The 72089-nt window shown below is 39.3% G+C and overlaps 1 long non-coding RNA gene and 2 other non-coding genes across 3 annotated transcripts; 2 read left to right on the top strand and 1 right to left on the bottom strand.

The window, feature by feature from the left end:
- Positions 1-3948: 3948 nt before the first annotated feature.
- On the top strand, positions 3949-4059 carry LOC145590310 (small nucleolar RNA R71). Its single transcript, XR_014101941.1, has one exon. It is a non-coding gene; the product is annotated as a small nucleolar RNA R71 (small nucleolar RNA).
- Positions 4060-17160: 13101 nt separating this feature from the next.
- On the top strand, positions 17161-20131 carry LOC145587668 (uncharacterized). Its single transcript, XR_014101346.1, has 2 exons — positions 17161-17560; positions 19568-20131. It is a non-coding gene; the product is annotated as an uncharacterized LOC145587668 (long non-coding RNA).
- Positions 20132-27926: 7795 nt separating this feature from the next.
- On the bottom strand, positions 27927-28032 carry LOC145590393 (small nucleolar RNA R71). Its single transcript, XR_014101999.1, has one exon. It is a non-coding gene; the product is annotated as a small nucleolar RNA R71 (small nucleolar RNA).
- Positions 28033-72089: the final 44057 nt, after the last annotated feature.

Here is a 72089-nt window from a genome sequence, read left to right as displayed (position 1 = left end):
TAAAAATTATTTTCTTGAATAGCTTATAGACCACCTTGGCATCATTAGTAGGTGAGGCAATGGCTTCAACCCACTTGGACACATAATTAATGGCGACAAGGATATAGCGATTACCTCTTGAAGAAGGAAAATGTCCTATGTAATCAACACCCCAAACATAAAAAATTTCAACTTCCAAAATACCAGTTTGAGGCATCTCATGCCGCCGCGAGAAGTTGCCAGTCCTCTGGCAAGAGTCACAAGCTTGAACTAAAGAGTGAGCGTCCTTGAACATGGTAGGCCAATAGAAACCCGACTCATTGATCTTTGCAACCGCTTTGGTGGGACCATGATGTCCTCCATAAGGTGAGTTGTGGAATCTAGTGAGAACACTGTGAACTTCCCATTCGGGTACACACCTATGAAATAATCCATCTGCACACTCACGAAACAAAAAAGGATCATCCCAAAAAAAAATGTTTAACATCATAAAGGAACTTCTTTTTCTGTTTGTAGGACACATCGGGAGGTAGAGTACCGCCCACCACATAATTAGCATAGTCGGCATACCATGAGTGTTACTCTAGAACTGCATACAAGTGGTCAGCAACAACGTTCTCTGCACCTTTTTTGTCTTTAATTTCCATATCAAATCTTGGAGCAAGAGAAACCAACGGAGGAGCCTAGGCTTTGATTCCGCTTTGGCTATTAAATATTTTAAAGATGCATGGTCAGTAAAAACAATAACTTTAGAACCAACTAGATATGATCTTAATTTTTCTATACCATAAATCATAGCAAGAAACTCCTTCTCCGTGGTGGCATAATTGACTTGGGCTTAATCCAAAGTTTTACTTGCATAATAAATAGCATGCAAAACTTTGTTCTTTCTCTGTCCTAGCACGACTCCTAATGCAAAATCACTAGCATCATACATGATCTCGAAAGGAAGATTCCAATCGGTAGCACATATGATAGGTGCCGATATCAAAGCCTGCTTAATCCTGTTAAAAGCCTTAAAAAAACTCGTTAGTAAAATCAAATGGGGCATCCATGAGTAAAAGCTGAGTTAGTGGTTTAGCAATTTTAGAAAAATCTTTGATTAAGCGACAATAAAACCCCGCATGACCTAACTGGTGGAGGTAATTGCTCAATCACAGAAACTTTAGCTTTATCTACTTGTATACCCTTATCAAATATAATATGACCAAGAATTACTCCTTCTGTCACCATAAAGTGACACTTTTTCCAATTTAAAACCAAATTGCATTCTTCACATGTTTTTAAAATATAGCTAGATTACCGAGGCATGAATCAAATGAAGACCCGTAAACACTAAAATCATCCATAAAGACTTCCATGATAGACTCTATGAAATCAGAAAAGATACTCATCATGAAACGTTGAAAGGTAGCAGAGGCATTACAAAAACCAAAGGGAATTCTACGATATGCAAAAGTACCATAAGGGCATGTAAATGTAGTATTTTCCTGATCTTCAGGGTGAATTGGAATTTAGAAAAATCCCGAATACCCATAATAACAAAAGAACTTATGCTTAGCTAAACTTTCAAGAATTTGATCAATAAAAGGGAGAGGGAAGAGATCTTTTTTAGTGGCGATATTTAATCTATGATAGTCAGTGCACATATGCCACCCGGTAACAGTTCTAGTGGGAATTAATTCATTCTTATTATTTTTTACTATAATCATCCCACCCTTTTTAGGAACCACCTGTACAGGACTTACCCACTTCGAGTCAGAAATAGGATAGATAATACCTGCATCAAGTAACTTCATAACCTCTTTCTTGACTACCTCTTGCATGTTATGATTCAACCTCCTCTAGGGTTGAATACACGGCCTGTAATTGTCCTCTAAGTATCATATGCATACAAAAATCAGGGCTAATACCTTTGAGATCATCAATACTGTACCCTATTGCCCTTTTGTGGGTTCGAATAACCAATAGAAGTTGGGAAGCTTGTGGGTCATCAAGTGCAGTACTAATGATCATAGGGTGTAATTCCTGATCATCAAGAAAAACATATTTTAAATGAGAAGGGAGAGGTTTTAGTTCAAGTTTTGATTCCTTAACTAATTTTACTACCTTCTTGCTCTCCTTAGGATCTAGTTCATCTATAGCAAGAGCTTTTTCTATGGCATCCACCTCTCTGCTCCAAATGCCTACATCACCTGTAGTAAATTCACCACAAAGGACTTCGTCCAAGGGATCCCTTGCAAGAACCTGTCGTAAGCTATCTTCACAAACAACATCCATGACATCAATAACATCAATTAAACAATAATTTTCCTCTAACATAGGACCTTTCAAAACCTTCCCTAAATTAAAAGTGATATTATCATCTCCAACAAAAAGGGTTAGTTTTCCATTTTTAACATCAATAATGGCTCCTGCAGTATGGAGGAAAGGCCTACCTAAAATTATGGGAATTTGAGTATCCTCTGCCATGTCTAAAACAATAAAATCAACAGGGATAAAAAATTTACCTACCCTAATAGGAACATCTTCTAAAATACCTAAGGGGTATTTAACAGAACGGTCTGCCATTTGCAAGGTAATATTAGTAACTTTTAAATCACCCATATTAAGATTTGAGCACACAGACGATGGCATAACACTAACACTAGCACCCAAATCACACAATGCTTTATCAATGAAGAAATTACCAATATGACAAGGGATAGAAAAACTACTAGGATCCTTTAATTTAGGAGGGGATTTATTTTGCAATACGACACTACATTCCTCTGTAAAAGCTACAGTTTCTACCTCATTAAAGGCCCTTTTCCTAGTCAAGATATGTTTTATAAATTTAGCATATGCAGGAACCTGAGTGATTAAATCAGTGAAAGGAACTGATACCTGCAGATTTTTCACAACCTCTAAAAACTTACAAAATTGCTTATTAAACTTATTCCTCAAAGGTCTATTAGGGAATGGAAGTTTGATAACTAGACCCTGCACATCTCCAACCTTGTCTTGAGGCTCACCTTGCAAAGAAACAATAGAATAGTTAATTTTGTCCAGGGGCCCTGCAGGGTTAGTAACATTAGCACTTGGTACAAGGGAATTAGGATTAGCAATTGTTCTTGTAACAGGTTCATCATCTTTGGACATAAAAGGCCCATCATAGTGTGAACCACTCCTCAGAGTAATTGCATTAGCATGATCTGTGGGGTGTACTGGCTGTGATGGTATAGCTCCCTGCTGGCAAGTTTGTAGAGTAGAGCAATCTAATTATCAATGATTTTATTATGTGCTAAGATTGAATCAATTTGTGCGTCCCTACTCTGCATGTGCTTTTGCATATTAGCTAGCATCGCTCTAATTTCTGACGAGGCAGGGTCAGTGCGTGGAGGTGGAGTTGGTTATTGGGTCCTTTGGTGAGGGGTTTAGTTGCATTTTTGATGTGGTTGTGATGGTGCTTGTGGTTGTGATGGTTGTGGAGTTGTTGGGTTTTGTATATTGGTGCTCCGGTAAGATAGGTAGGGATGATTCCGGAGGCCAGGATTATAGGTGTTGGAGTATGGGTTAATTTGTTAATAGGCTTGGAATGCATTAACTTGCTCCACAAAACTCCTACAATCTTGTCCCCAGTGACCTATAATTCCACAATTTTCACAAAAAGCTTCACTAGTGTTATTATTAACAACATAAACATTAGCTAAAGTAGTAGGATAAACAATACTAAGATTATCTAATTTTTGACAAATAGAAGTTAATTGAGCTTACACAAAATATACGGAATCGACACTGTGTTTCCCTTTGTTTGCAAAGCCTCTAGGATTCCCGTATTGGGAATTGTGAATTGCCATCTCTTCGATAATTGTTCCTGCTACATCTACTTGAAGATTCTTAAATCTTCCATTAGCTGATGAGTCAAGAATTGATGTAGATGAATTTCCAAGCCCATTGTAGAAGGCTTGGATTATCAGCGACTACGCTAATCCATGATGGGGACATTCTATTTCTAAAACCTTAAATCTTTCCCAAGCATCATATAAACTTTCATCGGCTTCTTTGGTAAAATTTTAGATTGAACTCCTTAATAAAGTTGTCCTCTCTGTAAGGTAATATTTATTATAGAAATTCAATGTAAGAGTATCCAAGTCAGCAATACCAAGTACATTTCTATTTCAATCCATTATACCATAATTTAGCTTTACTACACAAAGAAAAGGGAAAAAGAATCTCCCTGATTTGGTCGTGAGTGATCCGAGTTTGCCTAATAGTATTGCAATATTGAAAGAAATCTAAAATATGAAGATTTGGATCTTCACCCTTAGCTCCGCCGAATTACTTCCTTTCAGTCATAGTAATAAACTGCGTTTAATCTTAAATTCCACTCCCTCAAGATTAGGTGTAGGAGCAAGATGAGGAAAATCTTGCAGGGACGGATGCAAATAATCGCTAACCTTGCAAGGTAGAGGAGGTGGTGGATTTTCCATCTGTAATTCAGGTTCTAAAGAAACTTGTGAATCACTAGAATCGGATGGGGGTTCCAAAGGTGTATTACCCTCGGAAGTAGCTCGTATCTGTCTAGAAAAATTCTTCTGTCTATGAAAAGATCGTTTGATTTCAGGATCGAATGGAATGTAACCTGATCTAGAAACCCTGGGCATAAACACAAAACTTAACAAACAAATATGAAAAATTTGTCCCAAAGAATTTGCGTTCTCTTAGACGGGAGAAAATAATTTAGACTACAAAAACAATTAGAAATAAAAATAAAACCATCTCCCCGGCAACGACACCAAAATTTGACAAGTTAAAGTCGTATCATCTAATAAAAAATAATTCCTAAATCCTCTAGCTAAAGCAGATAGGGAAGTAGGGTCGAATCCACATGGAAACAAGTCTTTCTATTCCTAATTAATTAAAATAATCTAAATTATTATGTAACTAAATTATAGATATGATGAATTAAACTAAGGAGAATAAAATTAGGAAGAAATCAATAAATTAAAGCCTAGGGTATAGGTTCACCAATAAACAATATTGTAGGGTAAAACATAACAATTAACACCAATGCAATAATTAATTAGATTATAAACGGCTTTTGCTATGTATTACAATAACAGGATTAATCTACCGGTATTAAATCGCATCTCTCGAATCTTGACTTAACCATTTATAAATTAATCTGCCAAAATATCAATTCTCATCTCTTGATTCTCGAATTAATATTGCACAACTCATACAATTAAATCAGGCCTAATCTAATTGCATAGCATTAAATCAATCAATAGGAAATTAATCAAGCATTGATAATCAACAATAATAAATTACCCTTTCATATTATTTATGGATCCCCACAACCATGGAAAATAATCTACTCAGACATATTTAAATCTAAACTAAATAAAGCAATTAAACAAGACATGATAAATCAAAGCAAATAAATTACCGGAAATAAAAAGTGAAGAAATTGTTACCAAAATTAACAGAAATAATGAGTTGCATAAACCAAGAGTTGTAGAGAGAGAAACAAGAGAGATATCTAAGCTTAAAACTAAGTATGAGAATTTTAGCTAATGGAAGAGATAATTGTATAGAGCTAAGAAAAACTTATTTATACAAAAGCTTAAAAAAATCCTAATTAAAATCTAAGAAAAAATCGCCGAAAACGCTCTTAGAAACACACGCCCGGTCAGGGGAACCTTCCCTCGTGCCTGGTCGGCCGAGCCTTCGGGCGAGCTATCACCTGGTCAGGCGAAGCCTTTTGGACAAGGGTGGACTTTCAACTTGGACTATTTCTTGGCCCAAGTCCATATTTCCTCTTCGGGGCTTGATCACTCGGTCCATTGCCTCGGTTTCTTCTATGCCGAGCCCTTAGTCACCGGCTTGAGGATTCTAACCGGCCTTGAGCTACGAAAGATGGTCTTGTTTTTCCAATGCTTGTAGCAGCTCCAAATAATTCCGAGAAAATGTCCAAAATCCGCAATTTCCTATAAAACAACATTAAAACTACGAAAACACTAGAAAACACATATTAGTAATAAAAATTGCTCTAAAGAGCCAAAAATACTCCTAATTATGACCAAGGGACGGGGTAAATCACTATATAAAATAGACATATCAAGTACTGTAAATTATTTTTTGTTTAAGGGCTGCTCGCACTACCGATATACTAAAGGATTTCGAGGCTTACACCTCTTACAAGACCTAAAAAAAGCTTTCAATATGACCTTTACTCTATCAAGTAAGAAAATAGGAATTACCTTAAAATCTAAGCCTTTTAAAGTGCCAGTAGTTGTAGTTGTGGGTAGGGATCTCGTTCTTATCGCTCCGAGTTGTGATCTATATGACCTCCGGACGGTACAAAGTAAACTTATTCCGAAGAGGCAGGTAATAACCTTACTTTGTTCAACGGGGGCCCTACGTACTTGTCTAGCCCAGGACAACTGAGATCTTCCGTTCTATGTGTGTGGGAACAACACAAACAAAGAAAAGTCTAGTTTAAATTCAGGCACGGCCCGCTTGTCTGCTACTAGGTCGGGGAATGCGCAAGTCGAGGGCGCCGCTATGCCCCTTAATCATATCGAATGGTCCTTCGACCTTCGTTTGATTTTTGCGGCCGGCATAGATCTCATGAGACCCGCCCACTATTACTACGAAAAAAGAGCCTTGCCCTTTTCCTTCGCTATTAGGAGAGTAAGCTACTTCTATTAGTGAAGGACCTTGATTCGAATTTATCGTGTCATGTGCAACGTCCATCAATAATGGTTCATTAATGTCCATTGATTTAGACTCCTTCCCTCTTCCCAACAACGAAAAAGAGCGAGAGGCGAAGAGAAAACTTAGAACGGAAACGGAAGTCTTTTTACTCCCCAGTCTCTCTTGAATAAAGCTCGCCAAGGCGATCTGGGCAGGTGGACCGGGTCTTTCCCTGTTGTTTTGTTTCTGACACGAAAAAGATGCACAAAAGAAGTATGCCCAGCGCGTAGAAGATCCATTGATAGTTTTTGTTATCTCGGTAGGGAACTTTACGATCTTTTCCCCTCTTGTATTGAATCAATAAAAAAGTAGGTCAGTTACTACGACCTCTTATTGTTTGATCCAATATTGACCAAGGACGAGCCCCGACTTCCATAAGTCCTTGGTTTGACCTCCTTGACAAGGGTCACCTTGCTTTAAGAAAGCGGAGCAGGGCCAATTTATCATACTTGCTTAGTGTGTCCTCCTTTCATCGAGTGCTCTTCCCGGTTCACCGGGCTGTTAGCCTACCAAGAACAAAGAGAGGAAGCGTAGCAAAGTAAAACTAAAGCTAAAATTATGAATTACCAACTAAAAATATGAAAAACTCGTAAAAACCAATCGAGAACTAAAGTGAATTATAAAAATGGAAAATCAAATAAAACTAAAAGAATTATATGAAAATGATGAAAAAAAATAAAGAAAATGAACCTAAATCTCATTCTTTTGAGCGCCATAAACGACGCTCTTCAAATTCCCCCAAGCTAAACTTTTGCTCGTCCTCGAGCAAAACAAAATCAAACCCAAGGGAAAATGATGACACTACTTAAGCAAAGAAAGAAACAAGAAAATTAGAGAAGATGAGAGTATACACTAACTCACTTTCGTAGGAATCACGGTCAATTTTAGCAACTAAAGACAAGCCATTTAAACCCCTAGATCGCTCTAGAGGGCAAGTGATGCTCTCGTAAAGGTTTCCAAAGAGGTTAACCTATAACTCTTTTTATTAAAAAGGAGGCAAAGTAAAAAGAAAAGAAAAGAAAAAGTTTAAAACCTTGAAAAGAAATGCTTATACAAAGGCCTTTTGCACATGATCAAGGCACAAAGGATATCAAGCTTTCTAAAACAACAATGGTAAGCATGTTCTAAGATATTGAGGGTTGATTGAAACATAAGGGTATGCTAAGCGTAGAGAACTAATGAGGTGCATTCCACTTTCATCCCAACCAATCTAACCGCGTTCTCCCTAATGGCTTCGAATCTTCCCTTAGTAAGCGTCTCTATGGTTCCACGACGGAACCGGAAAAGAATATAATTTGAGGGTTCTCGACATCTCGACCTTGCATCCTTTTTCTTTAGGCTTTAACTCATAATTCCCTCCCTCGGTGTATGACTCAAACACTAGGTCGAAAGGACTTTCCCAAAGGTTGTAACGTAAGGGCAAAAGGTTAGGGGTAGGCTTAAAATATAGAATTTGGTGGTACACCTAGATTATGAAGCAAAGGTTGGCCAAACCTCAACACCAAAACCAAGAAGGTACCAAAAAAAACAAACTAATACCCCCAAGATTATTCAAAGCTATATCCACAAGCATATATACAAAAAGCGTAAACGCTTCTCCCCCAAGCTAAAAGGAAGCATTGTCCTCAATGCGAGAAAAGGGAAAAGAATCACATCAAACTATGTTTTGAATTTTTCATTTTCTCTCTTTTTTTTATGTAATTTTCATTATATCAAAGCAATTGTCCTCGCCTCTTTTAACTATGGACGGCTTTTTCGATATATTGCATTTATTATGTCCTTGCCTTTTTTTAACTTTGGAAGGCTTTTTCGATTATATTCATTTGCCATTATTCACAATATATACAAAAGACGAGTTCGCATACAAATAAAACCAATTTCCAACTTTATAGACCACAAACTCCAAAAGCATGACCATTTGCTTCACAAAAACCAATAATGGAATGAAAAGAAACAAAAGGTTCAAAGTTCTAAAGATGTGGCTTGAAAAGAAGGGGAATGGCTCAAATGGTTAGCAAGATGGCAAATGTAAACCCAATGAACTAAAAAGAAAGAATAAAATCCTAGAAATGAAAAATTACCACCCCGAAAAATGGCCTTTGTCCTTCCTTGTTGGTTCGTTCTCGTGTTTGAGAATTATGAGTCAAGATTCAAGATTAGGGATGCAAAGGTGGAGGATCCACGCCGCACAATCAAGAGTGATGAAAGCTTGAAAAAGAGAAACCTCACACGGTTGTAGCAAAAACTTACTAAAGGTGTCAAATCCACCAAAGGAAGCAACTCCGTCTTACCACAAACCAAAAGAATCCGGCTTCAAGGCCCCAAAAGGTCTAAACTGCTACCTTAGCATACCCTATCCTAGAATCAACCAAAGATACTCTCAAATCATGCAAACCATTGTATTTAGGAAGAAAAATAGCCAATGTGCAAGTTCAAGTGGTATTAAATCCAAAGTAAAAGCAAAAACATTTTATTCATATTCAAAAAAACAAGGTTTTTTTTTTCTTATTATATATATTTTTTTTATTTTTTTTAATTTTTTTTTTAAGAGAAAAGAGATAAAAAGAAAAGAAAAGAATAAGAAAAAGAGAAAAAGGAAAAGATGAAGGAAGAAGAAAACAAAAGAAAAAGAAAAAGAAAAAGAAGAAAAGGAAAATGAAATGAAATGAAAAATAGAAAAGTATAGGAGAAGTAGAAAGCAAAAAGGAAGTAATGCTAACACACATAAATCCTAATCAACAAACAAGTGAACATTCGGCCACAACGCCAATGTTCCCAAACACACTAGGGTGTTAAAAAGCAAACAACCTCGAACCATTCAACTTCACCTAGAACTAATCCTAGACAAAGCAAACAAGAAAAGGAAAAGAAAAGAAGTAGAAAGATTTCACCGGGCGCCAAAGCTATTGCACATTAAACAAGGTGAAAGAGCACCTTTATGAATTGTCGAAATCCAAAGCATAAGCAATAGAGCAAGGTGAGAAATAACAAAAAAAACTATACACAAAGAAAATTGTTAGAAACTTCAATACAAAAGAAAAGAAGAAAATAGAAAATAAAATGTAGGAAAATAAAGAAAAAGCAAGTAATAGCAGCAGCAAGGGTTAGAATAATCAGACTAAAATAGTATCAGGAGATAAGAAGTCAGACAGTCATCATCAGGAATCATCATAATAAAGACACATAGAAACTCAACGGACAACAATTAGCAAAACAAACAACAAACCAATAACCGGGCAAAGAAATCAGTAGAAATACAGCAGCATCATCATAAAACCGAACAACAGAAAGATTAATACCAAAAACATAGGAGACCAGGAATGAACTACAAAAGCAGGGGGGAAATATGGTAAAGCATAGAAACAAATGCAGAAAGCACCCCCAAGCTTAGACTGGACCACCCCCCTAACTCTAAACCTAAAGACATATAGGCAAACGAGAAACATCATATAAAGCACATAAGAAGGGGGGGCCATGGTAGTATCACTCCGCACTATGGTAAGGGGTAGAATGAGAACTCCCCTCACCGGTCTCCATCACATGACTAGAGCTAGCCATCTCACTCACGTCCATGGGAGCCTTACCCCTTAACCTACCATTCCTCCTAGCTTTATCATCCTCAAAATAATGAGACCAATCATCTAAGACCGGGTCACCCGACCTACCCCACCGCCCAAAAGTCTCAGGGTCCGGAAAAGGCGAAGGATTAGCCGGATCATATGTATAATCACAACCACCAGGCCGCCGATAGTCGTAAGTGGCCGGGGTGGTGCCTATGATAGAACTAGGGAGGAAAATGAGGGCCCTCCCAATAAGGGTAGCAAGGCCGAGGACCAATGGTAGGATCAAAAGGTTCCCACTGAGGAATAGGTCCTTGTTAGACCGGGAGATAAGGGTAGTTCACATAGGGCTCGATTTCCCCCCCTCCGAACATGCAAATCGTACAATTGATTTGTATGATAGTCATAACCAAGATTAGAGGGTTGCATAGAAGGCATAGAATATAACACATTAGCAATAGAATCAAGCTTAGCATGAATGGTTGACAAATCAAAAGTAGAAGGAGTAGAAGAGGGGGAAGGAATAGGTGTACCTTTCGGTTCAACTGTGGGAATAGTTTGAACATTCAATGAGAGAGCATTGGTCGAGCGGCCCCTTGTATGATTTGTCCTACGTCGAATAGAAGGGTAAATATCTCGCATTGGAGGCCTCCAAGATAAGGAGTCTTTCTCTCTTGGTCGGGTGGTTGCCTCTTTGCATGGGATTAAGAACCATTCTTTAACCCGAGAAACTTTCCAAATGAAGACATCATCCTTCTTCATACGATCGAGGAACTTTTGGTTCACAAGGGCGGAGATGTTGAGGAAATGAGAAGAGATTTTTCTTGAGGATCAATAATTGGGGGAAGCTCATTTAACAAAGTCTTATAGTCGTCATTGATGCAAAGAGCTAAGATAGAAATCATCCCTCCCAATTGGATGCTCCCCGATAGGCTAACTCCATCACGAATATCCAAGAGTCGATTGATGAAGTGCTCTGTAATATCCATCAACTCAATCTCAAAGTCATTTTGGTCGGCTATCCACAACCAACAAAGCTCCTCTCGAGAGATAGCTCCCAAAGAGTCTTTGGAGCAGAGAGCGTAAGTGAGGAGACTGTTGAAATATCGCATAGCCGGATGAATCATGGAGGCGGTCTTGGAATTTTGAGGCTCATACTTCCCTTCCTCCGAGATACTTCTCCACCAACGTTGCTCATTATATCCATGATCCTTTGCCATTCTACCATGTGCCGGGTAGATACATTGTTCCGCATCCACGGCCCAAGGAAACTTGAAGTAAGAACATAGCTGAGAATCCGTCAATGAGTGATCATGATTGAAAAGTTGGAAAGTCAAAATCCTTGAGGAACCGTCAATCGATTCTCGGACTACTTCAAGAGAAGAAAGAAATTCATAGGTCACCCTAGCATAAGTAGGGGCGCTCAAATCCAAGAACTATAAAAGATGAAGGCCCTTTGCAAGAAGCCGAACGTTCTCATCTATGCCGAGAAATTTGGTTGTTGCTTGATCGTAAAATCTTGTTGGTCTAAGCTTTCTCTTGGATAGACGCTTGAAACGATCCCAATGTGATTCTTTAGAGAACTCAATGTCGTATGTCTCTTCTACCTCGGGTGGAGGTGGAACAACATGCCTTGGTTTGCTAGAACTTGATCTTGCCCGCTTCTTGTGACGGATAGGAGCCATCTACAAGAAGTAGAACAACTCATGTGAAAATCTTACATTTGTCATATTTCAATAATAAACATAAGAAATTGCTCAAGAATCAAGCACAAAAGCAATTATCTCAAAATAGAAACAAGTAAGAGACCAAATCATGAGATGGCTACATATGAACAAAATGCCATTATTATATAATCATAAATTTAAAACAAGTAAGCATGGATTAAAGGCAAAAATGAACATAAGAGACCAAATCATGAGTCAAATTGAGCAAAATAATCTCAAGCATTGAATTATCAAAGCAATAAAACCATTATAAAGAATACCCATGAGAGAGAAAATGACCAACAATGGTGAATCAAGGAATCAAGCAAATTATACAAGTTCATCATGAAAAAGCTTCAATTTAACACTCAATGATATCATTCAACACAAATTACAAGTTAAAAGAACCAACAATGGAGTTCTACCATGAAAGCAAAAACAAGGTTTCAAGCTTGAACAATGAGGAAGAAGATGACTAGAAAATAAGAAATTATACCTCAATGTAGCCTTGAATTACTTGCAAATTGCCCAAAATGAAGATTTAAGAACAAATAGAACACCCAAAGATAAGTTCCAAACCTCAATACAAATCTTCAAATTTTCGAAAATAAACCCAAAATTTTCGAATTTTTGGTTCGAAAATCTGGAATTTTTCTTGTAAAATTCGAAAATGAGATGAGTTAAATGTAATTTGATGTTAGAATGAGGATAAAAGAGGTGAAATCGATATGATTTTGCAAGAAAAATAATAGGGTTTGATGAGAGAATAGAGTTGGGAAAGTTTGGGAAAAAAATCGGGGAGAGAGAAAGGGGAAATAAGGTGATGCGCTTGGGGTTATAAGGGGGCTGGCGCGCCAGGCTATTGCGGCTGGTGCGTGCGCGCAGGAGCCTGGTGCGTGCGCTCCAGCGCAGGGCTATCCTTGCGTTGGCCGGCGACAAATGGTGAAAACCCCTGCCTACCTGGTGCGTGCGCGCAGACAGAGGGTGCATACGCACAAGGTAGGGCTAGTTTTGTTCAAAAATTCAGGCCAAACTCTGACCCCTATGGTGCACGCGCGTAGGGATGGGGTGCGTGCGCACCAAGGGGGTACGGGGATGGTTCAAAAACCGTCAATTTTTGCCAAAGTAAGTGAAAAATTTATGACCCCATTGGTGCGCGCGCACAGCCTTTGGTGCGCGCGCACAGCCTTTGGTGCGCGTGCACCAAGCAAGAATATTTCAGCCATGAATATACTCTCGTGTTTGCATAAGGAGATATTTGAAAGCGCATTCGAAAAAGAGAAGAATATCAATAAAAATGCAAACATGAGAGCATAAAACCCCAACAATATTCCACCTAAACTTAACCAAACCTCGAGAAAGCTTGAATTAACACCAAAATTGTTGGAAATTTTCTCCAAACCAATCTCATGGTACCTAAAATCAAGAAAACAAATAAAAAGAAAGAGAAATAAGAAAAATCTCAAGAATAAAAGAAATATAGAAAAATGTAAAATCAAAAGAAAAAGGTTAGAAAACTGGGTTGCCTCCCGGGTAGCGCTTGTTTAACGTCATAGCTCGACGTCCTCCACCAATTAAGGTGGTTGTCGGAAAAGCAATGAGTGAACAAGGCCAACAAAAGCACCGTCGAAATACTTCTTTAGACGATGGCCATTGACCTTAAATGGAGAAGAAGAATCCATCATTGAGACCTCTACAACACCACTTGGAAAAATATTCTTGACCAAATAGCGACCGCTCCATCTTGACATGAGCTTTTCGGGAAACAACTTCATTTTTGAATTGTAGAGAAGAACCTTATCGCCAACACAAAAATATTTCTTCTCAATAAGCTTGTCATGTGTTTCCTTGGAACGAGCTTTATACACACTAGCACAATCATAAGCATCAAACCGAAGCTCCTCTAACTCATGAAGATCTAACCACCTTTTCTCCCCCGCACTTGCCAAGTCAAAGTTTATCTTCTTGATTGCCCACAAAGCACGGTGTTCAATTTCAACTGGGAGATGGCATGACTTGCCGTAGACTAGGCGGTATGGAGTGGTACCTATGGAGGTCTTAAAAGTCGTTCGATAGGCCCAAAGAGCATCATCCAACTTATCCGACCAATCCTTTAGATTTCTCACAACCATCTTTTTAAGAATAAGTTTGATTTGACGATTAGAGACTTCCACTTGACCGCTCGATTGAGGATGATATGGGAGGCCGGATATTTGATGGACCCCATGCTTTCTCAACATCTTTTGAAAGGCATGGTGAATAAAATGAGAACCGTTATCTCTTATCACCGCCTTGGGAACCCCAAATATTGGGAAGATTATCTTCTTAAACAACTTCATAACCACCTTGTGGTCATTAGTTGGGGAGGCAATGGCCTCAACCCACTTAGACACGTAATAGACCGCCACAAGAATGTATTGATTTCCGAAAGATGAGGGGAATGGTCCCATAAAATTAATACCCCACACATCAAACACTTCCAACTCAAGTATAGATTGTTGAGGCATTTTATTTCTCTTGGAGATGTTCCCAACTCTTTGACATCGGTCACATGTCTTGACAAAGCCCCATGAATCCTTAAAGAGATGTGGCCACCATAATCCGCATTGAAGGACCTTAGTGGCGGTCTTAGAGACACCCATATGGCCCCCGCTTGGATCTGAATGGCACATTTTCAAGATACTAGGCACTTCTTCGTTTGGCACACAACGTATAAGTAAACCATCGAGCCCACGCTTGTATAAGATGGGATCATCCCACACATAATGCCTTGCCTCTCTCTTGAGCTTCTTTCTTTGATTCTTAGAAAAGGAAGGAGAAAACTCCCCACATGCGAGAAAGTTCACTAAATCGGCAAACCATGGGAGTTCCCTTGCTTCAATAGCATACAAGAAATCATCAAGCATTCTATCCTCAATTGGAGAACCATCATCTTGAATTTGAAAATCTTCCAAACGAGAAAGATGATCCGCCACAACATTTTCCGCTCCTCTTTTATCCCTAATCTCAATGTCAAAGGTTTGGAGCTCAAGAACCCACCGAATCAACCGTGTGGTCAGCATCCGGTAGCAACAACAACAACAATATTTATACAACTTATTGTTTTAATTTTGATGATATTGGTGTTTAGAAGAAACAAGGGATGGTGAGAAATATCGATGGAAAAAATCTAGTTGAACAGTGGAAATGCATTACCATGACAACATATGGGATATTCTATTCAGATAGATACCCACATAATTCATTTCTATTTCTCACTAATCTAGCTTTGTCATAAAATCATTATTATACAAAAAGCAACTTCAAAATATAAAATACAAGGGAAAAAAAACAACTAGAGAGACAAAATGCATAATATTAATAATTACAGCACAATATTACTACAAAGTATACGCAAAATATCTCAGTTCAAGTAAACTCAAATGAATAACATCAAGGCTAAGGCCAAAACTTAAAAATGGTTTGATGAATTCACTATTATAATGCCTGTAAAGAGGAAGCCTCCATCAATTCACTAGTTGCACGTTAATAAAAAAAAATTAAAAACTAAAGGTCTAACCAGCAGATTACAAGTTACCTTATCAGGAAGGACAGAAGGATTCACCTTTTGAATCATTAGGCAAATAGCTATGCTATGTTAGAAATCCACCTTGAACTGAAGAAGCATCAAAAAGTGATGATGTTAGGAACATCACGTCAGTTTTGAGTCATTTTGGAACACTCGGGTACTAAAAAGAAAAAGAACATTTTAACAAATTATATCATCATCCAAGACAATTAAAGTGACATAGTATTCATTAAAATAACTCAAAACTAAACTAGAGTAAGCTAAAGGTAGAAAATTTTAGCACCATAATGAAATGCTAAAACAGGACTAAGACACTTATGCTTCAAAATCAAAACGTTAGCTACCAAAGAACTTAAATATCTCTAGATGTGACGACTGTAGTGTGGCTCTAGTGTTCATCTGGTTCACAATCTGCAAGAAACTCATCAAGTCAGCGTCATTGATAGTAGATTATGTAGAAGCATATAAAGCAGTTTGGAGAAATCAAACTCACAATGCATGAAAACTGCAATGAATTGAACAAGTGCAAAGAATACATTTCTTTTTAATGGAGAGAGGGAAGCTAGGGGGATAAGTGATGGAAGTTTGCAGCTTTACACCTGAAACTTCAGTAAGGCTAGACACTCATATCCAAGTCTGCAACATAAGTATAATGCTTATTTTAGAAAATGATAAAAATAACCCCCATTTTACACCAAAGACGCATTATATAAATTGCAGTCACCTCTCATAACATTCTACATATAATATAACATGGATTTGCTACATTGAAACATTAACTATCTAAAATTAAAGTTCAATGAACAAAATCCTCATCTCTCATGAATGAATAATTAAAATTCTATATTACTAATTACCTGATTTCGAATCATCCTTCTTGTGAAAAAATAAGCAAATTTATTATAAGAAGTAAAATTCCAGAATTTAGAGAAGATAAAAGGCATAAAAAATACAAGTTTTTATCTAAGCAAAAGCAAAACACAACCCAAAACGTAGGGAGCAGAAACAATTGGGACAAGCAAGCACTCCAAACAAGTAACATAGTTATAACAAAAGCAATCTTTGAAAATTTTTTATGCAAATCAATATAACCATAATTATGAAGCTGACCATCTTAGAATCTAACACTAATAAATCTAATGTAATTCTGCAATCAAGAAAAATTTTAAAAAATAAAGGTGATTTAACAAACAATAACAGTCTAATAGATGTTTTTACAGCTAAAGAATGTTTAACTTATTTTACACCAATTACAAAAGGTCCCATGTTCATGCATACAATACTACCTGTTTATAACATATTCTCAATAGTGGAAAAATTGTCATTTGTAACACCCTATTTGTAACAGGCATGATAAAATCCGTCACAAAAAGAGTAATTATAACGGGCAAAATATATGATCGTTACGGAAAAAACTTATTTGTAACGGGCAAACAAATGTCCGTTACGAACAATTAATAATTGTAACCGGCAAATAAATTCCCATTACGAACAGTTGATATTTGTATCGGACAAATTTGTATCGGACAAATATAAAGCCCGTTACAACTTAAATAAGGCTCTAGGGTTTAAAACCTTATTTTGTTCCCACTTCCCCCAGCCGCATTTCTTCCTCACACCTCTTCTTCCTTCACTCCTCCTCTCTTTCTCTCTCCTCAAATCACCAGGCACCGGCTCACCGCATTCCATAGCGTCTCATGCCCACCAATCCACCACCTCGCAAGCTTTTTACGCCCACCGTTAAGCCAGTATCAGTCCGAAGCATCAGTTCGTTGCTCGATCAGTTCAACACTTCTCTTCTCTTTCTCTCTCTTCTTTGTTGAATGATTTCTGAAATGGTGGATGTTTGCAGAAACGAACTAGGGCTTGGAAATTGAATCGAGAACCTGTTGTTGAGCAAAGTCCGACTTATCTTGATGTTGATGATTCTTTCGACGATTTTAAGGAGGTTCGCCCTAAAGCTAAGCGGAATCGCGCTGTTGAGGCTTCTGCTTGTGCTTATTTAGGTTAAAATATAATACTTTTTCTTTTTTTTTTTTTTTTAATTCAAATTTTTGATTATAATTAATTTGTTTTTTTTTTCTTGTTATTACTTAGATCTGATTTACTTTTTGTTTATTTTAAGATAATTGTTTGTGTTAATTTTTATTTAATTTTGTTAATTTTTGGGAGTTGTAGCGGATTCTGTGTGTAGTGGGTGCTGAAGGTGGTGGTGTGGATTGTGGGGGTGTGTCGCAGTTGGGGCCTGGTGAGTGGGGGTGGGCGCGTCGGTGGTGTGGGTCGTGGGGGTGGGCGCATTGGTGGTGTGGATTTGTATATTTTTTTTTATATTGAAGCTGTTGTTGATTTAAATAATTTCAATTATCTTCGTTTAGATTTTTTTAATTATTAGGATAACTTGAATTTGAGTGGAAATTGAACTAAATTGGCCAATGGTAGTTTTTAAGCTACTTGGTTTGAATGCAGTTGAACAAGTTATTAGATTTTGTATTTTATGTGTGATCTATTTTCAGGATTGCTTTTTTTATGCAATTGAAGTGAAATTGGAATGTGTTTTAGTAAGGAATTTCTTTAATTAGTAAGCTTTGGTCACTTAATTGTTAGTAAAATTGATATATAATGAAATTCGAACTGATGTGTGCTTAGATTACTGTTTGATGGTAATGTAATAGTATGAGTTCATTTATTGTTAGAGATCTGAATTCAGATTTTCAATCTTTGTCGCAAAGTTTATAATTTATTTGGTGATTTTCGTTTTCGTTTTTCATGTTTTTCCTTTACATCATGTTTAAACGATTTTTCATGCGAAATTATGTTACATACATACATTTGGCTCCTTATCACCATACATACATTCATCATTTTTTTTTTTTTTATTTCTAAGCTACCTAATTAATTACACTCACATGCATATGTTAATGTGTTTCGGTGTTTTGTGTTGTCTTATGGCACGCTCTTTTTTGAATCTGATATCATGGTTTGAATCTCCTACTAGATATTTCCTTTAAGGGATGGTGTGAGGGTGGGAACTTTAATAATTTTTAGTATATTATTTTTATTTTAATCATGAGGTTATTGTAAGTGTGAAATGTTAGTTGATTGTGTTCCTATTTGATCCCGGGTATATAGTTATGGTAAAAGTTTTTAAGTATCCTTTAGGCATATTATAATTAATTGATGCGTGGGTTAAATGTTTTGCTTTTGGAACAACATCATAGTCTCTTGTAACTCTTCCATGTCACTTGACTTTCATCATAAGCTATAGAGGCGAAGATTTGAAATTAGCTCTTTGGTTTCCATTGATAGTATCATATATATTTTGTCACAATAGGTGGTTCAATTGTAATGAAAGCTTGATGCATAAAAAATAAGTATGTGTAGGATCTTTAAATGATTGGTAAAAGAAGGGTTGAGTATTCCTCTTGGGGTGGTGGAGAAGATTACCATGCCTTACATATATTTGACAGAATTACAACACTAGAATTGGCTATTGTACTTGTATTGTGCTACTCATTATTATATATTTGTTTATTAATAATTAAAAAGCCTTAGTGATTTATGGCTTACTTGTATTGCTGCCCCTCACAATATTTTTTTTAATGATTGCGATGCTGCTGTATTCTTGTTTGTAATATTATGATTGATGATTGATAAAGTTGAATGGTGTGGATTCAGAATGATATAATTTGATTTATGGCTTTCGTAGATTACCTGAGATATTAAATCTGTGCACATTTCCTGAACATTGTATGAGAATTCCTTTGCTGATTTTGTGTTTGTTTTGGAATGTTATTGGATCGTTTCTTGTAATCACAATATATGAGATATTGCTAATCAGTTATTGACTTAGCACACAATATATTCTAAAGCTATCTAAATGGCCAAATATGCTTAATAGAAGTTCATTTTTATGTATCTAGTTTTATTTTTATGTATTTACTTAAATCACAATATAATCATTGACTTAGCTCACAATTTGGTATAGATCAGCTCACAATTCATTTTTGTTCTAGGTTTCTTGTAACTAAGGGGTGCATAGAGCCATTATGTGATCTGCTTGTGTGCCCCTGATTCAAGGATCATTACTGTTTAGCTGGAAGGGTTGGAGAACATTCTGAAGGTAGGTGAAGCAGAGAAGAATTCGGGCACCACCGGAGATGTTAATTTTTATGCGCAAATGATAGATGAAGCTGAGGGATTGGAAAACATTGGAAATCTTCAAAGTCATGATAACAATGAGATTTATGAGTGAAAATTCTCCATTGGAGGAAGAGGATGAGCGAGGCTGCTGTTGGACCATCTGGTGATAATACCCAAGCTAGGTTCTAGATGTGGAGCAATGAAGGCCCCTCTGGTGGATTTAAGTTTGGCTGAAAGTAGTGTAACAGTACAAAGACAAACAAGTCAAACATAATGCCTTTAGAGGAAAACAAGTGTACTTGTGATTTGGTTTAGCTGTTCTCTTAAGTTTTAGTTATTAGTTTATTGTATATTAATTTGTATAAAATATAAACATCTCTCATTAAATTATAAAATGGTGTGCAAGCAATCCAGCATTTGCTGGATTTTTTTTAAAATTGGATTACACATTATTTGTAACGGGCAGATTTTAGGCCTGTTACAAATAAGTAGGTATTCAACGGGCAAAACATGTCCTGTTACGAATAACGGGGTTATTTGTTACGGATATTTGGGTGCTGGTTACAAATAACCCCATTATTTGTAACGGGCATTTCAAATGTCCGTTACAAAATAACCCCATTATTCGTAACGGGCACTTGTTTTGCCCGTTACGAATAACTACTTATTTGTAACGGGCAAGTGCCCGTTACAAATAACATTTGCTATCCGTAACGGTCACGTGTGTAACGGCCATTGCCCGTTAAGGATGGGTTGTTTTTGCCCGTTACTGATAGGCTTTTTTTCACTAGTGTCTATCTTAAAGTAAAGCTAAAAGTTGAGGGGTAGAATAAGTCTATGTGTGTTGCCATGTAAAGAAGCAACTAGGTCATATATATAATAGCTATTATGAGTCCACATGTCTATCAATCTCATGGTAAAGCATATAAAATAGAGAAAAATATATCAAGCAAATTAGGACATAGATATGATGATCTGATGGAGTCAAGCACACAACTGCTCTTTTCATCAGGCTGGCCATAGAACAAAGGTACCTCACTTTTAGACCATATCATATAAGCATTCTCTATATGACAAGATACTAATAAAATTAAGGATGAATTACGTTTGTATTCTCTCTATGACAAGACACTAATTCAATATATACTAAGCACAATGCTAATAATGAAGGGAGATAAATTGCATAATAATTTGTTTAGAAAGAGTAGCTTATTAGTGTGATCTTGAATGGCTAAGCTTAAGTATACTATAGTTACTAGCCAAGCCATTAATTCTATCTATTAGTATATATTTATCATACCATCAAAACCAAGATAAATAAATTAAATGTCACAAAGTGCCTCTTTGCTAACTATACTAGAAAGATTGCATTGTATGAACACAGGCCCAAATTTTTATCACATGCACTAAATAACCTAGAATTAAGAACATTCGAACTTGTTAATGACACGATATTAGCAATATTCTCTAGAAGCTAATTTTCATCTTCAAGCTGCATCAAACTAACCTACACCCCAATCGATCTAGGTCTACAAAGATTCAATTAATAACAAAATTCCGAAATTACCAAAACAATCTTACTTAAACCAAAATTACATACTCAAATATTTGCATAAAAATACATACAAGAAGTAATTTAGATGCGAGAAATTACCTGAAAGTAAAGGGGCGGATAAGCTTAGCGACATCTGGGTTTGGGTATAGAAATTCGATTGCAATTTTTTTTTTTTTTTTTTTTTTTTTTTTTTTAACATCTGATATTGAAACGACTTCAAAATCATTCTTCTTCCTCAATGATAAATTAAATAAAATAAATCAGGAAAAAAATGAAGAACCATAAAAATCAAAATTCTAAAAATCAAAATGTAAAGAGAAATGAGAGAATACCTAAAAAAAATTAGAATACTAGATTTGATGAATTCGAAGAGCATCTTTTAAGTTTAACTTGTTGCTAGGATTGTGATTTTTGAGAGGGATGAATTTCTGAAAGAGAATTTTAGTGATAGGCCAAGGTTTATTTATAGGAGACTGGAGGGTAAAGGAGGAGCGGTTTTTATGATTTCCCCTAATTTGTTTAAGTTTGCAGGCTAGAACACATGTGCTTATCACGTGGTTAGTATTCTAGACACTTTTCAAAGTTAATAATAAGTGAGGACGCTGAAAAGCGTCGCAAAAACACGGGAATCCAAATTTCCACTGATGCCCAGTTCACAGCGTTGAAGGCAATGTGTCGAGAATTAGTGCATTTTGTAGTAGTGTCTGGGAAGTTATGGAAAAACGAAGTAATACATAAGAAGAGCCCATTGGAGTATTTGACCGAAGCTCTACTTGGATGGATGGCATCCGGACATACCTACAAGACGGCACGCTGCCTGACTCATCAAGGGAAGCGACTATCATGAAAAAGCGAGCTGCAAACTTTGAGATAAGAAATGGAGAACTCTTCAAAGCAGGTTTTTTAAAACTCTGTTGAAGTGTGTTACCCCAGAAAAGGGGCAGGAAGCTCTCGAAGAATTGCATGCCGGATACTACGCCTGGCACATAGGCGGCAGATCTTTGGCTGTCAAGGCCAAGCGACAGGGTTATTTCTGGCTCATTCTTGAGTCAGACGCCATGAAAATGGTCAAAAAATGTGACAAGTGTTAAAGGTTTGGCAAACTCATCCATCAACCGGCCACTAACTTGACAGCAATCCATAGGCCAGTCCCGTTAGCAAAATGGGGCATGGACATCTTAGGTCCGTATACACCTGCACCAGGCGGGAAACGGTACATTCTGGTGGCTGTGGATTACTTCACCAAATGGGTTGAGGCAGAGGCGGTAAAAAATATCAAGACTAAGGATGTCATCTCTTTCATTTGGAAGAACATCATCACCCGATTTGAGGTACCTATGTCTATGGTTTTTGACAATGGCCTTCAATTTGAGACGCCTTAGCTCAAAACTTGGTTAAGAGATCCAGGGATCTCACATTTCTTTGCATCAGTCGGCCGACCCCAAGAAAACGGCCAAGTTGAAGCCTTCAACAAACTCATCTCATACGACATTAAAAAGAAAATTGAAAGAGCCGGTGGCTTATGGGCAGAAGAATTAATTCACGTCCTATGGGACATCCGGACAACTAAAAAAGGGGAAACAGGTGAAACCTCATTTCTCATGGTTTACGGTGCTGATGTCGTCTTGCCCATTGAGCATTATGAGCCGACTCTACGAGTCATGCTATATGATGAAGAGGCAAACTGGGAGACCATGCGGCTAGCATTGGACTCATTCCCGGAGCGCAGGGGCAATGCCGCCTTGCGTCATGAGATTTACCGTCAGAGAATGACCCGTGCCTACAACAAAAGATTACACAAACAGCCCCTAAAAGAGGGTAACTTTGTGTTATGGAAAATGGAGGCAACAGGTAGGGCCAATGAGCAGGGAAAGTTAACTCCTAATTGGGAGGGTCCCAACCGGATTTATGAGGAAGTAAGGAACGACACTTACCGCCTGGAGACCCTAGACGGTAGGCGGCTTCCCAGAACTTGGAATGTAGACAACTTAAAAAAGTTCTACTTCTAAGAATTGTAAATTTTTGTAAATGAAAAGCCTATCAATGAAAAAGTTGCTTCTTGTTTTCAATTCTATTATTTATTTATATTACATGCGCAATGTTTCAAACACCGCCTGAACGATGTATAAACAATTAAGTTTCACGAAATAGATTTAAAACTAAGTTAAAAATTTATTAGCTAATGTCCAAAAGACATGAGGCCAATGACCAGATGATAAACTAAGTTAAAAACTTAGTAGATAAATAAATGTCTAAGGGACGTGAGGCTAATGGCCGGATGATAATTTATTTTATAAATTCGTTTACTCCAACATGAGGGCATCATCAGGGTGAATTTTCGCAGAGGGCATCTCCCATTTTGGTGGCACATTGCTATATAAACCCATGCAGATGGTAAAGATTGAACGACCTAATTAGGTAACACATAGCCGTTTGCCCAGGATAATCTAAAGAATGACTAAGTTTACGAAAATCGGATGTCCAAGGGCATCAGCCGGTTGCCGACCGAAGTTCTAATTTAGATTATTTTTCGAAATTATGCAAGTCCTCCCAATGGGGAAAAAGGACGCCGAGCGTAATTGGATTGCAAATACCCCAGGCGGAGAAGAGGAAGTTCATTATAACTATTTCACAACCTGGGCTAACGGCTACTTTCTTGTATGATTGGACGGTTGTGTACTTGGTTTGGGGTAATCACTACTGTGATTGATTGACTTAGCAACATCTCATACTCCTTAAAGTATCAAAAGTTCCCAAGCCAATCAATCAGAAAAGTATTGAAACCAACCACACAGCCGCCCAGGGGCAAGCACAGCCGAATTGTCATTTACTGCATGCCATTACTAAGTTAGGCAAAAATTCAAGTATATAGGTATGCATAATTTAAATGCAAAAATTGAAACAAAACTTAGAGTAATTGAACAAAACCGACTCAGTCTGCATACTTCATAAATTTAAAACCGACCAAATGGCCGGGTGATAATCTTAATCGGATATGCATTCGGGCCAAAATATATATATATATATATATTGTTTATTTACCCAACTCATCAATCGGTAAAGATACACAGTTGCACGGCATACAGGCCGTAGAACAACGAATGACATACTGCCGCTGAAAAAACCAAGGCTGCTGAGTCTGCTCCGTCTGGGTTTGGCCTGTTGGGAGGTTTGCTTCAGTCTGCTCGGGTTGGACCAAGTTAGGGTCAACCGAGGCTTGATCAGTTTGATCCCCCACCTTCTCTTCTTCCTCGTCAGAGGCAACCTCAATGCCTTGTTCTAAGGCCCATTCCTTGAACGGTGGCGGTGCCTGATCCTGCAAGACCTCAGCATCATACACCGCTGTGGCGTACTCATACCTCAAGCGGAGATACTCAAAGTCAGAGCCTGGGTGAACAAGATCCAAAGCAAGCTTCAAGCGGGCCTCGGTATCTTTCTCGTTCTTAGCAACCAGCCATTGGAAAGCTCCTCTTGGTGATTGTTCTTCATTTGAATCATCTCAATATTGAGCCGACTGTTCTCTTCCTTCAACTGGAGGTTCTCCTTGTCCGCCGCCTCTAAAGCCTTCAGTTCAGACTTAGCGTTTTTTAATTCTAACTCTAAGATGGAGGCTTTGGCATTGGCCTCATCTACTGCAGACATCAGGTTCTTGATCAGCTCCTCCCATTTCAACTCTTGATCTTTAATTTCAATTTCACTCATGGTATTATGATATTGAGCATAGTTGAGAGCTTCCCATGCCTTTGTTTAGCATCATTTAATTCTTCTTGCTTCCGCCTGAACGGGACCTTGAGCCCGTCAACCCTCAGCATCGTCTGTAGAGTACAGACGGTAAGTTAGAATTCGGACAAGAAGAAAAAAGTACTTAAAAAAAATTCTAAGTTACCTCAGCCAGTTGGGCAAGGATCTGTTCAAAGTTGACCACCTGCAGCCCAGGCACTTTGTCCTTCTCTGACCTAGTGAAGGTCCTAAGCATCCGCTTAGCAAACTATTGGACATCAGGTCGGCTGTTGGAGGCATCTGCACCACAAGAAGTACTTGGTGATAGGGCAGCATAGACGCCACCTAGGTTGTGCCGGCTACTAATTGAATCTCTAGACGGGCTTGCTCGAGTCTTGACTCGCATAAAGTCAAGCGGCCAAGGGGGTTCAAAGCAGTTATTCTTAGCTTGGTCCCTAGGTTGGGAAGTTCCTCCTTCCCCAACCGTTGCATTACCGGTTGCAGCATCGAGTGGCACGCCACTCTTCGACGCCGTAGAGGCGTCCGACAATTTTGCAGTCGGACCTGAGCTTTCGCTCAAGGCCTTCAATACAGCCGGGCCTTTGCCATAGGTTGTTGGGTGTGTAGGATTCGGCTGCACAGAAGAAGTTGGTCGGGGGGCGGGGTTTTGTTTCCCCACCTTAGCCGGGGTCTTCTTTAACTCGTTTGGCTTGTAGGATTCGCTTGAACATCTTGCTGATAGAGCGGGGGATAGGCTTATTGCCACTTGATGAGTGGCATTTATGCAACGATTAAGGTTCATTTTGATGGTCATTTTCCCACATTTGCGTCTTGTTTGCATCCTTTTCTTTGCACTTAGTTCCCTTTCCCTTTATGCATCTTCTTTCCTAAATTTTGCCCTTTTTCCTACTCTTTACTTTGATTTCCATGATTATTCTTTGTAGGAACCGGGGTCTTTAAGAGGAGGAAACCAAAAGTTCAAGGAAAGCTGAAGATAAGCAAGGTTAAGGAGAGGTTCGGCCGAACCCCCTGAAGGTGCCGTCGAACCAGGGTGTGGCCGAACCTGCTCCACTGTCTGATCGAACGCAGAGGCAGAGTCAGGTTGCATTTTGGCGATTTTACAGGAGTAGTCGAACCTCAGAAGTTCGACCAGACCAAGATCAAGGGAGTTCGACCGAACCTACCCATGGTTCAGCCGAACCTACCCTATAGTCCGACCGAACCTTCCCAGTGTTCGGTCGGACCACTCCCTTACTTCAGCTAGCTGTGTACGGACTATATAAGTCCCATTTTTGAGAACGTTTTGAAAAAATTAGATTAACTTAGTTTTAAATTTTCTGCATTTTTTTAGCTTAATCTAGAGAGAGAAACACTATTAGTCTTCATTTGGTAGAGAGAAAAAGTATAGATTTCTTCGTTGATGAACTTTGATTTTGAAGAAGAAGCTTGTTTAATCCTTTGCATTTAATTTTGTTTGTTTACTTTGATTTTCCTTCTTTGCTTATTGATCATGTTGATGCTTATTGATTTGGTGATTGATATTGTTTTCAACATGATTTTGAGTATTCACTTAGCCAAGGGTTTGGGGATGGCGTAGTTGCTAATTGTTCATGCTTATAATATTGGGATTAAGTTAATTGTGATTAAAATCTTTGCATGCTTGATATTCTTTGATCTTCTTGCAAGTGCACATTGTTGATTGATTAAAGGTGAATCTTTGCTAACAAGGAACGGAAGTTGACTTAGTTAAGGTTCATTACTATCGATTGTTTTTTGATTGGACCTCCCAATATATGGATCTAGTGTGGAAACATAGAGGCTATGTTAGGAGAAACCGATTAACCCCGAAAGGCGGTTAGATTGGACCTTATTTCGATATTCACGCATGTTTAGTTCACTATTGATTTGCTTTTATGTTATTGCATGATCAAGCGGCATCTACATCTACCCATTTCCCTTGGTGTTAGTTATATTGATTTTAACTCGTTTTACCTTTAGTTTAATCTCTTAGTCATTCCTGTCCTTTGTCCCGAGATAGCTTAAAGTCTAGTGATGAATGCGGTGTTTATGTGCTTCTCCCTGTGGTTCGACCCCTATTCTTGCCATATACTTGTATTAGGATAAGTCGAGTGTTATAAATTGTATTTGATTTAGGTGTAGTTGTCTAACGACGCGATTATTCCTTTATCAAATTGGCGCCGTTGCTGGGGAGACGGCTTCCATTGCTATTTCATTGCTTGTTTGAGACTATCACACCTTTTATTTGTTAGTGTTTGCTACTTTTGTTACTTGTCAGTGCTTACGTTCTTCTTAGCTTTGTTGTATGAAAAGAGGACGAACCCGCTCAAGGTCTTTGATTCCCATCGATCCAGAGCTAGAGAGGTCTTTGTCCCTGCTTCGAAGAGAAGCGAGAGCAATGAGTAGAAATTCTCACACCCCGACGAGATGAGTAAGAGAATTAGAAGATACTCCACCCTCTTCACCCTCAAGTGTAGAATTAGATAGCCCTAACTCATCATCGAGTCCGAAAATCAAACCTTTCTCAACCTATAAGTTCGAGAGTGAAGAAGGTCTTAAAATGGGAGAGAATACACCTTTGAGTCATCTTGGGGCTCTCAAAGCCTTTAGAGCACAAAGTGGGATCTTAACTCCTACTACTCAAGACAATAATTTCGAAATCAAGCCCAATTTGATTGCTTTGATACAGAGGAAACAATTCTCGGGTGGGAAATTTGAGAGTCCCCATGAACACTTAAAAGAGTTCGAGAAATATTGTGACACAGTAAAGGTCAATGGAGTGACTCAAGAATATATACGCCTCAAGATGTTTCCATTTTCTCTAATTGGGAGAGGACTAGAGTGGCTAGAGAAGGAGGTGCCCCCTAACTCTCTCACAACATGGGACCAAGTGACTATGACTTTCTTGAGAAGGTTTTATAACCATAGGAAGACCGCCGAGGCTCGGTCTTTGATCCAAGGTTTTCGCCAAAAGAGTGGTGAGTCTCTAAGTGCGGCATGGGAACGATACAAAGAACTTCAACGTCAATGCCCACACCATGGGATACCCAAGTATCAACTCATTCACACTTTCCATGGAGGTCTCACACCTCAAGGAAGAACAAGCCTAGACGCCGCGGCCGGCGGTCCAATCATGAACAAAGGAGAGGATAAAGTGGAGTGTATTATAGAGGAGGCCGTAAAGCACTATGATGATTGGTATGAAGGAGAAAGGGATGCTACTTCTAGTAAGGGTGTTTATGCATTGGAGCAAGCCAACGCAATCAACAACCTCTCTACCCAAATCTCCAAAATGACCAAGCAAATGGACGAATTGATGAAAGAAAGGTCCAATCCTCATGGAAATACCTCTCCTTCAACTAAGGGAGGCAATGGTATGACCACTTCTTCCCCCTCTTCTTACAATACAATGCCCCAAGGATGCATGTTTTGTTATAATTGCGAAACTTATGATCATGATACCTCCCATTGTGTTTATGCTTGTGAAGTTCAACCCCTTCTCCATGAACTTGTACATGATGATAATGTGGAAGATGTCAATGCTATGAATTTTGCTCCTAGAATGGGGAATGTAGGGAACTTGAGGCCAAACTCCAATCAAATGGGAAATTGGAATCAAGGTGGAAACCGTGGTTGGAACCAAGGTGGTGGTGGTGGTTATGATAACCAATACCATGGTGGGGGAGGCCCTTCCAATTTAAATGGAAGAGGCTACTCTAACCAAAAGGGGTATGGTAATCAAAACCAACAACCTAATTCCCGATACCATGACCATCGAAATCAAAATTTTGGTGATCAAGGTAACATGGGAAATAATCAACAAAGCAATGTTCCTAACCAAGGCACCGGAGGCAATAGGGGTCAATATGTCTCTAACTATTCCCAAACTAATAGGCCTCCGGGTTTTCATCAATCCCAACTTCCTCCACCTCAACAACCTCTTCAACTTGAAGCCCCTCCATTTGATCCCGTGATGGCTAAGTTAGATGCTATAATGAAAATGCATGAAGAGGATAAAAATCGAACTAATGCTCACATGAAAATGCTTGAAACCCAAATTGCTCAACTTGCATCTAATTCATCATCATCATCATCATCTTCTTCTTCTTCTTCTTCTTCTTCTACCATTCCAAGTCAAGGAGTCAACCAAAACCCTTTGTATGCCGTGACAACTAGGAATGGGAAGGTAGTAGGGAGTGACCCTTTAGTTGAGGAAGAACCCCAAGAGGAGGTGGAGTTAGAGAATGAGGGTGAGACAACCAATGAGTCATTGAGTGTTGAGAAGGAAAAAGATGTTGAGGTGCCAAAGGAAAAAGAAGCCACCCCCTTACCCCTAAATCGCCAACCTAGAGAGGAGAAGGTTCCCTTTCCACAACGATTTGTGAGAGCTAAACTTGATGCCCAATTTGGGAAGTTTTTGGAAGTCATTAAGAATTTGCATGTTTCCGTTCCTTTTGTTGATGCTATGAAGAAAATGCCCCACTATTCCAAATTCTTGAAAGACCTTTTGAGTGGGAGAAGGGAGTGAAACGGTGAGCTTGATCGCCAATTGTAGTGAAATTATTTCCAACAAACTTCCTACCAAATTGAAAGATCCGGGTAACTTCTCCATCCCTTGTTCTATTAATGGCATTGAGTTTGATAAAGCCTTGTGTGATTTAGGAGCAAGTGTGAGTCTCATTCCCTATTTCGTCTACCAAAAGCTTAGTGTTGGAACCCTCTCCCCCACTAACATAACTCTCCAACTAGCGGACCGTTCCATTAAGTTCCCCATGGGCAAGTTTGAGGTCATTCCCCTTAGGGTAGGAAAGTTCACATTCCCCGTGGATTTCTATGTGCTAGAGATGGATGAGGACGAGAGGATTCCTATAATTTTGGGTAGACCATTTCTAGCTACTTCTAGAGCTATTATCGATGTGAAGGAGGGTAAGATATCCTTTAAAATTGACAATGATTCCATTGAATTTGATTTGAATAGTGTCATGCAACAATCCTCCTCAAGTGGTGAATGCTTTAGAGTAGATGTTCTTGATACCGTGCTTAATGAATTTTCTCGCTCCCACTTTCATGCTACTAATGATCCTCTCGAAAGTGTGTTGTTGAATGAATCCAAGATAGGTACTCACAAAGAAGACATACAATTCTATGAGGATTTTCTAGAGGAAAGCAAGAAGGAGTGCAAGGATGCAAGCATGGAAGAGGAGGCTCCTTACATTCATGACCTCTTTCAAGTTGAAGAAAGAGAAGAGAACCCCAATGGTAAGGGAGCACCAAAGGTAGACTTGAAACCTTTACCTTTGGGCTTGAGGTATGCATTTCTTGGTTCCGATGAGTCTTTCCCCGTGATTGTCAATTCTAACCTAACGGAGGAGCAAACCTCCCTCTTGATCAATGTTTTGAGAAAACACAAGAAAGCTTTGGGTTATACCATTGATGATATCAAAGGTATAAGTCCATCTTTATGCATGCACAAAATTGATCTAGAGGGAGATGCCAAACCCGTTAGACAAAGGCAAAGAAAGCTTAATCGTTCAATTCAAGAAGTTGTGCGGAAGGAAGTGGCTAAGCTTCTTGATGCGGGAATTATTTACCCAATTGCTCATAGTGATTGGGTATCTCCCGTACAAGTTGTGCCTAAGAAAGGGGGCATGACATTAGTGAAAAAAGATCATGATCAACTAGTGCCTACTAGGCTTGTTACCGGTTGGCGCATGTGTATTGACTATCGCCAACTTAACACAAGCACATGCAAAGATCATTTTCCACTACCGTTCATTGATCAAATGTTGGAAAGGCTTACAAAGCATTCCTTCTATTGTTTCCTTGATGGTTACTCGGGATTTTTCCAAATCCCGATTGAACCCAAGGATCAAGAGAAGATGACTTTCACATGCCCCAACGGTACTTATGCGTATCATAGGATGCCTTTCGGGCTTTGTAATGCCCCCGCAACATTCCAACGTTGCATGATGTCAATTTTTAGTGATATGATTGAGGATGAGATAGAAGTCTTCATGGATGACTTCTCCGTTGGAGGAGCCACTTATGAAGATTGTCTATCCAATTTATCTCGTTGCTTAGAAAGATGTGAGAGAGCCAACCTCGTGTTGAATTGGGAAAAGTACCACTTTATGGTGGAAAGTGGAATTGTTCTTGGGCACAAAATTTCCCATGCCGGCATTAAGGTAGATAGAGCCAAGGTGGAGGTCATTGAGAAACTTCCTCCTCCCACCAATGTGAGGGAAGTGAGGTCTTTTCTTGGCCATGCCGGGTTCTATCGGCGCTTTATAAAAGATTTTTCTTTGATTGCTAAGCCTTTCACATCCCTATTGCAACAAGATAAAGAGTTTGTGTTTGATGATGCTTGTTAAGAGTCTTTTTGTAGGTTAAAAGAAGCACTTTGCACCGCTCCTATTGTCCAAGGTCCGGATTGGTCTCTTCCATTTGAAATCATGTGCGATGCAAGCAACGAGGCTATTGGATCGGTTCTTGGGCAACGAAAGGATGGGAAACTACATGTCATACACTATTTGTCTAAAACTCTCAATGATACCCAACGAAACTACACAACCACCGAGAAGGAGTTCTTAGCGGTTATTCACTCATTTGAGAAGTTTAGAAACTATCTCATTGGTTCTAGGACAATTGTGTATACCGACCACTCGGCTTTCAAATATTTGATAAGAAAGAAGGAAGCTAAACCGAGGTTGTTGAGATGGGTTTTAGTTCTCCAAGACTTCGATTATGAGATGAGAGACAAGAAGGCAGCCGAGAATGTGGTGGCGGATCACCTTTCAAGGTTGGACGGTGAAAGGTTTCATGATGATGGTTTGCCAATAGAGGATTCTCTAAGGGATGATGTGCTATATGTCCTTGAGGTGAAGTCGGAGCCATGGTATGCGGATATTGTGAATTATTTGGCTTGTAGTGCCGTACCTCCGGATTTCACTTCACAACAACGTCGAAGACTCAAGCATGAGGCCAAGAGATACATTTGGGATGATCCTATTTTATTGAAGAGAGGGGTCGATGGTTTGTTGAGGAGATGCGTCCCCAACGACGAGGTTCAAAGTGTTCTCCATATGTTCCACTCTTCTCCTTGTGGTGGGCATATGAGTGCTCAAAAGACCGCCTCAAAGGTTCTACAATCTATGCTCTTTTGGCCTTCTCTATTCAAGGATGCTTGGATTTTTGTTAAGACTTGTGATAGATGTCAACGGATGGGGAATATTTCTAGGAGGGATGAAATGCCGCAAAACCCTATCCTTGAGCTTGAAGTTTTTGATGTGTGGGCTATAGATTTCATGGGCCCTTTTATTTCTTCACATGGGAACAAGTATATTTTGGTTGCCGTTGACTATGTCTCTAAGTGGGCGGAGGCCGTGGATTCCCCTACGAATGATTCTAAGGTAGTGGTTAATCTTTTTAAGAAAGTGATTTTCCCAAGATTTGGTGTTCCAAGAGCCATAATTAGTGATGCGGGGTCACATTTAAAGCACCACACCTTCGTTCGACTTCTTGATAGATATGGAGTGTCTCATAAGCGGGGGCTTTCTTACTACCCTCAAACGAGTGGTCAAGCGGAGATCACCAATAGGGAGATCAAAGTGATCTTGGAGAAGACGGTTGCTAGAACAAGGAAGGATTGGTCTTCTAAACTCATCGACTCTCTATGGGCGTATAGGACCGCCTTCAAAACTCCTTTAGGGACCACTCCCTATAAGCTTGTTTATGAGAAAAATTGTCACTTGCCCGTAGAGATGGAGCATCGAACCCATTGGGCGATCAAGCTAATCAACTTTGACCTCCATAATGCGGGTGAACAAAGGCTTCTCGAGCTACATGAGTTAGAGGATTTGAGGATGAATGCTTACGATAGCGTAAGCATGTACAAGGCACAGACTAAGGCTTGGCACGATGCTCAAATTGTCAAGAAGGAATTTGTCAAAGGCCAAAAGGTCCTCCTATTCAACTCCCGCTTGAAGCTTTTCCCGGGCAAGCTTAGGTCAAGGTGGATTGGGCCGTACATTATCATGGAGGTATTCCCATATGGCGCTTATGAGATTTCCCAAGACGGGTATACTCCATTCAAAGTGAACGGTCACCGGCTCAAGCCCTACTACGAAGGATTCCCAAGTGATGAACCAATTTCTGTGACTCTTCTTGATATGCATCATCAATTTGACCCTCCTTGATTAGTTTAAGGAACGTCGAGCTAACGATGTAAACCAAAAGCGCTTCCGGGATGCAACCCGAGTCTCTAACCCTTTTCTACTCTCTTCTTTTCTTGTTGCTTTGTTATTTATCTATCTAGAATTTTGGATTATTGGATTTTTGAGTTTTGATTGTGTTGGAATTTTTGGTATGCTTTTCTTTAGCATGATTGTATGGTGTTTTAGTGTGTTCTGAAGAGGGGTGTTTGTGCATATTTTGCTGCAAAATGAGCATTTTTAGGTGGTTCGACCGAACTCCCTGAAGGTTCGGTCGAACTTTCTGAAAGGTTTGCCCGAACCTTCTTGAGTTCGGTCGCACCTCCTTTGGAAGCTAAATATGAAAACTTTCTGCCAGAATTGCAGAAATTAAGGATTCAGAGTAGGTTCGACCGAACAGATAGGGGGTTCGACCGAACCTTAGTTCGCCCAAACATTATTGAGTTCGGTCGCACCTCCTCTGGAATTAAAAACTGGAAACTTTCTGCCTATTTTGTGAATTCAGCGTTAGAGAGAAGGTTCGACCGAACCTTGAGCAAGTTCGGCCGAACTATTTCAATGGTTTGACCAAACATACCCAAGGTTTGGCCGAACCTTTGACAGGTTTTAAAAAAAAAAGGGCTGCTGTTTTTCCCCACGGTTTCTCAATTCATTTCAGCCTCTCTCTCTATTCTCCTCCTTCTCCCTCTAAACTCCATTGCAACCCCTCATACAACCTCCCATCTCCATTAAAATCACTCAAATCTTCTCTTTTTCTCACTTATTTTCCATCCTCTACTCACTTTCTACAATCTCCACCCAAATTCCACACAAAAATCCCATCTTTCAATTTTTCCCCAATGTCTAGGGTTTGAGTGCTTTGGTGTTTTTGGGTTTCTACTTACTTACAATCAATTGTGGTATGGTTTTCCTACCTTTTGCAAGTTCATTTCTTCAATTTCTCATACTTTTACCATGTTTTGCATGTTTAAATATGAATTGTAGTATTCTTGAAATTGTTGGTAATAGCTTGTTTGATTCATGTGGTTCTTTGGATTTACTTGTTGCAATTGATTGGTAATTGATAGTAGAACATATTGCTATGATGATTATGCATGTATACCTTGGTTTTATTTGATCTCAATGTCTTTGCTTAAATATGTTGATTTCATGCTAGGGTGTTCATGCTACTATTTGATGATTGAGAAATTCATGAGTTGGATGTTGTTGGAGATTGATTCTCGTTGTTTTTGGTTTGATTTTGATGGTTTGGTGAATGATTATCACGTAATCAGGGGACATCATGCCAAAATTCACCTAGACTTTGTTAGGACTTACATATGAATGTCATAGGATTTCTTGCCCATGCCTTGGTTTAAATGTGTCCATTTATGCCTTGAATTGTATTGTTGTTATCCTCTACATCTATTTCACAACTCAAGGCAGCTACTTTCATGCATACACTTTTACCGTGGCTAGCTTCTTATGTCATTTCTTATCAAATTGTCCTAATGATAGCTCTCGGTAATTTTGTAGAATCATGGTACTCGGTAAGAGCAAGTCAAAGAGGAAGAGAGTGGGTGAATCTTCATCAACGAATTTCCCGCCCCCTCCCGGCATAAATGATCATAGCATAATTTCTCCGAATGAGCACTTTTGGGACGTCTACAAAACCCTCATCAATCGTCTCATCCGATCAACAAGGTTCTTTTGTCCTACAACGTTGCAAAAACTCGGTATCTTGGATGAGGTAGTCCGGTTAGCACAAAATTTTGGATGGGGTGACTTCATCTACCTCCACGCTCACACCTATGAGCGAGTGACTTTGGAATTCCTTGCCTCTCTCTGCAAGGAAGTCATAGAGCCGGAATTCAACGATGAAGAACCTCAACTTGTGATACATTTTCGCATGTTCAATGAGGATCACTCCCTAACCGAGAGTGATCTAAACGAGATCTTTCATTGGCACGCGACCGGGCTAGATCATCCTTGCGAGATGACTTCCACTCACCGCATCCCTTACAACGAGCAAGAGTGGTGGAGGAGCATATCCACCAGGGATAGTTTCCGAACTAACACCTCTAAGGTCAACAACATCATCCATATAGCCATGAGATACTTTGCTCGGCTTCTCCAATATGCCGTGTTCTTCAAAGCAAACCTCAGCTCAATGGTTAAGGATGAGGTAGCTTGCCTATTTTTGGCCGATAACCCTCAGCGCCTCAAGTTCCAATGCTCCTCCACCTTCATCCAAAGGCTTTTGGATACTCGGGACAACTGTCTTGGTGACGATATTTTTATGGGGGGCATGATCACTATCATTGCCCTTTTCTTGAAGAATGGAGCTTACAAGGAACAAATAGAAATGCTCCCCTTTGAGCACCAAACCCGAGAGGAAGTCACCGACGAGTATCCTCCCCATTCTCTCTCCCTTAGTGCTCTCCGTCACAACCGCTTCATCAACTACACCACAAGCAAGCGCAAGTTTATCCTCTTAGTGGATAAAGAGGTAGAATGGTGTGTCCTTTCGGACCCCTCTCTCACTACGGTGGACCACTCCACTCCTCTTAAATGGAAGATCCCTCGACAGCACATCCCTGATGAATTGAGAAGAACCCGAACCCGAGGTGCAGTTCCTCATCCTCCACCGGTCCACCGCCCGGAGCAAACCGTTCCCCCCCTTAGCAGGGGAGGTGAGGCATCTTCCTCTTCTTCCTTTCCTCCCTTTGATTTGAATGCCCTCCATAGTACCCTCGAGGATATCAGCCGTGATAACCAAGCCACTTTTCTAGGCCATATGCCCCTAGCACTCGGTTTGCTCGGGGCATTCCGATGCTAGGGGTATTTTGGTAATTTTGTTGATTTATTAGTAATTTTCTTGCCTCGTCTTTTATTATTTTCGACTCGACTTCCAAAGCTCGATTTCGACGCTCGAAGCTCGAATTTTCGACGTCTAAATATTAATTACACGGGCAACTCAATAATTCCTTCCGAATTAATTCGTCACATCGGTTCGTTAGTTGCTTGGGTGTGACCCGAAGGGTTCAGTCAAGATTAAGCTGTAATATTAATTAGACATTAATATTACTGATCGGAAGCGGCCTCCACCCAGGCATTCCGATCACTTGACTTCACTGAATAATGAGCTTTCTAATAATTCCGAACCCTCTATCGGAATAATACACTTGTTCAAAGGACACCATTCCTTTCAATCTCCCACTTGTCCTTCCGGACAAGTGCGCTCTTAGTGTATAGCCTTTTTCCTATGTCACTTAATGTCTCTTCATGAACTATAAGGTAAGATTTATTTGTCATCCTTATTATGTCCAGAAGTGTTTCTCGATCCCGAGTCCGACTGTCTATAAACAGATGATTTCTAAAATCCATCCGAACACGGCCATGCATTTTTACAGTCTCATTCTTCGAGAGGCCTTGTAAACAACAAAGATATCTTCCCTATTTTAGTAGGGGGACATTCCCAGTCTTGTAATGCAGCTTCTCTTACTTAGAGGATCTAGCCGCCCGAGTGTTGCCATTATAATCCCCTTTTACGGCAGACGTTTGACAACATCAAAGCAGACTAGTACTCAAACAAGAGAACTCACAATACTCATGGTCGAGGAAATAGGTTCCGATAGCCATAATGAGAAGTATACTTATGACGATGTTTAATCTCTTAAAGTATTCTCATAGGTCGATCCAGTATGGTTCTAAACCAATACCTGCAAATGATTTATGACAATCATGTCCTTGTAGCACAAGAAACGGTGCTATAAATAAAACTACACACTAATCTCAAGTGGTCATTAATCGTCTATAGTTTAAATGACCTTGATTAGGGATAATTCTCGATTGTAATATTCAATGTTCACTTAATAGGTGTTTCCTTACCAAGACTTGTCTTGATACCCTATTTTGAATATTCTCATAATCGAATTGACTCATTATTTAATTCTAAACCACAATTAAATAACAAACGGAGTGATAAAATATATAACAAACGGAGTGATAAAATATTGCATGAAATTTAAATTACTCTAAAACATGAATGGTTTTTCTTAGTGTCTTACATTAAATCTTCAAAAATTAACTAAAACACTAAACAGGGAAATCAAAGCCAGTCTCCAACATGCCTGATTCCCATTGCCTCAACGTGCTTGTTGTGCTTCACTTGAGGCAAAGGTTTAGTAAGTGGTTCGGCTACATTGTCATCCGTTCCAACTTTACAAATTCTGATTTCACCTTCTGATTTCCATTCTCGAATCATGTGAAACCGCCGCTTGACATGTTTGACCTTCTGATGTTCCCTTGGCTCTCTGAACTGAGCAATAGCTCCATTATTGTCACAATAGAGGGCTATTGGACCCTTGATGGAGGGTATAACATCAAGTTCACCAACGAACTTACGAATCCAAACAGCCTCCTTAGCCGCTTCAGTAGCTGCCAAGTATTCGGCTTTAGTTGTAGAATCTGCAGTTGTGCTCTGCTTGGCACTCTTCCAACTAAACTCTCCTCCATTAAGACAGAACACATATACAAATTGAGATTTGAAATCGTCTCTGTCTGTCTAGAAGCTCGCGTTAGTGTAACCTTCAACAACTAATTCCTCTGAACCACCATACACCAGGAATTTATCCTTGTTCCTTTTCAGGTACTTTAGGATATTCTTGGCTGCAGTCCAATGGGCCTCTCTTGGGTCTGATTGGTAACGGCTCGTAGCACTTAAGGCATATGATACATCGGGCCCAGTACATATCATGGCTTACATGATCGATCCAATTAGCAAAGCATATGGAATCTGATTCATCCTTTCCCGCTCATCAGGTGTCTGTGGACACTGCTTCTTACTTAGGGTTATGCCATGTGACATGGGTAGGTGACCTCTCTTGGCGTCCTCCATGCTGAATCGAGCCAGTACCTTATCTATATAAGTACTTTGGCTCAATCCAATCATCCTTTTCGATCTATCCCTATAGATCTTGATGCCTAGTATGTACTGAGCCTCTCCTAAGTCTTTCATTGAAAAACACTTTCCGAGCCAGGCCTTACAGACTCTAACAATGGAATGCTATTTCCAATGAGCAATATGTCATCGACATATAAGAGTAGGAAGGCGATGTCATTCCCACTGACCTTCTTGTAAACACAAGATTCATCTGGATTCTTGATAAAACCAAAGTTACTAATGGCTTCATCGAATCGCAGATTCCAACTCCTGCTAGCTTGCTTCAACCCATAAATGGACATTTAAAGCTTACAAACTTTCCCAGCATTGTTTTGGTCGACAAAACCTTCAGGCTGTGTCATATACACATTTTCTTCCAAAATATCATTGAGGAAGGCGGTTTTGACGTCCATCTGCTATATTTCATAATTGTAATATGCAGCAATCGCTAGGAGGATCCGAACGGATTTAAGCATTGCGACTGGAGAAAGGTTTTATCGTAATCAATACCATGAACTTGCCTGTAACCTTTTGCTACCAATCTAGCCTTGTAAATGAATATATTTCCATCTTTGTCGGTTTTTAATTTGAAAATCCACTTACATCCGATAGGAATGTAACCTTTGGGTAAGTCAACCAAGTCCCAGACTTGATTTTCAAACATGGAATCCATTTCAGATCTCATGGCCTCTTGCCATTTAGCAGAGTCGGTGCCTACCATCGCTTGCTTGTAGGTTGCCGGTTCATCTCCATCCATAATCAGGATGTCCTGATTCTCGGTTAATACTATACCAAGATACCTATCAGGTTGAGATCTCGGCCTCTGAGACCTACGTATGGTAACGGACTGAGCATTTGAATTGTCGGTTTGACTTTGCACATTTTGACTAGCGTCAACAGATGTTGTTTGAGCACTATGGCTGTCAATCTGATTTTGTTTCACGTCCTCTCGAACTTCATCGAGTTCGATTTTCCTCCCACCTGTCATTTTGGAAAGGTGTTCCTTCTCCAAACAGACACCATCACGAGCAACAAACACTTTGTTCTTGGATTTATTGTAGAAGTAATACCCTTTGGTTTCTTTTGGGTAACCCACAAAGTAAACCTTATTAGATTTGAGATGAAGTTTGTTAGAAATCAATTTCTTGACATATGCTTCCCATCCCCATATCTTTAGAAAAGACAACCTAGGAGGTTTCTTCGTCCATAACTCGTATGGAGTCTTTTCTACAGCTTTTGATAGAGCACAGTTCAGTGTTAGTGCCGCAGTTAGAAGTGCGTGTCCCCAGAAAGAGATAGGAAGATCACTAAGACCCATTGTAGATCGTACCATGTCTAACAAGGTTCAATTTCTGCTTTCGGATACTTCGTTCCATTGTGGAGTTACTGGAGGTGTCAATTTTGAAAGTATACCCTTTTCCTTCTGATGGTCATCGAATTCTTGGCTCAAGTATTCACCACCTCGATCCGATCGAAGGACTTTGATTTTCTTGCCAAGCTGATTTTCAACTTCACTCTAAAATTCTTTGAACTTTTCAAACGATTCAGATTTGTGCGACATGAGGTAGACATAACCATATCTACTATAGTCGTCTTTGAAGGTGATAAAATATCGATGTTCGTTCCTTGTGGCGGAGCTCATTGGTCCACATACATCGGTGTGTATTAGACCCAATAAGTCTCCTGCCCTTTCTCCCAGCTTGGAGAATGGCTGCTTAATCATCTTAACTAATAAACATCCTTCGCAATTCTCAAACGATTGCAAATAGAAAGAGTCAAGAACACCTTCTTGTAGAAGTTTCTTGATGCGTTTGATGTTAATGTGGCCAAGACGACAATCCCACAACTACGTTTGACTTGACTCCATGGTCTTAGTCCTTTTGGCGGTATTATTCACTTTATAAACTTGTTTGTCTAAAGAAAGTACATAAAGACCATTTTCAGAATGTGCAATACCATATAAAACAATATCGAGATAAAATGAACATTCATTGTCCTTTACTCGAAATTCAAAACCCTTGGCATCCAACGCCGAAATTGAAATAATGTTTTTGGTAATGTTGGGAACAGAAAAACAGTTTTCAAGTTCTAAAACAAGCCCAGAGGGCAAAGACAAACTGAGAGTTCGTACGAATACGACTGCAATTCTTGCTCCGTTGCTGACCTGGAGTTCACCCTCTCCCTTCTGTAGCTTCCTAATGTTTCTTAGTCCCTGAGAATTGGAACAAAGGTGTGAGCCACATCCGGTATCTAATACCCATGATGCTGAGCTAGTGAAGTTTAAGTCAATAACGAATATACCTGATCTAGAAGCAATGGTTCTGTTCTTCTTATCTTCCTTGAACTTGAGGTAATCTCTCTTCCAATGTCCCTTCTTCTTACAATAGAAGCATTCGGAATCATATTTAGAAGACGCTACCTTCTTCTCCTTGTTATCCTTAGTAGCTTTAGACTTAGGCGGAAAGGTCTTCTTTTTTTAGCCGACTCAAGTCCAAACCTTCTTACCCTTCCCCTTAAAGCCTTTCTTCTTCTTACCTGAGAATTTGAACGACTTTCCCTTTTTGATCATGAGCATGTCATGCTTCCCCTCATCCTTGAGCGTTTTCTCGGCTTACTTCAACATACCATGAAGCTCGGTGAGGGTTTTCTCCATGCTGTGCATGTTATAGTTCATCTTGAACTGATCATAACCTTTGTACAGCGAGTGGAGAATGATGTCAATTACCATCTCGGTTGAATACCCCGCATCAAGCCTTTCCATGTTCTCAAATAATCCTATCATTTTGTGTACATGTGGGCTAACTGGCTGTCCTTTCTTGAGGTTACTCTCAAGGATCTGCCTATGGGTTTCAAACCTTTCAGTTTGGGCCTGCTCTTGGAACATGTTCTGCAGCTCAGAAATGATCTCAAAAGCTGTCTCCTTTTCAAAGAAAGTCTTTTGAAGCTCGGGAGACATTGTGGCCAACATGATGCATTTGACATCCCGATTGGCACTTTGCCATCGGTTTAGGGCAGCCTGAGTCACCTCCTCATTAGGAGTCTCTAGCATTTCCTCATCAAGGACATATTCCTTTTGCTCTTGCATAAGAAATATACGCAAGTTCCTTTGCCAATCAAGAAGATTTAGCCCACTCAACTTCTCCTTGTCGAGAATTAAGCGCAACGAGAATTGGTTGTTTGAGTTATTTGAAGACATGATTCTACAATTGAAAGAATTTGAAATGAAAAGTCATTCATAATACTTAAATAAGATTGAAATCATGCATTTTAATCAAACTTATTTAAACGTCTTATTCACACATTAAAATTGTCCCCATTTTTGTGAGAATAAGTCGATTCCAAGATCCAAAGAAACAAAGAGTAATGAAGCATGCTTTGGCTTGTCTTAACACTCAATCTCCTAAGGTAAGCAACGCTTTGCTAATGGCTCCAAGCCACTCTTGGATGGATAAATCGTCGCATCTAATGCTCTCTCAACATCTTATCCACATTGCCATGACATATTAGGACTCCATCACTCATATCGTTGAGTATAACCAAAACCAACTTGCATACCCGGTATGCCTTACGTATCCTAGGGAGTAATAGTGATGCCTCGCTTTGGCGTAGCCCATCATTACTCTCAATACGTCGATAAGTGTTGCTTTGGAATGGCAATTTCACTCAATATTTTAGGGACCTGGGGTTTCTATGTTGGTTGATTTAAGTGTACTTAATTAATCATCACAACATTCGAAATCCTAAACATGCATCTAACATATAATTCATATATAAATATTCGTAAATAGATATATATCGAAAACATAAATAAAGATGCATTTGGCAACTAGCATGACCACTTGAGTCTTCAAGTCTTTAAGGGACGGCTTTTGCAACTTCATGGCTTCGTCTTCAAAGAACCTCCGTCTTCAAGACATGACCATAATTATGAAAATACTAGTATCTACGATTAGGACTAATCTAAATATTAAGGTACAAAAATACTCAACGGTTGGTAGACCATATTTAGATTCACAAAAATACATCACGGATCGCAGTACGTATTTTCTATCCTAATCGGGCCCCAATAGCTGCCATTTTATAAAACTTGTGAGAGAATATACATTCCATTCATCCATTCACTTTTTGTGAATGGCCCATGCATTTTACAACGATAAAACAAGTAACAATGCATAAAATGCGCTCTTTCTCTCTCTAGACTTGTATAATGGTCAAAGATGGGGGAGAAAGAGGGGGGGGGGGGTAAAACCCTATTTATAGAAGGGTAAAAACGGGGGCATCCCCGTCACTCTACCAGTAAGTGACTAGTTTTTTTACTGTTCATTATCCACAGGGGGACGCGTGTCACAGGCGCCCCGTTGCTTGCCACGTCACCCCTGTGAGGGGAAAATGTTTAGGGTAAAAATACCCTAGACACGTGGCCTAATAAGAGAGGGACACATGTCAACCCCGGACAGGTCCAACATGGGCCACTCACTAGTCGACACGTGTCAGCCTCGGATAATAGATGGAATTGCGGCCTTCAGGGCCCGATTCCCAAAAGCGCCGCAAAACGGCGCCGCCCATTAGGTCGTTAACTAATCCTCCTAAGCCAAACACATTTAACAAACCTAAATACAAGTATTGAGGTAACTCAAAGGTCGAACCCAAAGGAACGGTTATGTTCAAGTAATCATGACAATTGCAACAACTTGGGAAAAACATGCTAATCAAAAGTTTTGAAGACTAATGATAAGAGCTATCAATTGGAATCAAAGAGCTATCTCCTAATAGTTAAGCTAGATGTCTTTACGAATAACAAACTAGAAGAGTCACAATCCAAACCAAACGATAATTTTAATTCTTAAATCAATTGGTCGTGTCATTAGTAATTACAATGTAATCTAGCATAATTCTCAAGGCCTAATTAAATTAGACACATACAAACTTACATTAATCACTTTAATCTCAAAAATCAATCAACACAATTCCCAAATTAATCACAATCAATCAATCGTATAAGTTTCACCCAATCCCTAGCCAAACAACTACTCAAGAATCATCATCTAACAACAAACAACTAAGAAATCAAGAATCAACAAAATATCAAGAACAATTACACTAATCAAGATCAAACATCAAAATCAAATCGAATAAACATGAATCTAAAAATAACAATAAGATGAGATAGAGTAGGAATGCTCATTAATAATAGAGAAGATCTTCAACACAATTGTCACCCTTGTATTATCAATATCTCAAATCACCATTGAAATCTCTCACTTTCTCTCTCTAAATCTACTCCTAAACTAACCCTAAAACTAGAGAGAGAAATTCTCAACTAAACTAAAATTATGAAAAAAAACTATGTCTTAAACTTGTTACAAAAATCGGTTGAAAAAATTATTTGTAAGAGGTGTGAAAATGAAACCAGCGAAATTGGGAAATAGGGAGGAGTGCCAGCGCACGCACCATGCGCGCCCGTGCACAGGGGCTTTGTGCCCGCACGGCTGGGTGGCGCTCCCACGCGCGCGGGTTGCGCGCCCGCGCTCTTCTGGGTTTCTTTCGACTTGCTCGCCGCTTCGTGCGTTCATAATTGGGTCTTTGAGTGCACTTAGTATGATGATGATAGACGCTAAGAATGGAAGATTCAAATGGACTCCGCAGTGGGTTCAACATCACTTCTTCATGGGAGCACGGCTTAAGAGCGTAAGAGCTAGAACTTGGAGCATCCACTTCCTTGCATCTTGAGCTTTCCCATTGCTATGGGCTTACTCCAAAAACATCTTCCAACTTAGAAAACCACCAATGTCGAGACTCGAACCTCGTACAATACTTACAATCACGAAAAGTGGAGAAATTAAGGAGAAAATACAAGAAAAACCATAGAAACACAAAGCAAGAGAAAAAAGGGAAATAAAGAGGAAATGCATAAAACTAAGCATTTAATAAGAAAGAAAGCTATGAAAAGAAGGTAAAAACAATCAATCACATGGAGGATCACATGTCTTTTTCCCGACCACGGTGGAGGCATGTATAGTTTAAACACCAAGTGTAGAAAGGTGGCCTTTTATGACCCTCCTTGAATAGGAGGAAGGGTTAAGCTAAACACCCTAAACAAGCGCTTCCCAAGAGGCCACTAGAGTTCTAATTTCTCTCTTATTATTTTTTTTTATTTTTTCATTTTCTTTTGTTTTACATTCTTTGTGTGCTTTTATTTTAGTTTTTTTTCCTTATCTTGTAAGATTGCATTGGGAACATTTGGACAGAGTTACAATTGGTGAAATTATTTCTTATTCCATGGTTACCTTTTCCCATGCTCCTGGTAAGATATTTCTGAATTTTCTTACTTTGTATGCATAAGTTACGTTTTAGTTTAGATTAGAGATGAATGGTTCAAGGTTGATAGGTAGCCAGATTGTCCTTTTCTAAATGATGTCAATTAGCTCCGATAGGTAGCTAGCTTGTGCTTTGAAACATGGAAAATGAGATGTGTTAGTTCATGCTTTGATTCAATGTTGTAGACACCCATTTGTGTCTCCCCAAAACCAAACCCAGTGATGAATACCTTTCATGTCGATTGATAATCGAATAAAATGAAAGTGTGAAAAGTTAGGTGTTGCGGTTAGTTTTATTAAAAATTCTTTCTTTCTGTTTTCGAAAAACAACTCTATTTTATGAAAACAGCCAATCCAGTTTAGTTTGGTCCACGACAAGGGTCCAATAATAGTGTAGTTGGATGGGGCTTGCAAAGAGCTTTCCAACGATATATTATAAGCCCAATTCAGATGAATAATGAGGAAGTTATGGCCAAAATATTAAACTAGGCCCGCTTTGATCTTTACATGCGGCCCGATGATCTAGGGGAGGGCCCAATATTAATTATTATTCCTAAGGTTATTAGAATTAATTATAGTCTTCTAGAATTCTCTAGAAGGTTCTCTTAAGTCTTAATAAAATTAGAACTATTAATATATTTTGATAAGTTTTATTTGGAATAAAATATTAATTATGAAAAATACGATTTCAGTTTTCATGCGGACTTTACAAGTCAATTTTGATTGTTTGGTCCCAAAGGTTATAATTTCAGAGGGTTTGGTCCCAAATCTCTATTTTAATTATTTAATTTGATTGTTTGGATTATATTTTCCTTGAAGTTACTAACACGTGTATTTTGTTATTAGAAAGGGGTACGAGGCATCAAAGTATGTAATCTTATTGCTCTATTCTTCTAGAAAGCATGTTTAAATTTGTTTAATTCCTAGGCATCATGTTAGGATGTTATTATTGCTTTCTAGTATCATGTTTAGGGTGCCTTTTACTCTTTTCTGATATCATGTTAGGGCTAAAACTTTGATTTTTAATGCTTAGTGACATGCTAGGATTTGTTATTAATCTTGTTAGTAACATGCCTAGGATCTTGCTATTATTATTCTTTATGATTATCATGATTATTCTTATAATTGTTATAATTATGATGATGATTATTATGTTGATTGATGCTTATTTATTGTTATTGCTTGATCACACCTTTTATGCAGGTTTGAAGGGAATTTGTACTTGTAATAACGCTTAATAAGATAATTAATAATCTTGTTTAGGGCTAATATGATTATAATTCATGTGATCACCAATAATAGACTTGTTTGTGCATTAAACTCAACCAACATAGATAAACAGGTTTAGGGTTAACCTATTGTTTGCATGTTAGTCAGAAAGCGCACATGAATACGAGAAGAATGAAATAGAGGCCTATTATTAGGGCAGGTTCAATCTCTTTTAGGTTGGATTTGTACCTTCATCCCCGAACCCTATTTGGTTCAAGACCTTTTGGAGTTGACGATCTCATGAATCGTTAAGGGGTGTAATCTTCACCTTGTGAACGGTTTACAAGTTCCTAAAACTTGTTGGCGACTCTTTTGCTCTAGCTTCCTTCCCTTTGGACGCGACCATGCTTAAGTGTATGATCACAGTGGGGCTCAAGTGTGGGATGGCTTGAAATATTTCCTACAGTTTTTGGCGACTCCACTGGGGAGGATTTCTATTTTAATTCCTAAAATTTATTTTGGCAATAATTTAGAATGAGTGGATGAGACTCGAAAAGTTCTAAGTATTTCATGTGCGTAATTTTGATTAGCATTATTGTCATATGCATAAACAAGGTCCTCATTGGATAGACCATCCGAAATGAGTAAAAATATAGGATTTTTACACGTAGGAATTTGAGAAATATCTTTCACAAGTAGAATTGAAATAATATTGCAAAATCTGGAAAATTCTAAGAACGTAGATACCTGCTGAGGCATGTAGGAACTAGCGTCTAGAAAACAGGGCTTGTCGCCTGTAAAGTGCTTCTGTCGCCTGGCGATAGTTCTGTCGCTTGGCGACAGGGGTACTTTTGCGGCGACAGTCCCTGTAGTCCGGCGCCAAGTTCTTCCAATACCGAGCCAGAACTCTGCCTTCTTGTTTTAACCATTTCTAGCACTGTTGGCTCGATTCTACTTCCTAATTGAGTTTTTCTCTCTTTTCTGAAACCCATATGTGTTCTACATATGGACATAACCCTCTGGGGGTTCACGCTCCATCTACCCAATCGAACGCTCCTGGCAACGACGTGTACATCCGAGTTTGTGAGTCCAACAAACCGTGGAAGCAAGTTTTTAACTTGCGGGGTCCCATCCATACGCGCCAACCCTTCCAAAGGTAAGGCTTCCGCGCGATGCATCCGGACTCATAACCATGGACCCTCTTTGACTAACCCATATCCTTGAACTTTAGAGAACTAGAGCCATGGTTAGGTTGCAAACTCATTGCATCATATTGTGACTATTTGAACTATTTGTGCATTCTTTGCTTGTGCATACCCTATATGTGCTAATCGTTTGTTTGACTTGTGTTTAAGTCTAAATAAACTAATTAATGACTAAAAAGGACTTTGTCTAACTAATTAATTAATTAATTTGACTAATTAAAGACTAATAAAGTAATCAATCTGACTTAGTATGACTATAGGCATGTCCCCTTAGAGTAAACTTACTAGAAACAGTCCTAGATTAATGTTCCAGCAATGGCTCAGAAGTTTGGGCTGTGGCGCCGCAGTTTACTGTTTGTCGCCTGGCAAAAAATTTGTCGTTTGGCGATAAGCTTCAAACTGTGGCGACAATTCTGTTGTTCCGGCGACAGTCCAGATTCTTACTCGAGTCATCACGACGAGTCTAATTAAACAATTTTCTAATCAGTTCGATTATTTTATTAATAAACAGTGCTTTGTTAAGTCCTTAATTGAGTGTAGTCACATAGTCTAGCCGCATGGTCTTACACAAGAGCCTTAACATGTCACATACACTCACTAGTGTTAGCACACACTTTATATAGTCACCATGACCATGTCTTAGGTTCATGCATGAGTCGGTTTTTTCCGTCATTTGAGTTGGGTGTACATTCTATTCCTAATTTTTTTCATACCTTCTCCATCTACATCATCTTTCCATTCTCTACATGCTTTCCCCATGTCACAATATTCATTCTTCCTACCTTCTTCCATCTATTGCAAGTTGAATAGAGTTGAGTCAAATAATTAACAACAAATATCCCTTAATTTCCCTTTCCACAGTACTTGGTCAAGGAGAGAAGGACGATTAATCAAAGACAACACCTTTATTCAAGTTCAACTTTTTGATAAGCCAATCGGTCGAAAAAGGAAAGCTAAGAAGATAATGGCAAGTCAGGAAGAAGTCAACGAACTCAAGGGACAAGTGGCTAACATGGCTGAAATGTTGAAGAATCTGACTCTTCAAATCAATGACCCTGTGAGAACAGCAAATGGAGCTCATCCAGGAAAGTTTGAGCAGATTATCCAATGACTATAGATTCCAGGGCTCGGTGGACAAGGATCTTCTTCCGCAGAAGTTCAATGCCAACGACATCCCGAAATTCAAGGCAATGGATAACCCTTATTTTCACTTAAGAGCCTTTGAAACTGTAATGAATATTAAGGGAATAGATAAGAAAGCTTTTCATTCTGTGTTTTCTCTATCTTTAGAAACTGTTTGTCAGCAATGGTATTTTTCTCTTGATAAAAAGAAAACCTCTAGTTGGGAGTCAATTGTAAATGCTTTCATAGATAGATATAAGTGCAACATTCAAGACGAAACAGACCACAGACAACTTGAGATGTTAAAACAAAAAGAAAACGAAGGGTTCACTCCTTTCTTCAACAAATGGAGGGAAACTTCTGCTAATATGGTCAAGGTTCCTACCGAGAAAGAATCTGTGAGGATGTTCATCAAGAATCTTCAAGAAAAATATGCAAAGCACTTAAAATATCAACACAACTTGAATACTTTCAAGGCTGTGTATAATATATGCATTGACATTGAAGATGACCTTCTGAAAGATAATAGTGCGAGAGGAAAGAAGAACGACCATCCTTCTTCTTCCTCTCCCATTAATGAAGTACATGCTACGATCACCTCCAAACGACGAATCCAAAGGTCGAAAAGAGTGTTCACTCCACTTGGTATGAGTTATGAAACAACTTTCGAAAAATTACACCACAAAGGACTAGTAATGCCCATAGGGCCTATCAAAGATCCAGTTCCAGAGGCCAGGCCACCCAAGTGGGATCCTAATAAGCACTGCAAATATCACCAAGGAAAGGGTCACGACATTAAGGAGTGTTGGAAACTTAAAGAAGCTATACAAGATCTGATCGATGACAATAAAACTTCCGAGATTCTAGCCATCGCAGAAGATCAAACGTCCTTTGATCCTTCACTCCTTATCAAACCTGTAGGTAAGCCCATGATCGAGACAGCTTATATAACCTCGACAGGCCTGTCGCTACGCGACAGAGCTTGTCGCCAAGCGACAGGTTTGGTTTTGCGGTGACAGCGTGGAGTTTTATTCCTTATCAAATTCTACCTATTTCCTGACTGTTTTCTTATAAATAGGGTCCTGAACCTCCGTTTTCAATTAGGAACAATCATCAATTCTCATCATCAATCAGTCTATTCTCTAAATTCTCTCTAAGCTCTCATCTCTTTAGCTTTTCACAAACAAAATTCTTCATACACAAGATCTAGAAACACCTAGCCAAGTTCGAAGTTGCCTTTGCCCTAGACGTGAAAGGTTATAATTTCTGAAGGTTTGGTCCCAAATCTCTATTTAAATTATTTTATTTGATTGTTTGATTATATTTTCCTTGAAGTTACTAACACGTGTATTTTGTTATTAGAAAGGGGTACGAGGCATCAAAGTATGTAATCTTATTGCTCTATTATTCTAGAAAGCATGTTTAAATTTGTTTAATTCCTAGGCATCATGTTAGGATGTTATTATTGCTTTCTAGTATCATGTTTAGGGTGCCTTTTACTCTTTTCTGATATCATGTTAGTATCATGTTAGGGCTAAAGCTTTGATTTTTAATGCTTAGTGACTTGCTAGGATTTGTTATTAATCTTGTTAGTATCATGCCTAGGATCTTGCTATTATTATGCTTTATGATTATCATGATTATTTTTATAATTGTTATAATTATGATGATGATTATTATTTTGCTTGATGCTTATTTATTGTTATTGCTTGCTCACACCTTGTATGCATGTTTAAAGGGAATTTGTACTTGTAATAACGCTTGATAAGATAATTAATAATCTTGTTTAGGGCTAATATGATTATAATTCAAGTGATCGCCAATAATAGACTTGTTTGTGCATTAAACTCAACCAACATAGATAAACAGGTTTAGGGTTAAACTATTGTTTGCATGTTAGTCAGAAAGCGCACATGAATACGAGAAGAATGAAATAGAGGCCTATTATTAGGGCAGGTTCAATCTCTTTTAGGTTGGATTTGTACCTTCATCCCCGAACCCTATTTGGTTCAAGACCTTTTGGAGTTGACGATCTCATGGATCGTTAAGGGGTGTTATCTTCACCTTGTGAACGGTTTACAAGTTCCTAAAACTTGTTGGTGACTCTTTTGCTCTAGCTTCCTTCCCTTTGGACGCCACCATGCTTAAGTGTATGATCACATTGGGGCTCAAGTATGGGATGGGTTGAAATATTCCCTACAAATGTCCATGCCTTGTTTATGCTTGAGTGAATGATATACCTAAACCATTTTCCTTAGTGCTTTATTCATCTTGATTATAGCTTGTTTTTATTTCTTATTTTAGTGCCTTGTTTATGCTGCCCAAGGCAAGGCCAGCCTGCTGGACGGATTTTATTAGGGGCTTGTTTTTTCTTGGGGATCAAGGAGGGACTTGTGGTCCTCCCCTAACTAACCCTCCTAAGAATTGAACAAGTATCGTTTGCTTATTTGTCTTGGCTATTTAATTTATTTTAGAAATAAATTAATTAGCTAGGGTTTTGATTTACTCTGGTTATCCCACCTCGATAAATACCCCTTAATTTTTGGGGATTTGTTAAAGAGTTTGACTCTATGGATCCCTATTAAAGAATGAGAAAACCATGAGTTCAAATCTCTAAGTAGTGTCGTTATTCGGTCTAAGCTATGAAATCTCGACCATGTTTTGGCGAGTGGGTGAGATGTGTCAGAGGAATCACATGTAATATTCTTGCTCCCATTGTTGTGGTTTTTAAGGGTCGTGCTTCTGGTTTGTGAGAAGTGTGCTACAAATAAGGTATAACCGCTTAACCCGATTATGTATTTACATGTTTTAGTCGTATATTAATTACACATGGGTCCAGGGCGGGTTTTGGTTTCCGCACGGTGTATAGAACACCGTAAAACCTAACAATACTCTCCAACCCTATTAGAATCAGGTTAAAATCAATTGTAGATTTTATGATATGGAAGAAACAAAGCAAGGGTGTCGGTTTTTAACAAGCTTAATACTTAGCTTATTTCTTATTCATGTTAAATTAAAATTGGGCTTATAATATATCATTAGAGAACCACATATGATTTGCATAAAAGTTATGAGGCACGAAAATTAGATTTGCTTGGTATGTAAAAGGGTATGGGTTTAAATGAGTGTATATAAAAATAATTTATGGACAGTAAGAAGGAAGATGGGCTATGCCAGAGGAAGTCAGGTAACTCTCGAATCTCATATGCAACCAGACCAAATGGTGGTTAGAGGCCATTCATCATTAGGATTAAGTTGGAGAGAATCGAAACAATCAGGTGTTTACAAATTTACGTTAATTTATTGTTAAATATCCTTAATTTCTTAACTAAAAAATTATGAAAATATCATATTTTAAAAAACAATATTTTAATACGAATCTAATGACATCATAGTTGATAATTTTTATAATATGAATTAGTGTAAATGTTGGGTTAAAGTTTAGTCAAATTAGATAAGATCGAATAAGATCACATGAACTGATCATAGCCTTATTGTTCTATCAATTATTTAATTATTTAAAAAATAATATACTACATAAATAAGATAAGAGAATCAAATAAAAAAAAAAAATTCACTTGGTAGCTCTACATCAATCCATTTATCTTATAATGATATTGATAAATGTATTGATATTGATATTAATATATTTATATTGATTTATATTGATATTGATATTAATTAGTACTGATACTGATATTGTTATATTGATATTAATATACAATGTATTTACATATATTGATATGATACTTAATTTGACCTTGATTCATATCCATTTAATTTACAAATATTCATAATGATTGACACCTATATTGATGTACTAATATTATCAATAAATGGAAAAAAATGAATATTTCCATAAAATATATGATTACATACATAACAAATCAAATTCAAATCATACATAGAAGGAGAATATATGTTTTAGAATAGGAAAGCAGAGACTTGATATGGATCATTAATCTTTGATAATATTAGAATATATAAATTGATATTAATATATTGATATTGATTTATACTGATATTGATATTAATTACTATTGATATTGATATTGTTATATTGATATTAATACACAATATATTTACATATATTGATATGATACTTAATTTGACCTTGATTCATATCCATTTAATTTACATATATTCATATTGATTGACATGGATATTGATATACTAATATTATCAATAAATGGAAAACAAATGAGTATTTCCATAAAATATATCATTACATACATAACAAATCAAATTCAAATCATACATAGAAGGAGAATATATGTTTTAGAATAGGAAAGCAGAGATTTGATATAGATCATTAATCTTTGATAATATTAGAATATATAAATATAAAAGCAGGCCAGGCCAAAGGTTTGGAGAGTTATACTCACAACACTTATTCACCATATTAATTTATAAATTCTATTCTCTCTTTAAGCTAACTCAAATGGTAGGAAAGAGATTTTCTGTGCCTCTCATGCTAGTACTACTTGTTATTTTGTCTTGGGGTAAGTGGTTTACAGTTTGACTAATTTTCTTGGCTTGGATTAAGTTTATGCTTTGGATTTTCTATAAAATTCAATCAAATAAGGCTCATTTTAATTTTTTGATTTTGTATTGTAAGTCCTCAATACAATATAATTATTGTTTCAATTAAATTTTACCAAGTATAAATATCAAATTTATTTTTTCTATTTTGATAATTGTAGGTTCAAGTACTATGAGTTCTAGGCAGGATAAAGTGTTCCTTCAAGGGCTTCAACATGTTGGAGTAATTGATCAAATGTGTGAGCTCTTGCCGGATTGTACTGACGATGCATGTACGAAGTTACGTGGTGGGTCTCCAAGCAAATGCCTCGGTCCCGATAAATGTTGTAGTAATGATTTGCACTTACATAAATAATCAAAATAAATTAATACAAGTTCAATTGCAATGCACTTTTTACATCCGCAAGATATTTCATTATGGATATTTCGTTATTGGATCAAATGAATCAAGATATTGCTATGTACTTGATTAATGATTGCTATACACAAAGAATTGAGTTTCTAATAATACTTCGTAACTTATATCTCTTAGACTATTTTTTATTCACATTAAATTATTTCATTACTAGATTAATTTTTTTTAATTATTTTAGAAATAATAAGTTAAATTTAGACCTTATTGTATTATTTGTGACTTTTTATATCTAAATACTCCCTCCGCCCCCAATTACTCGTAACATTTTGACTTTTTGCACTATTCACATATCTCACTTTGACCATCTTTTTTAGCTATTATATGAAAGCCAATGTAATCATGTAAGATGTTGCTGGGTCTATATTAATGTATGGTCTCTAAATATAAACTTTTTATAGCTATTATAAGTATATAATAAAAGATATCGACAGTCAAACATGTATATCGATAAGCGTGTCCAGTGGAAATGTTGCAAGTAAATTGGGACAAAATGAGTAATTTTAATTCCATGATGAAAACTATTATGAAAAGGAAAAATACACTTTAATGATCCCTACTTTGGCCAATTTACTTTGAATATTCCCAAGTATCGATTATTCTAAAATAATCCCAACTTTTACCTCTGTTTTCTTTCTTTAATTCCAAAAACGATTACTTGTTGAGAAGGTTTTATACAAAAAAGATTCTTAATAGCCATGTGTCACGCATTAATTGGTCCTAAAAGCTAAAAAAAAACAAGTTAAAAAAAAACCCAGCCCGCCATCCTTATCTCAGCTCCGGCCAACGGAGTTAACTCCCCCTTCCCCAATTGCATCCGTAGCCCCACCGAAAACCACCCCTCCCTCCATTGCCTCCAAAACCTACCCCAACAACCACATTCTCCAGCCTCTAAACATGTAGAAAAGGGTTCGCGATCTGGGTGTGTTATATTACGAAGTATCCACCAATGACTATAAACTTTTCGGTGCATTTCCTTCTCGTAAATGTAATCGATTTTATTTAGGGTAAAAATACCCCCCAAACGTGGTCTAATCCAATAGAGACAAGGGGGTCCTTTTATATGAGCACTTGAAAATGAGAATAAAGGGCCTCCTTACATCAGGAGGCCCAAATCCCGAAAAAGCCGCAAAATGGCGCCCCCTAGGACACGTGTCCTCTCCTGATTTTGCCGCCAATCAGAGGGAAAATATTAGGGCAGCTACCCTAAGGGGCATAATCCCCCACCCCTATAAATACCCCAATCATTTATGATGGGAGGGGTGGATTGTGACATAACATTTAAGAGCATACTTAGGCTCCAACTTCTCTCTACTTTCTCTTTCTAGCTTTTTCGATTTGTGGTTACTAACTTGACCTTCTGAGGGGAATATTCCGGCAACGGGATATTCATTCTTTTGCAGGTATTCGAGCCAATCTGTCCAAAGAGCGCAACTAGTATCCCAAGGGAAATCCAAAAAATCCCAGAAACACTTGGCGCAGTATGTGGGGATACTCGTCCGTTATGGCAATAGATGGTTAGACACCTAACACTTGTCCTGGTCATGGTGAGGACGGACATGTAGAGGATACAGTCGCAACGATCAATTCTAGTGATCCTCTGACAGCTTCATTTCATGAGGTCGAGGATCCTTCGATGACTGCTGGTTCACTTAAACTCACCTTCAGCAAGCTCCAAAGAGAGTTTGAAAGTAAGATGCCTTCTTCTTCAAGGCCACCGCCTAGCAGAGGAGGAGAGCGCACTTTGAAGAAAGCTAAAAGCAAGGCGACCAATGCCGAAGATGCTGGGAACACCCTTTTCCGACGACAGGGAAGATCTCCCAGGGAGCCGCGGACGAACATGTCCAAGCTCCTTGAGAAAACACAGTTGAATAGGGGGACAAGCAACGGGAACAAGCATCTTATTCGGACACTACCTCTACTCCAACAATGCTGGATGATTTCTCAAACCATACCCTCTCCAAGAATACTAGCTCGGCCAGGACCAGCAGAAGTCAAGCTCATCATACTCAAACTCTAATTCCAACTCAACCACTTCAGTATCAGACCCCCTAAAATTTCAATGCAATTCTGCCACCTAACCCCCCTTTCTTCGGATAGTACGGGCATTATGGCCAGTCGTTCGACCAGGCTACTTACCTGGCCGGACCGGCCGCACAACCTCAGCTTATTGATTGGCAAATGTCTTTGTTAAATCTTGGTGACAAGCTGCCTCCATTTTCTCAAGAAATTCTCAATTCTCTTCATCCAGCTAAGGTGAAGAGTGTACTTGTGGGTACCTATGATGTTACGGGCAACCCAGAAGAGCATGTCACCTCGTACAAGAACTTAATGTATCTGCAAAGCGTGGATGATGCCACATGATATAAGGTAAGCAAAGTGTCGAATCGCAGGGAGAAGTTAAACAGCGTAATCACTACTAATCAATTAAGCTATCTCGGAACAAAGAGTGGAATTATATAAGATTAAACTACGAGAAAATTGAATTAAAGGCAATATAAAGAAAACACCAAGGGGAATGGGTAGATGTAGGTTTCATTTGAACATGCAACAGCATAGAAACGAATCGATAATGAACTAAACATGCATGAATACCAATATAGAGGGTCCAATCTAGCCACTTGTCGGGGTCAATTGGCTTCTCCTAACATATCCTCTATATTGTCACATTAGAACTATATACTAGGAGGTGCTATCAAGAAACAATCGATATAAATGAACTTAGTTTAGTCAACCGTCATTTTATTTAGCAAAGATTCACCTTTAATTAACTAACAATGTACACTTTGTAAGAAGATCAAAGAACAATCAAGCATGTAAAGTCTCTAAATCACAATCAATTTGAATGCTAACACTATAAGCATGAACAAACTCCAACTATATCATCCTCACACCCTTGGCTAAGTAACTACTCACTATCCATGGCAATCATCAAGTCAATCATGATATTAACAAGCAAACGCATGATTAATGAGTAATTAACAAAACAAAAGCAATTTAACACAAAATTTAATAGCAAAATAAAGAGAAAAGAGTAAGGAAATGATCATTCATTGAAGTTGAAATTCTACAAAGAGGTTGCTTAAGCTTCTTCTTCAAATCCCAAGGTCAACAATAAAGTAATCCACACTTTCTCTCTCTAAAATGCCAAAACAAATGGTGTTTCTCTCTCTAGATTAAGCTAAAAAAAATCAGAAAATTAAGCTAAGCTAATCTAATTTTTTTCTAAAACATTGTGAAAGGGGGCTTATATAGCCCGTACAAAATTAGATGAAATCGAGAAAAGGTTCGACTGAACTCTTGGTAGGTTCGGTCGGACATCTGGGTATGTTCAGCCGAACCAAGGGTAGGTTCGGTCGAACCTCCCTGCTCCTGGTTCGGTTGAACTTCTGGGTTCGACCTCTCCTGCAAAAATGCAGAAAACTGATATGTCTCTGCCTCTAATATTCGGTCGGACACTTGAGTAGGTTCGTTCACACCTTAGTTCGACCGAACCTCTGAAAGGTTCGACCACACCTCTTCTTGAATTTGCTTCCCTAGGCTCCCTTCAACCTAAAACCTTCTCCTCTTTGAAGACCCCGGTTCCTACAAGACACAAGCAAGAAAATGAAAGTAGGAAGTAGGCAAAGAAGGAAAAATCTAGGAAAGAAGAGAAGTAAAAGAAAGGAGAACTAAAGGTAAGAGAAAGGGGGGCAAACAAGCTACAAGTATGGGGAAAACTCATTAGAATGAACTCTTAATCATGGCATAAATGCCACTCATCACTAGGCAGAGGCGATATGTGTTAAAAGCAGTAGACTACTTCACCAAGTGGGTTATAGCTGAGGCAGTCCGAGAAATCAAGTGGATGGATGTGTCCGTCTTTATCTGGAAAAATGTCGTTACTCGTTATAGTGTGCCGCAGTCAATGGTATTTGATAATGGGCCCCCATTTGAAACGCGCCAATTCAAATATTGGCTTAGTGACCCAGGGCATCACTCACTGTTTTGCCTCGGTCGGACGCCCGCAAGCCAATGGCTAAGTTGAGGCCTATAACAAGCTTATCTCTAATGGCATCAAGCGTAAGCTTGGAAAAGCACGCGGCCTGTGGGCAGATGAGTTGGTCAACGTGTTATGGTCCATATAAATAACAGAAAAAAGTTCCATAGGAGAAACCCCCTTCTTTCTAGTTTATGGTGCCGAAGTAGTGATCCTGATTGAGATGTACGAGCCTACTCTCCGAGTAATGTTATATAATGAATCGGCCAATTGGGAGGCTATGAAAACTGCCTTGGAATTTCTTCCGGAAGCCAAGGGCAATGCGGCGCTCAGACACAAAATCTAGCGTATAAGGATGACAAGGGCATACAACCGCCGAGTGTCTAAGCGGCCGCTGAAGATAGGGGATTTGGTCTTAAGGAAGATGAAAGCGGTAGGTTGAGCCAATGAAGATGGAAAGTTAACCCCGAATTGGGAAGGGCCCTATCGAATCAAGGAAGTAGTGCGAGATGGAACTTACCGTCTCAAAGCCTTAGATGGTCGTCCTATTCCTCGAACATGGAATACGAACAGCTTGAAAAAATACCATGTTTAAAGCTTATTAGCTAAATGTTGCATCTAAGTCTAAATGACTGAGTAGTGTAACCGAGCCTTAATGGCCGAGTAATGTAATTAAGCCGAAAGGCCACCAACAATGTAAAAATTTGATAATTATCAATGAAAAGTCAAGCATTGTTACTAAAATTCTTTGTTATTTACTGATTTTGAATGTCTATATTAAGCTAAAATGCCGAATGAAAATTACAACAAGGTGGCTCACATCAATGCTGGTCAGCCACCCAAGAATGAGCATAGCAGCCGCCTGAAAAGAGATACCAGTGCCGTTTATAACACAACAGCTCGGTCGTCTCAAAACAGGGTATAGACTGGAGGCTGAGCAGAAACTCACTAAGAGCATGTCAAAATAGACTTACTCGACCAAACCTAATCGAACAATGATGCACCAAACGACGGCCGAGTAAAATGCTAAGCAAGGGCTTCCATAGAAAAGCTACTCGGTCAATTTCCCAGCGGCCTAGTAAAATTTTAAGCAAGGGCTTCCCTAGCTAAACAGCTCGGCCATGTAGTCAAAACGGACGATCAAACATCCGGTCCTACGCCAAGTGGCCGTCTATACTAAGAAAGTCCCTAAAAGATGCTGACTACAAAGTGTAGCAAGGGCATACATTCTTATGCCACTCGGCCACCTAGGCTAAAAGGTCAATCTTATCATTCGGCCCCACCAGGCCAAAGTAAAGAAAAATGGAAGTTCAAAATCTATCTAAGGTATGTATTACCCATTTAGGACGAAGACTTCCCTAGGAAAACGTGCCCAGTAAACAGTAATTTACAAGTTGAGAGAATACTTGAAATTTCTTGGGTACGTCTGAGCGATGGCTTCAACGGACGACTCAAACAAAGCCAGTAAAGAGGCCATATACTTAATGTTGATTCGGCGTTCACCTAGTCTAAGGGAAATCATTATTATGATTTGATTAACTTACTAGTTATCATACCCTTCAAGGTATAAAATCTACTAAGTTAATCAAACCACTTAGGATATGGACTAGGAAAATGTCGAATAAAGGGGCATACCCCCAGTGTACGTATGAAAAGAAATAAAAAGCATAAATAAGATGTCAAATTGCAAAGTATAAAAATGCATAAAAATCGCATAAACTGCTCAAAAGCGGCAAAATTAAATAAATTAAAAGCGATCAGAAGGCGGAAAAATATCTTTACAAACCACTCAAAAAAGGCGACAAACAGAAATAAAAAAAAATGTTCAGCAAAAACAGAAAAAAAGATAGAATACATAAAGCTTGAAAAAAAGCTGCGGAAGAGAAAAAAGCTCCTTAGATGGCCGCCTCATTTCCATCCGGGCCATTGGCCAATTTGTTAGCGGCCGCATCAAAAGTTTGGCGGGCTCCTCCTCCTTAGACGACTCTTTGAATTTGGCAGGCTACTCCTCCTATGTCGGCTCCTTATCCTCGGCCTCCTCCTCCTCTTCCCCTGCCTCCCCGTCCAAGTCATCAGACTCATCGAACCAAGAGTCTCAACAAATGGTGAGACCGGCAGACCAATAGCTTGGCATTCATCCCTCATAGTTATGAAGTCCAGCCTCCTGGTAAAGCGCTTAAGGTAGTAGCCGATCTCACTTTTGTCTACCATCATGGAGAAGGCCTCGTCGAACTGGTTCTTGAGCCGGGTGGTGGCTGATTTCTCTATTTTGACAACCTCGGCCGGGGTGATTGGTCGAGAAGCGCTCAGTTGTTTCATCAGCTCTTCTACCTCCTTTTTTAGACGCTCAGTCTCTTGGTTTCGCTCGTCCGCAACCTTTAGCACCACGTCCAAGGCCTCTCTGTTGATCAAGCTCGGCCTTGAGCTTGGTTGAAGCCTCGGTCGCATCCTTCCAATTGGCTTCTTGAAAGACCGCCTCTTCCCTCTCTTTCATGAGAGTTTCTTTAGCTAGCCTTTCCTTCTTGATGGCATCACCTAGTTTGACGAGATCCTCTGTCTGTTTGGCCGCCTTCTCAATAACGGCATTGAGGGCAGTCTCGTGCCGGATCTTCTCCAGGGCCAATTATTTTGGGTTTTTTTTGTCCCTCGGGAGAGTTACGTTACCAAGACTGGTCCGACGCGGTCTATACCTGCAAAACACGGAGACTCTAGTTAGTAGGAGCTCCGCCTATGACGGTCAAGTTAGAACGTGTAGGAGAAAGTAAAGAGTACGGAAAGGTAAAGTGAGCTCTTCTCGGATTCCGAGATCAGGTGTTTTCTCTAATGTGAGAGAATGTAGCGTGGGTTATAATAAATTTTCGATGTCCCCAAAATGGGGGGAATATCCCCATTTATAGAGTCAGTGGTAAATGTTCCCCCGATTAGGTCACTCTGACCTAATTTTGAAGGGCTATGCCGAATTACGGCTTTCTCGGGATTTGGGCCCTTAAGGCTGCCATTTTCCCCAAATTCTAGGAACGCCACGTGTCAGATGGGGATTGGTCCAATTTGGACTAATCTTGGTCTGACACGTGTCGCCACCTGGTTGGCCCACGTGGCTTGGGTAAAAATTACCCAAAACATTCGCCCCTCACAAATGTGACGTGGCACGCCACGTGGCATCTGTGACATGTGTCACTCTGCCACTGGTTGAATTTTAACTATGAATTTTAACTTTTCACATTATGGGAAAATTACGAGAATGCCCCTGCATTTACCCTTCTATAAATACAGATTTTACCCTTCTCATTTTTGGACGTTTCTAAAAAGTTTTTAGAGAGAGAAAGTCAAAGAGTTCTAGAGAGAGAAGCTTTGACCACCGCCTATGTTAAACACAAACAACTCCTTTTTCACCCGTCTGCCCAGCTGGTTAACAACGGCTTGTGTTATATAAAAGCAAAATCACCTATAACCCGCTTGTTGCAGCCGGTCAACGCTTGACCCCTTCAAGAGTCAAATATAAAGGTACCGTCTTTACCCTCTTCAGCTCATTCTTGCTTTTTCCATTTGTATTCAAATAAATGGATTCATCACCAACACACACGGCACTACCTAGGTCAGTAGTCAGTCGGTCTTCTGCTACGGCTGAGTCTAGGAATGGGGGTGTCGGCTCTAGGTACATGGAGCAATTTTGTACGTCCCCCAAAATGACCGTCTCTGTGTCTGTGCAAGACACAATTGCTAGAACGAAAACAAACAGCCACCAGACGGCGAATGAGTGATGGTACATTGGAAGTACCATATGATGAAGTGACCCGGTTGAGGGGGAAGAAATGCAAGTTGACTCGGGGGAATACTCCCTGTCTGGGGTCCCTAGGACCCCTAGTGACGAGATCTTGTATGAGAATGAGGCTAGAGACAGTGAGGAGGCCGCCTCCAATGCTGGGTGTGAAGAAGTTGACCCTGAAGATGGAGACGGGGAGGGAACCGCATCTACCTCAGGGTTCGACGGTGAAGAGGTGATGAAAAAGAACGCAAAGAATGGAAAGAGAAGAACAACCTGGCCGAGATCCATGTGTCAGCCTAAGACAGAGCTGCAATGGAGAAGGCTTAGACAATTTGAAGCTCAAGTACCCTCTAGGAGACGGATTCAACATCCGGTTGCCGCCTGAATTAGGCACCATTGCCTGGGAGGACGAACAAGTGAATGTGAATCGGTACTTCGGCTGTTATAAGGCGACATTCCTAGCTAGCCTCCGCTTCCCTCTTCACGAAGAAGTTAAAGCCATCCTCCGGGGATACGTCTTGGGTGTATGGCAGTTGACTCCAAATTCTTGGGTCAAAATTTTGGGTTATATAGCAGCCTGTGAATGGCAAGGACTCCACCCCGGGTGGGAGACTTTTGCACACATGCATTACCTCAGTCGAAGCCTTAGCAGGTGGAGAGCGTGGTACACTCTTACCACATACCCTAAGTACCATATAACCTTAGAAAAATTATCTAAGTGGGATAGCTGGAAGGAGCGCTTCTATCTGGTGTCTTCCTCCAAGGAGAGAGAGAACTGCGAGTATAGGTGGTACAATAGGAAGCCGGACCTTCTTGGTCAAAAGTGCAAATTCCCTTCCATTCCAGACGAGGACTATGAGAAAATCATAGAGGCGGGATTCGTTGAACTTACAACCGACTACCTTTCAACCGGGGAAGCAATAAGTGTCCCCAAAAATTGGATACCTAGGCATGTATGGCTAAGAGACGAGGCATTTTTGTCCGCCTGCGGTCTCAGCATAATGTTTGATAGACGTATGTCCAATGTATATCCGACAGTACTTGTGCCGTCTGCGTTAAATTCTTGATTTTATTTCGTTTTGTTTGTAGAGACGGGTAGGAACATGGTTTTTAAAGAGAAAACCCCCACAAGGTCTATAGCACAAATCCACAAGGATAAGGCGGAGAAGTAAAGGGCGGAAATTGCCGCCAAGGGTAAGATTTTCACCTTTGACCAGCTTACTTTGAATTTATTTTAATATTTTACTAGAGGCGGTTCATTGCCGGCTGTGAACTCATTTTATCATTGCTTTGCAGGATGTTCCTCGACCCTTCAAAAAGCTTATCAAGCGGAAGCCAAATGAGACGGTCGACAGTTCCACCAAATCTCTGAAGGTGTCGTCGACCCAGACGGCTCCTGAACTACCGGGTGGGAATACCTTTCTCACCATCGCGGGGATGAGCATCAGCTTGAAAGGCTTTGGCCTAGGGATAGACCTAGGCAAGAAGTTTGGCGCAGTGGCGGTGCGTAAGGCGGACTAAAAGCCCAAGGCAGCTCACAGTTCTGCCACGGCTGTGGGTGATGACAACTTGCAGATTATTGAGCAAGGTACAGTTAGTCCTCTCAGACCACCGTTTGAGCTTCCCTGGCCCATGCGGGTGAAGTCTCATTCACAGTAGACTTCAGAGGGCTCATTAGGGAGCTGTTTGCAGATAGGTGCCGTCTACGTAGCTTACTCACCCAATGTTGGTTGTGATGCAGATTCCCCCCGGTGGCCGGATGTGCAGCAGTACGCCAAGTCCATGCTTGGGGCCATCCCCAAGAAGGAGAAGGATGGCATCCCGGGCATTGAGGCATTCAACCTTGACCGGATCGTGGCTCTCCTGTTTGAGGTTTGACCCTTCAAATCAAATTTCATCAAATTTCATCAAGTATTTTCCTGTTTGGGTCCTTAACACTCCGCTTGTGGCCATAGGCTATGCAGAGGGTGGATAGGTTGAAGAGACCATGGCAGTGCAAGCAAACTGAGGTAAAACGGGCCAATAAAGCTGTGCAAGACTTCGCAGACGTTGCTCTCAATTCAAATACAATAAATGAACTTGAAACTAAAGCTGTGGAACTGAAACAGGCGAAAAGCATCAAGAAGCTGATGCCTGAGCTGGAAGAGGCCAAGAAGAAGGTCAACGACTCTGAGGCGCCCTCAAGAATGCTTAGTCTGATCTCAAGGTTCTTAAGGCGATTGACAAGGAAAACATAGAACTCCACGCAGACGTCAACCGTCTGAACAATGAAATGGCCTAGGCTCAAGCGAACCTCAAGAAGACATTGGAGGCCGAGCAGGACCGGATCGTTGAAGAGAACAAGTTTGACTGCGCAGACCGCATGAAGCTTGCCTGGGACACCCTATGCACGGGGCAGGAGTATGGTCTCTAGGCCTTGGCTTATCAGTATGCTGATGAAGTTATTAATGTCAAGGCCAAAGGCAAACCAGACCCTAGGACATTCCATGTCTGGGCCAACCGGGAGGTCGAGGAAAAAGAGCCAACTCAAGCTGCAGGCGGAAGTGAGAAAGAGCAGAAACAAGAGGATGCACAAGTAAACTCTACTTAACTGCCGCCTGAACAGATAGGAGAGGACTTCCCGGCTGTGCCCCAGAATTAAGTATTTCGGTCTTCAATTTGGCTTCAAGCCGTCTGCATTTCTGGCCTGCATGCCGAGCATTTTAGATGTAATGAATCAATAATTTATTTGCTTTTCCTGGTTTCAGTATCCAGTCAACATTTACCAACGGCTAATTTGGCCGGAGGTTTCTATGAAAGTGCCGACTAAGTCGGCTTTGATTCAATTTGTTCTTAATTTTTTTTCAATTTTTGCATTAGCGTTTGAATTTTGGACATATATATATGCTTGAGTTTTTGCCTAACTCCTTGAGAGCATGCGGCAGATATCGAACCAGCTGTACTTGCCTTTGGTCGGCTGTGTGGTTGGTTTAAGTACTTCGCTGATTGATTAGCTTGGAAACTTTTGATACTTTAAAGAGTATTAGAGGTTCTCAAGTCAATCAATCACAGTAGTGATTGCCCCAAACCAAGTACACAGCCGTTCACTCAACTGTTAGCTCAGGTAGTGAAATAGCTATGCTGAACTCTATCTTCTCCGCTTGAGGCACTTGCAATTCATTATTCTCAATGTCCTTTTGGCCCATTGGGAGGACTTGCATAATTTCGAAAATAATCTAAGTTAGAACTTCAGTCAGCAACCTGCTAATGTCCTTAGACATCCGGTTTTTGTAAACTTAGTCGTTCTTTAGATTATTCTGGTCAGACGACTATGAGTTGACCAATTAGGTCGTTCAATCTTTGCTGCCTGTAGGAGTTTGTAGAGCACTTTGTCACCCAGATGGGAGATACTCTCTGCGACGATTCCACCCGGATGGGCGTCGCCGGACACCATACTCATGTTGGATCAGGCGAATTTATAAAATAAGTGTCATCCGGCCATTGGCCTTATGTCTTTAGGACATTGATTCGGCCACTAAGTTTTTAACTTAGTTTGATTTTAATTCGTTTTTAACTTAGTTTGATTTTATTCGTGACAGTTGACCATCTGTGCAGTGCAGAGATGGTGCTTTAAATATTGCGCATGTATATAAAAATTATAGAACAGTATTGTAAACAAAAAGCAACTTTTTCATCGATAGGCTTTTTATTTACAAAAATTTACAAGTCTCAGAAGTAGTACTTGTTCAAGTTGTCTACATTCAAAGTTCTACGCAGCCGCCTACCGTCTGGAGTTTCCAGGTGGTAGGTGCCGTCTCTTACTTCTTTATATATCCGGTAGGGGCCTTTCCAATTTGGAGTTAGCTTTCCATGCTCATTGGCCCTCTCGTAGAGTCGGCTCATAATGTTAGATGGGCAAGACAGATTCAACACCGTATACCATGAGAAATGGGGTTTCACCGGTTGCCCCATTTTTAGTTGTCCAGATGGCCCATAGGACATGAATTAGTTCTTTAGCCCATCAACCACCAGTTCTCTCAATTTTCTTTTTATTGCCGTCTAGATGAGTTTGTTGAAGGCTTCAACTTGGCCGTTTGCTTGGGGTCGGCTGACTGATGCAAAGCAATGTGAGACCCCTTGATCTCCCAACCAAGTCTTGAGTTGAGGTGTTTCAAATTGGAGGCCATTATCAAACACAATAGACATAGGTACCCCAAACCAGGTGATGAAGTTCTTCCAAATGAAAGAGATGACATCCTTCATCTTGATGCTCTTCACCGCCTTTGCCTCCACCCACTTGGTGAAGTAATCCATGACAAGAGGAAAATGTTGGTCGTTATCTACTTCTCCCAAGAGCTGACTAGAGGAAAATTAGGTCGTTTACTAATCCTCCCTAAGTCAAACTAAATTTATAAACACTTAACAAACCTAAATACGAGTATAGAGGTAAGTCAAGGGTCAAACCCAAAGGAACGGTAATGTTCTAGCACTCTCAATTATGCGCCTAAGCTAGGTTGAAGTCGAAGGTGAAGAAGGAATAGTAACAACTAACAAACTAACAATCAAACAAATAAAACACTAGGAATGGGGATCAACAAGTAATGATGATAATTGCAACAACTTGGAAGATCATGCCAATGAAAGGTTGTGAAGACTAATGATAAGAGCTATCAATTGGAATCAAAGAGATATCTCCTAATCGTTAAGCTATGGTTCACTATGAATAACAAACTAAGAGAATCACAATCCAAACCAATCGATAATTGTGATTCCTAAACCAATTGGTCGTGTCATTAGCAATTACAATGCAATCTAGCATAATTCTCAAGGCCTAGTCGAATTACACACATGCAAACCTTCATTAATCACTTTAATCTCAACAATCAATCAACACAATTCCCAAATTAATCACAATCAATCAATCATACAAGTTTCACCCAATTCCTAACCAAACAACTCCTCAAGAATCATTATCTATCAACAAACAACTAAGCAAATCAAGATTCAAAAAAATATCAAGAACAGGGAGCTTAGTTGGTGCTTATGCTTGCGAAGCTAGCTTCCAAGGTGCTTGTGCTTGCGGAGCTAGCTTGGTTTGCTTGAGTTGCATGCTTGGATTCTCGAACTTAGCTCCATTGATTTCCTTGAATGCGCTTGAGCCTCCTCCTCGATAATTAAATCTCGAGAAACTCGGCACACCTACAAAACAAGTCAAAGAAACGGAGAAGCGAGAGAAATAGCTGAGAAATGAATAAAATAATAAGAAAACTAATAAAAGCACGCATTTCTCTAAACTAACACACAAACACACAAATCAAGCATTATTCCCTAAAAACACGACATAAAAGACTAAAAACGAGTATAAAAATAAGAAGAAAACCTAGCCTAAGAGTGCCATAAATGGCACGCATCAAGAGCCAAACTTAATTTGTAAACACTCGACCAACCTAACACAAGTATATGGTAAGTCAAGGGTCGAACCCAAAGGAATGAGTAGGAACGATGCTATAGCCTATGTCAAGCTAATTCGAAGAATATAAATGGTTGTGGTTGGTAACTAAGATGTCAAAAAGCTAGACAAATCGAAGAATTCAATATGCTAAAGACTAGGGATATAGGTTCCACATGCAAGCTCAATGATTATGCACGAGGCCTTGGCTCCTTCGCTTTGCTTGATCAAACTCCGCGCTCCCTAGCATCCCCATCATTAGTGCACTCGAGATGATGCCCGCGAGCAAGGCAGTCCCAAAATGAGCAAATTGACTTGATTATTCACCTACAAAACACAAATAAAACAAAGAGAGATAAAGCATAACAAAATAAAAACTAAAACTAAAACTATGAATTATCAACTAAAAATATGAAAAACTTGTAAAAACTAATCGAGAACAAAAGTGAATTATAAAAATGGTAAATCAAATCAAACTAAGAGAATTATATAAAAATGATGAAAGAAAATAAAGAAAATGAATCTAAATCTTAATCTTTTGAGCGCAATAAACGACGCTCATCAAATTCCCCCAAGCTAAACTTTTGCTCATCCTCGAGCAAAACAAAATCAAACCCAAGGGAAAATGATGACACTATTCACGCAAAGAAAGAAACAAGAAAACTAGAGAAGATAAGAATATACACTAACTCACTTTCGTAGGAATCACGGTCAATTTTAGCAACTAAAGACAAGCCATTGAAACCCCTAGATCGCTCTAGAGGACAAGTGATGCTCTCGTAAAGGTTTCGAAAGAGGTTAACCTATAACTCTTTTTTATTAAAAGGGAGGCAAAGCATAAGAAAAGAAAAGAGAAATTTTAAAACCTTGAAAAGAAAAGAAATTCTTATACAATGGACTTTTGCACATGATTAAAGCATGAAGGATATCAAACTTTCTAAAACAACAATGGTAAGCACATTCTAAGATATCGAGGGTTGACTGAAACATAGGGCATGCTAACCGTAGAGAACTAATGAGGCGCAATCCACTTTCATCCCAACCAATCTAACCGCGTTCTCCCTAATGGCTTCAAATCTTCCCTTAGTAAGCATCTCTATGGTTCCTCGAAGGAACCGGAAAAGAATAGAATTTGAGGGTTCTCGACATCTTGACCTTGCATCCCTTTTCCTTAGGCTTTAACTCATAATGCCCTCCCTCGGTATATGACTCAACCACTAGGTCGAAAGGACTTTCAAAGGTTGTAATGTAAGGGCAAAAGGTTAGGGGTAGGCTTAAAATTTAGAATTTGGTGGTACCCCTAGGTTATGAAGCAAAGATTGGCCAAACCTCGACACAAAAACCAAGAAGTCACCAAACAAAAAAAAACTAAAACCCCTAAGCTTATTCAAAGCTATATCCATAAGCATATATACAAAAAGCGTAAACGCCTCTCCCCCAAGCTAAAAGGAAGCATTGTCCTCAATGCTTGAAAAGGGAAAAGAATTACATCAAACTGCTTTTTTTGAATTTTCTCATTTTCACTTCTTTTTTTTTTTTTTTTTTGTTGAAATTTTCAATTTATCAAAGCAAATGTCCTCGCCTTTTTTAACTTTGGACAACTTTTTTATTTATTCATTTGCCATTATTCACAATATATAAAAACACAAGCTTGCTTACAAATAAAACCAATATCCAACCTTTAAGACCACAAATTCCAAAAACATGACCATTTGCTACACAAAAACCAAGAATGGAACAAAAAGAAACAAAAGGCTCAAAGTTCTAAAGATGTGGCTTGAAAAGAAAGGGAAAGGCTCAAATGGTTGGCAAGATGGCAAATGTAAACCCAAAGAACTAAAAAGAAAGAAGAAAATCCTAGAAATGAAATATTACCACCCTGAAAAATGGCCTTTGTCCTTCCTAGTTGGTTCGGTCTCGTGTTTGAGAATTATGAGTCAAGATTCAAGATTAGGTGTGCAAAGGTGAAGGATCCACGCCGCACAATAAAAAATGATGAAGGCTTGAAAAAGAAAAATCCTCACAAGGTTTTAGCAAAAACTTACTAAAGTTGTCAAATGCACCAAAGGAAGCAACTCCGTCTTACCATAAACCAAAAGAATCTGGCTTCAAGGCCCCAAAAGGTCTAAACCGCTACCTTAGCATACCCTATCCTAGAGTCAACCAAAGATACTCCCATACCGTGTAAACCATTGTATTTAGGAAGAGAAATAGCCAATGTGCAAGTTCAAGTGGTACTAAGTCCAAAGTAAAAGCAAAAAGATGAAGAAAGAAAAGCAATGCCTCAAAAACATTTTATTCATAATCACAAAAACAAGTTTTGTTTGGGTTTTTTTTTTATTTTTTTTATTTTTTTTTTATTTTTTATAGAAAAGAAAAGAAAAAGAAAAAGGAAAATAAGAAAAGGAAAATGAAATGAAAAATAGAAAAGTAAAGGAGAAGTAGAAAGCAATAAGGAAGTAATGCTAACACACATAAATCCCAATCAACAAACAAGTGAACATTTGGCCACAACGCCAATGTTCCCAAACACACTAGGGTGTTAAAAAGCAAATAAGCTTGAGTTTTCAAAGAGATTTATGGGTTTTGAAAGCAATGTAATAGTAGGGGAATGAAGGGGAGGTCGAGGAGAGAGAATGGGGTGAAGAAAGTAGGGTAGGGGAATGAAAAAGGGGCGAAAAAAAAGGGGCGGCTGCTAGCGATGGTGCGTGCGCTCAGGGGTTGGTGCGTGCGCACCAGCGACAGCAAGGGGGATGGTTTGACGCGAGGCTTGGGGCTGCAAAATTGGCCAAAAACGCTGCCTACCTGGTGCATACGCATAGCAAGGAGGTGCGTGCGCACCAGGTAGGGGCTGATTCTTACTTGAGACGCACCAAAGGTAGGCTAAAAGATCTGACCCCTGTGGTGCGCGCGCGCAGGTATGGGGTGCGTGCGCACCAAGAGGGTACATGGGTGGTTCAAAAACTGTCAAATTTTTTCAAAGTTAGTGTAAATTACTGACCCCTTTGGTGCGCGCGCAACCTATGATGCGCGTGCACCAAGCAAGAATATCTCAGCCATGTATATGCTCTTGTGTTTGCATAATGAGATAGTTGAAAGCGCATTCGAAAAAGATTAGAAAATCAATAAAAATGGAAACATGAGAGCGTAAAACCCCAACAAGCTTTTCCACCTAAACTTAACCAAACCTCGAGATATCTTGAAATAACACCTAAATTATTGGAAATTTTCTTCAATCCAATCTCATGGTACCTAAAATCAAGAGAACAAACAAAAGAGAAATAAGAAAAATTCTTAAGGATAAAAGAAATATAGAAAATCGTAAAATCAAAAGAAAAATGTTAGAAAACCGGGTTGCTTCCCGGGTAGCGCTTGTTTAACGTCATAGCTCGACGTCCTCCACCAATTAAGGTGGTTGTCAGAGAAGCAATGAGTGAACAAGGCCAACAAAAGCACCGTCGAAATACTTCTTGAGACGATGGCCATTTACCTTAAACGGAGAAGAAGAATCCATCATTGAGACCTCTACAACACCACTTGGAAAAAAATTCTTGACCAAATAGGGACTGCTCCATCTTCATTTTTGAATTGTAGAGAAGAACCTTATCGCCAACACAAAAATCTTTCTTCTCATTAAGCTTGTCATGTGTTTCCTTGGAACGAGATTTGTACACACTAGCACAATCATAAGCATCAAACCGAAGCTCCTCTAGCTCATGAAGATCTAACCACCATTTCTCCCCCGCACTTGTCGAGTCAAAATTTATCTTCTTGATTTCCCACAAAGAACGGGGTTCAATTTCAACCAGGACATGGCATGACTTGCCATAAACTAGGCGGTATGGAGTGGTACCTATGGAGGTCTTGAAAGCCGTTCGATAGGCCCAAAGAGCATCATCCAACTTATTCAACTAATCATTTCGATTTCTCGTAACCATCTTTTCAAGGATGAGCTTGATTTGACGATTAGAGACTTCCACTTGACTGATCGATTGGGGATGATATGGGAGACCGAATCTTTGATGGACTCCATGCTTCCTCAACATCTTTTGAAAGGTATGGTGAATAAAATGAAAACCGTTGTCGCTTATCACCGCCTTTGGTACCCCAAATCTTAGAAAGATTATCTTCTTAAACAACTTCATAACCAACTTTTGGTCATTAGTTGGGGAGGCAATGGCCTCGACCCACTTAGACACATAATCAACCGCCACAATGATATATTAATTTCCGAAAGATGAGGGAAATGGCCCCATAAAATCAATACCCCATACATCAAACACTTCCAACTCGAGTATGGGTTGTTGGGGCATTTCATTCTCTTGGAGATGTTCCCAACTCTTTGACATTGGTCACATGTCTTTACAAAGCCCTATGAGTCCTTAAAGAGATGTGGCCACCATAGACCGCATTAAAGGACTTTAGTGGCGGTCTTAGAGACACCCATATGGCCCCCGCTTGGATCTGAATGGCACATTTTCAAAACACTAGGCGCCTCTTCGTTTGGCACACACCGTCTAAGTAAGCCATCAACCCCTCGCTTGTATAAGATCGGATCATCCCACACATAATGCCTTGCCTCTCTCTTGAGCTTCTTTCTTTGATTCTTAGAAAAAAAAGGAGGAAACTCCCCACATGCGAGAAAGTTCACTAAATCGGCAAACCATGGGAGTTCCCTTGCTTCAATAGCATACAAGAAATCATCAAGCATTCTATCCTCAATTGGAGAACCATCATCTTGAATTTGAAAATCTCCCAAACGAGAAAGATGATCCGCCACAACATTTTTCGCTCCTCTTTTATTACTAATCTCAATGTCAAAGGTTTGGAGCTCAAGAACCCACCAGATCAACCTTGGTTTGGACTCATTCTTAGCAAAAAGATACTTGAGAACCGCATGATCGGTGAAGATAATGGTTTTGGAACCCAATAGATAACAACGAAACTTCTCAAAAGCATGAACTATAGCCAAGAATTCCTTCTCCGTTGTAGTGTAAATCCATTGAGCTCCATTTAGAGTCTTGTACATATAATAGATCACATGAAGTTTCTTGTCCACTCTTTGACCCAAGACACCTCCTATTGTCGAATCACTTGCATCACACATCAACTCAAATGGTAAATCCCATCTTGGAGCTTGAACAATAGGAGTAGAGATTAGAGCTTTCTTCAACTTATTGAATGCCTCCAAACACTTATCATCGAATACAAACTCGACATCTTTTTGAAGAAGATCATTGAGGGGCTTTGCAATGAGCGAGAAATCCTTGATGAATCTTCTATAACATCCGACATGCCCTAATAAAGATCTCACTCCCTTTACATTCACTGGAGGTGGAAGCTTTTCAATGACTTCAATTTTAGCTTTATCCACCTCTATCCTTTTGTGAGAGATCTTGTGGCCAAGGACTATGCCTTCCTCCACCATGAAGTGACATTTCTCCCAATTTAAGACCAAGTTCACCTTCTCACACCTTGCAACACATTTTTTAAGGTTTTCAAGGCATGCCTCAAATGAAACACCACCTACGGAGAAGTCATCCATAAAAACCTCCATCTCCTCTTCCAACATATCTCCAAATATACTCATCATGCATCTTTGAAATGTCGTCGGAGCATTGCAAAGGCCGAACGACATTCTCCTATAAGAAAATGTACCATATGGACAAGTGAAGGTTGTTTTCTCTTGGTCATCCGGGTGGATAGGGATTTGGAAAAATCCCGAATAACCATCAAGAAAACAATAAAACTTGTGCCTTGTTAGTTTCTCAAGCACTTGATCAATAAAAGGAAGGGGGAAATGATCTTTCTTTGTAGATGTGTTTAGACGTCTAAAGTCTATACACATCCTCCATCCCGTGACCATCCTTGTCGGAATGAGCTCACCTTTCTCATTCTCAACGACGGTCATACCTCCCTTCTTTGGGACAACGTGAACGGGAGAGACCCACCTAGAACTAGAAATGGGGAATATGATTTCCGCATCCA

This window comes from Chenopodium album, chromosome 17 (assembly GCF_948465745.1).
Source record: "Chenopodium album chromosome 17, dcCheAlbu1.1, whole genome shotgun sequence".
Classification (NCBI taxonomy): domain Eukaryota; kingdom Viridiplantae; phylum Streptophyta; class Magnoliopsida; order Caryophyllales; family Amaranthaceae; genus Chenopodium; species Chenopodium album.
This window is presented reverse-complemented; position numbering and strand designations above follow the sequence as displayed.